At 35.9% G+C, this 72,089-nt stretch overlaps 1 protein-coding gene across 1 annotated transcript; it reads right to left on the bottom strand.

The window, feature by feature from the left end:
* Nucleotides 1-40,560: 40,560 nt before the first annotated feature.
* LOC149769837 (uncharacterized) lies at nt 40,561-60,330 on the bottom strand. The gene is made up of 10 exons (XM_089949763.1): nt 60,209-60,330; nt 58,520-58,558; nt 56,571-56,680; nt 55,586-55,715; nt 52,059-52,199; nt 51,375-51,554; nt 48,694-48,882; nt 47,055-47,099; nt 43,887-43,989; nt 40,561-41,328 (listed from the first exon to the last, which is right to left on the bottom strand). The coding sequence occupies exons 1-10, from the start codon at nt 60,267-60,269 to the stop codon at nt 40,725-40,727; spliced, it is 1,602 nt and encodes a 533-aa protein (XP_089805889.1). The 5' UTR covers nt 60,270-60,330; the 3' UTR covers nt 40,561-40,724.
* Between the last annotated feature and the right edge of the window lie 11,759 nt (nt 60,331-72,089).

Below are 72,089 nucleotides of genomic sequence, written 5' to 3'. Positions count from 1 at the left end.
TTTTCTCCATGTTAAATTTCCATTGTCCCTAGAGTTGCCCAGGGGTCTTTTTAATGCTAAGTCCCATTGTCCCTAGGGTGCCCCACTTAACTACTTATCATGAACCTGTAATTCGATTCTCCCCCGCTGATTTGGTTGTCTTGCGTCATAAGAATAAAACTGATAATGACGTATAGATTCATACTTAAGGACAGGTGCCTCCATATCAAATGCTGGGTCTGATTCGCGCTTGAACATTTTTATTATAATTACCATTTTTCAAATGATGATCATCGTCGACGAAGACCGCTTCCTGCTATTAAATTTGCTGTTATATTTTTTTCTGCTTCTTCAGATATCGCCGCTAGTTTTTGATTTGCAGCCTGATTTATTATTCTGCTGACATCTGCTGACATAATTTCAGTACTTGGCAATTTTACTGGTGGTTGTGATTTTCGTCGCAATAATCGTGCTAGTCTTTCTTTGATTGCCGAGAACGCCTTACCAGCAACATTGACAATTGCACTAGGAGCTTTATCACGAACAATATCGATAGCTTTCATCGATAATTGTTTTGCAACAGGTACTGCTTTTGGAGCTATCCTTGTAAATAATCCCTGAATAACATCACCAAGTCCATCTCCGTAAGTAGCTCTGTAGATTGGTAATCGTGAGTTTAACGCTCTGACCTGCACGGGTTTACGATGATTATCATGTATGATCATCTTATTTTTATTTACCATTTATCTAACAACTAGTCATCAGCAAGTTCATCGATAAGTTCTCGGTAAACGCCGATATCCATGATACCACCTTGAATGGAATAGTATTTTTCAGGGTTGACTAAGGGTGACGAACTTGGTTTAGAGGGTTCGGATTCTGGTTCACTCATGTCCTCTTCAAAATCACTGGCATGAATTTGTGCCAAGATTTCATCCCTGGTACGAGGCGATAGATCACGTTTCTGCCTCTTACTTTCTTCTTCTTCTTTCTTCTCGAATGAATAGGATCGTTTCATCTTGAGTGCAAAACGTCAAATGACTCAAGTTCAAACACCATAGACTAATTTATAGTCATGGCAAACCAGCGTATATAAAAAGGGTGTGTCTTGTCCTTTCACTATTCATTTCACTCTCAAACCGAGGAGAACGATGGAAGAGACTACCCAGATGGAACGTTTCGTCAGAGCTTTGCGAGGGGTCATTAGAAAATTCTCTTCAGACCAGCCGACGGACTACTCTCCTTCCTTTCGAGATAAGAGTCAGGATACTTGCTATATCTGTCAGAAGAAAGGGCATTGGTCTTCAGAGTGTCCAGACCGTCAAAAAAGAAAAAAAAACAGGGGCTAAAAAAGACAAAAGACAAGATACCTGTTATTATTGTAAAGAAAAAGGACATTGGTCTCCAGATTGCCCAAAAAAGATTGCCACGGCCAAGGCCTACTTCTGATGATTGGGTTGAAATCACTAAGGGTGGTACGACAGGCTTAGTCACAGGGTTGGCGTGTTTAGCTCGGGAAGGTCGTATCCTCTTCGGTCGTGATAAAGAAGTCTGATACATTTGTTTCGGACTTCTTAACTCCGCTAAAATGTCCAACAGTACCGTAGCCGTTTGATTTTCACCCTCTTGTTTCTTTGCTGCTACTTCTTCTTGCTGTTGTTGATGTTGTTTTTTTTCTTACCTCTTCTTGTTGCTGTTGCTGTTGCTGTAGGAGAAAAGCTTGTTCCGCTTCCTTTTGTCGTTGCATAAATTTCTCCAATTCTTCTTTCTGTCTCTGTCTAAAATTCTCCACTTGCGGTAATGAAGAAGGTAACGAAGGTTCCGGAACAAATTCTTGCGAGGTAAGAAAATCCACAAAATCCCAATGTACCTCTTCTGAAAGTAAGTCCGGGTTCCCTTGGGCAGTCTCCCCTGCTGGTGCACCCCAATGGATCGTTTTCTGAGTTTCCGTCATGTTGAATCACTGTCGCATAGATTGACTGCACACAAGCGCTAGCGAATCTATATAGACCAACTGACGTCACAGACTACTCTCTTCGGATTGGATGCGGGCTGACTGAATTTTGTAACGCGTGTTTGGATTGGTGAATGAACTCAATCCGTTTCAATCCTTCCTGTACCTATAAATAAGCGCAGTTCAGTGCATTGATTCACTTGTTCTCGTCGCTTCAAGATGTGGACCGATGTGCAATCTTCTACGCTTGTGTCTTCCATGATGTTCCGGACGGACATACCCATGTATGTCCGATCCAAGTGGACCATTGTCCACAGGACAAACACCAGCCTGTGGATACGTAGGATCTACGTTGAAAGACAAGGATGCCTGAAAAGAGTGCTGATTTACGGACCAACAGTGAGACGTAGCCTAAGGACAAGAAGAAGACCAATGCGGTACCCTTTATGTTAATGAATACATTAACATAAACCCAAAGGCCCTTTTCAGGGCCAGCCATATTTCTCGAAAAGAGATAGCCTTTCCATTGCCTAAATTTAAATTTAAATTTAAAAAAATTTTTGAAAAAAAAAATCCCATATTCAATTCCCCTTTTACCTAGACAAGCCCAAACTCTATTCCCATGTTAATTTCCCCTTGTCCCTAGACAGACCCAAACTCTGTGTTAAATTCCCATTGTCCCTAGAGTTGCCCACGATTTTTCTCCATGTTAAATTTCCATTGTCCCTAGAGTTGCCCAGGGGTCTTTTTAATGCTAAGTCCCATTGTCCCTAGGGTGCCCCACTTAACTACTTATCATGAACCTGTAATTCGATTCTCCCCCGCTGATTTGGTTGTCTTGCGTCATAAGAATAAAACTGATAATGACGTATAGATTCATACTTAAGGACAGGTGCCTCCATATCAAATGCTGGGTCTGATTCGCGCTTGAACATTTTTATTATAATTACCATTTTTCAAATGATGATCATCGTCGACGAAGACCGCTTCCTGCTATTAAATTTGCTGTTATATTTTTTTCTGCTTCTTCAGATATCGCCGCTAGTTTTTGATTTGCAGCCTGATTTATTATTCTGCTGACATCTGCTGACATAATTTCAGTACTTGGTAATTTTACTGGTGGTTGTGATTTTCGTCGCAATAATCGTGCTAGTCTTTCTTTGATTGCCGAGAACGCCTTACCAGCAACATTGACAATTGCACTAGGAGCTTTATCACGAACAATATCGATAGCTTTCATCGATAATTGTTTTGCAACAGGTACTGCTTTTGGAGCTATCCTTGTAAATAATCCCTGAATAACATCACCAAGTCCATCTCCGTAAGTAGCTCTGTAGATTGGTAATCGTGAGTTTAACGCTCTGACCTGCACGGGTTTACGATGATTATCATGTATGATCATCTTATTTTTATTTACCATTTATCTAACAACTAGTCATCAGCAAGTTCATCGATAAGTTCTCGGTAAACGCCGATATCCATGATACCACCTTGAAATAATCGCCGACAAATATCAGATGCTTCATTAATTATTTCTGGTGAATTATTTCCGGCACGTTTTCCTCCTATGGGAACCTCTAACCGTGACACATCATTAATGATATTATCAGGACAAATAAAATTATTTCCCAGACCACTGCCAGTAGCTCTTTCGTCTGATTTCTTAGATGGTGTTGTTCTAAATAGCTTTTTAAATTTTGACAGCGATGAAGAAGATTGTTGTTGTTCTATTTGTTGCAGAGGTGGAGTAAGTTGATACTGGAAGAGTTGTTCTTGTTCTAGTTGTTTCAGTCTCTCTCTAAGTTTTTTTATTTCTTTATTAAGATTTTTATATTCTGGACCTCTAGCTTGTTTTTTGTTGTAATATACGCGATATATACATTTAATAAGATTATCATCATTTACTTTTTCATGACGGGGTTTTAAAATATCAGATTTATTAAACATACTATTTAATATTTTTTCGGGTAATTGTTCTCTTTTAGTATTTCTAATTTCTTCAACAACTCCTTCCTTGAATTTTGCAATCAATTCTACGTTTTTTTTCTACTAGTTCGGGTTCAGGTGCATGCTCTTTTTGCACGTCGGCGACTTCAGTACGAAGTTTTCCAATTTCTTCAAGTATTTCCTCACCAACAGGTGGAGGTTGAGCCGCAGCTATTTCCATGGCTATGCCAGGTGGAAGATCTCGTAAAATCTTCTTTGTTTGTTTAGTTCTTCTTGCTATTTTTGCGGTTTGTTCCGCTGTTTGTTTTGATACCGGAAGAAGATCCCCTTTGATGACTGTTGTAACTTTCTCAGTAGCTGCAGTGATGGGCTTAAACAGTTTTTTAGTGTCCTCTTCGTACTCAACTCGTGCTTCTTGCCGCGCTTGTAGATTTTTTCTAAATGAATCTCGCACGGGAAGAAATTTTTTAATTGCTTCTAATCGTTCTCGTGCTTATCTTGCAGTATGAGATTCTGGATGTACCATTATTTTTAACATAACAATTTTTTAATTAATAGCAGCAAAGAGGGCGCCTACCAACGTTGGTCGTCCAGTAATTAAACAAAAAAATAAATAAATACGTAGAGTACTTTATTTTTCAGCTACCTTTTCAAACTAGGGTTTTATTGATGGGGTTGGTTTCAACAAAAAATGAAAACCTCCCAGGAAACGTTTATTTGTAAAAATCTGGACCTTTCTACGAGATTTTATTTTTTGTTTGTTTTATTTGTTTGTCGGAATTCTATGGTCTGTTCGCCCTCTCTGCTGCTATATGGCAGAGTTAAAAAGCGATAGTATAAGGAAGTTCAACTGCACTTTACATGTCCATCTCGATTAGTCACGTCTTACAACATACCAGGCCCATTCTACGTCATCGAGCATTCTGGGAAATATGGAACAAGTCTCCATATGTTGGAAGGGTTATAGAGGGGCCAGTCCCGAAAAGTAAAACAACACTTTAAAAAACTACCTGTATTAGTCGCCTCTTTTGACCTGCGGGAGGGTGTGGCGCATTGGTATATTGACCAGTTTAGGGAAGTTTAAGCACACTTTACATACCATCGTATGGTAACGATGCGCAAGAGGGACATTAATTCTAGAAGGTCAAAAGGTCGATATATTTAGGTCGATGAAGTTAAAGTTCCATAAACAGCGACATAACCCCAAATATTGCTGAACTTTATAGCTGCAGTTATATACAGAAACAAATATTAAAAGCATTATGTTGTATAACTTGGGTTATAACAGCGGTGTAATGGTCAAGGAGTTCGGGAAATGTAAAGTTTTATCAAACAGTCATTCGTATAGTCAATATGCTAAGTAAGTATGGAACTTTGCAATTGCGAGTCAAATTCGCTCTCCCTATTTATGTTTGCTCCTCTCTCTCTGTCATTCTGTATGTTTGTATGTCTGTCTGTCTGCCCGTCTGTCTGTCTGTATGCATATCTCTCTTGTAATATACCCACCCAGGCCAGCCCGGATGCGGTGCCTAGTTAAGGTACTTAATTTATTATTTCCTAAGCGTGTGTGTGAATGTACGTGTGTGATTATTATTTTTTTTTATGTAGCTTTAACATTTTTTCAGTCATATCGCTACGATGTCTGCAGCGTGGCAGTTTATAGTGATGTCCAGCCCTGGAACATCATGCCGCAGGCATGTAACATGATGTTCCACCCAGACACATTATCCTGACACCAGTCCGATCAGTCCTAACACTAATCTCTTAATGCCGAGCGCCGAGCGAGGCAGCTGTCAGTACCATTTTTGTAAGTCTTTGGTATGATTCGGCCAGGGATCGAATCAACAACCTTAGCATGATAAGGCCAATATGTTATACGTACCTTTAAAATCCACATCCCCACTTCTCTTTCGCTCTTTCTTCAATGTTTCTTTACGAAAATATTACGCCAGTAATGTTGTTTCATGCGTACGAAACGTCACATTTATTCTCATGGAACGATATCGCTAGAAAAGGATTACGTATGTATCAATTGATGCTTTGATCCAGAGCAATCGATCGAATGGCATCATAGCAAATCTAGCTAAAATATTAAATACATAGCTGAAAAATATTCAGCTCTAGAAAGTGTGAATATTAAATGCAGCAAGTAGGCATTTCAATTAATCAATTAACATTAACTGCACGAAACGTCAGTCATATTCACGTATGATATGATGGCGGTGTTGAGTAGAGTCCATGGGCCCTGCTGCATGTCGCAAGACGCTGCTAACGGAGGCGCCCGTGTTATCTCGGCATATTCCCGTTGAGATTGATTTGCATTTATATAAAAAAAAATTATCAGTATAATTTGGATTTTGTCTTTGTTTTGTTTTAGCATTGTATCTCAATCTAAAGGTTTGTTCTATAAGGCTAAGTTGGCATAACTACCTTGCTAATTGTAACTAGGATTGTGTTGATGTGCTGTTAAGCCTTATAAATACATGCATACACACAGGTTATATTTTCTGGTTCAAACAAATCCTGCACAATGCTCTTTAAACTTAGCTTTGCGTTCCTTACATCAGCCACAAATTCTGGCACTACTTGGCCCGATTTAAGAGAGGATCAATGTGTTATGAAATGTTTTAGTTTTGCAGCCGAATTAAAAACCTACTTTGCAAACTCATGATATAAAGGTTTAGTTGTCTTCGGTCATATGTACTGTTGATGTTCCAAATAACTGTTTATATTTCGATAAAGAACGAAAGTAAAATATAAGAAAATTTATCTTATTAAACACATTTGGTTAATTTATGTCGTTTTTCCTTTGCATTTATTTTGTTAGCTGGTATATTGGGGGGGGGGGCATCATGTAATATATAATTAATAATTTAGGTAATATTAAGGTAATGACGGGTCAGCGTTCATTGCATACAGAAATAAGCATTGGTTGGCCGAATAACATATTCGCTATATTTACAAATTAATTCTATTGTGTTTATGCGAAGGTAAATATACATTTTAATATAATACAAATTAAACAAACTAATATGTGCCAAGGAAAGTGTAATGTTTTAAACATATTCTTTGTCATACTATGTTGTTACTAATTTCAAAAATGATATGATGTCAGGAAGTGTTGGAGTAAAATATCATACTGAGAAGACGCGCCATTACGGTTGCCTTCCATGTACATCTACATTCCATCAATCAGATTTATATGCTACGAGCCCACTACAATGTTTCTGTCAGATAACGTAAACTATATTTGTGATTTCCTGACTGAGTAATTACATAACAAGGCATATATTACATGCTTCTTGCTTACTGGAACACTTTGTTGTTGTTTAGTCTTGAATATATTTGTTTTTAAACGGCTGCTAGTTAATCGATTTCACGCGTAGCGTTTGCATAGCAACTATCACAGTGTAAACATTTGTATGAACGATAAGAATAACGTAGGAATTAGGCCTTGGCATGCCGTATAGGTAGCAGTAATGTATACACAATGCACGTATCATCGCATATCCTTCAAAGAATAAAAATCTAATGCTAGTATGTATTACATGTATCTTTAAATCTACGAGAGAAAAAAAATAATTGCACAAATTATTCCTAAAAATGATCTGCATTGAAAAGGACTATATATGCTATTTAGCAAATATTCGGCAATTTGTAAAGAAATCACTTTGAAACCAAGTCTTCAAATGACTTGAAAGTACCACATAAAAGTCAATGAATACTCAATTATTCAGTGCAATACTATTTGGTAATGGTTTAAACGTTGAGAAAACTATACCGATATATTTTATCAGCAATTTATTTACCGTTAAAAATTATTTCATTGGAGCGGTGTAGAATAAGCAATATTTATTTTATGTTGTATCTCTGTACTATTCTAACATGTATTTCAATGAAATATAAATCATTTACGTTAACCATCCATAAAGCGAATGCTGCCAGACTTCACAGATATCTAATAGAATGAAATAAATATGTCTTTACACATTTTGCCTTTGTTTCCTTAGGCACCCGTCAGAATGTTGCACAACTCATCAGTTAAATGATTATACGCCCACATCCGGAATCCAAGTCTTTAAAACATAACTTATGAACAGAGGGTCATGTATTACTCTCTCATGTTTAAAGCAGTATAAAATGTGATTGATTAACTACTTCCCTTGGCAGAAGTTTAAGATTATACAAATACCTAGCTATTAGTCCACTTTATCATCCGGGTCTACACAGCAAAATTCCATGCAATAACCCACTACAGCATTCTTATAGGCCACAATATAGTGTGTTTATTTATTTTATGATGCGAAAACACCCGTTTCAAGAAATATGTGCGTGATTCAAATTTTTAACGTAGTTTTAACAATTTTCCAGTAATATCGCTACGATATCTTCATTGTGGCAGTGTATAATGATGTCCAAAACTAAGGAATCATGCAGCAGGCATTTAGCATCATGTCCCACCGTGTCACATTCTCCTGACACCAGGCCGACCAGTCCTAAAACTAACCTATTGATGCTGAGCAGTGGTATCTGCTTGTTTCATTTTTTATAAGTCTTTGACTCGACCGGGATTCAAACCCGCGACCTCCTATATCCGAGGCGGATACTTTAACCACTTAGTCGATCGGAGCAGTCTAGCAGCAGAGGGGCTGTACAGACCGAAACTTTTTGCACAATAAACCCCTCCAGGAAACTATTCCTCGATAGAGGGCTTATTTCGACGAAATAAACCCTTCTATTCAGAATACAGGACAAAAAAAAATGTCCCCCGAAAACTCGAAGAGTTTCCAGGGACAAACTCGTTGAGTTTGCACTGACAACTTGGGTTACTTCAATAAATCTGAAACAGTTTCCGTGGCGGGGTCGTTATTGAAAAATCCATGGGTCGGGTCCATCCCCTCTGCTGCTCTGGGAAATGAGTTTCCAAGGAAAAACATTTTTATGTTGCAAATAGTGTATCAAGTCCAATACGGTATCTTGTTCTGGGATCGTGTAAATTTATTGTCACAAATCCGTGAGGTTTTCTTTGAGCATGACTGAAGAAATTTTTAAATTTATTTAAATCCATATCGCCACCACACCAGGTTTGATGAATATTTCTCAGTGTATGTGTATCAACTCCATTGAATATCGCAAGAAGATTACAATTATCCCTGATTACTTTAGGAATTTGTGTATAACGCTGAGTAACATAAATCACATCAGTGTTTTTGTGACGTCCCCGGGAAAATATTCTTGCGGGATTTTTTTGCTTGTCCAACATAACATCATCATACACTACTAGGTTGTTAATTGATTCATCAAGATCCTCGACGCTGGGGGCTTCTTCGATATCAGTGATAAATTCAACAACATCCTCACCGTCTTTACTCAGCGCGCTTGCACTCTCATTAAAATCTTTTATAACGTTATAGCATCGTTGATCATCTACAGATGGAGCTATCAAATACAGTTTATCCCATTTCATCCACTTCATTATCAAGTTCAGCAACAGCTGTGTTTTACCTGAACCGGATGGCCCAATTATAATCGCGCGGATAGAGTTTGGTAGCACTGAATTATGCTTAACTGGCTCTTTCTTTTTTGTCGCAGAAAAATCTGTAATTTCCATTTGTATATAAAGAATAATAATTATGGATCTATATTGTGTGAAGTGTAAGGCACGAACCCCTACGAATGATCTAACAACCATTACAACAAAAAATAACAGACAAGCACTTTCTGGTAAGTGTACGCGATGTGGCACAAAAAAATTTAGATTTCAAAAAAAAGCGAGAATTTAGCGGAGGTGACATTGCAGCCAAACTTGGAAAGCTCCCCGGAACTCCCTGGGCAAAGTATCCCGGAGAAAAACATCTCCCAGGATACAATTACTGCGGTCCAGGGACCCGACTAGATATCAGACTTGATGAACAATCTAAACCAAAACCGGGAGAGTATCCGATAAACGCTATCGACGCAGCGTGTCACATACATGATGTTGCTTATCGAAGTAAAGATCTACAAGACAGGCATATCGCGGATGTGAAATTAATTCATGCACTAAGCGCCATAAAAAATAAATCATTTAAGGAGTCACTCGCTAATTGGTTAGTAAGATCAGCGATGAAATCTAAATTAGTATTAGGCGCTGGATAATTAAATAAAAATGCAAGCGATTTATTATTCCCCAATCGGATACTGGAGAGGTAACTCAGCAATTAATAAACTCGCCAACGCGGCATCAGTAACACGCGAGGTTGCCAAAAATTGGCTATCAAAACAAGCAATATGGCAAATCTACTTACCACCACCTCGACAAATCAACTTTGCACATTTTGATGTTAGTGTGCCCAATGAAGTTCATCAGGCTGACATACTATTCCTGCCTCATGATACTGTCCGTAGAAAAATATACAAATACGCGCTAACAGTAGTTGATGTTGCCAGTAGATACAAAGAAGCAGAACCGTTAGCGACTAAAACAGCGTCCGAAGTCGCCTCTGCGTTTAAACGAATTTATCAACGAGGACCTCTAAACTGGCCACGATTATTACAAGTTGATCCTGGCAAGGAATTTCAGGGCGCGGTGTCATCACTGACAAAGCAGCATAACGTTACCATACGACGAGGACATACTGAAATTCATCGGGATCAGGCAATTGTTGAGCGATTTAATAGAACACTCGCTGAGAGATTATTCGGATACCAGTACGCGAGGGAATTCATTTACGATACGAGATCTCGTGAATGGGTTGCAAGACTGCCAAACGTGATAGCCGCACTGAATAATGAAATTACCAGAACAACAAACATGAGACCTGTAAATGCAATCACAAAAAAATATATACCCCGCGTCAGTGAACGCGGACAACAGCAACAAAATGTTTCAACGCAGCCAGGGACGCTAGCGTCCCCACTGCTGGGTAATGTCACCGTTAGGTATTTATACGAACCAGGCGAACTAGAAGGAGGAAAAAAAAGAGCAACCGATCCCACATGGAGTGTTACTACACATAAGATATCCAGCATAACCAGATCAACTGGGAGAAACGCAATCTACAGATTAGATTCGACTGCTCCTCAACGCGGATTTAAACGCGAGCAACTTCAGGTGATTCCCGAGGATACACAATTACCACCCCGATCACTAAAGTGATCCGCACTGAAGTGATTCAATCATTTAAATAACTGCAGCAACACCTCTGCGTCGGTTACACTCAAGACAGGTCAACATCACATTTTCACGTGTATGACCGCGACTGCTATCTATTCTATCTACGGTGAATTGCCTTGGGTCGTTTTTCGAATACTGCCACAGCAATAAACAATTACAACTCGCACAGTGATTATTCTGCTGTTGTTGTAATTGTATTACAAATTCAACATCCAAACTTTGTTTGGGATCAAACTCTCTACCATTTTTTTTGTCGCTCTGTTTGTAACCGGCTAATTTCTTTCTTATTGTGTCATCAGCGATTGAGCTGTCGTTGACAACATCATCTAATACAATTCTTCGTAACTGACCTATCCTTCTTACTCTTGACACGGCTAAATAAACTAAATTTGACCACTCGATGCGATCATCAACAATCCAAACTGTTGTATCTGAAATAGTTAGTCCCTGCGAACTGTGGATGGTCATAGCGTATCCTAGCGTCCACGGGGATTTGCTCATTTTCAGTGCCTGTTCAACAGCATCAACATCAACTGTGACAATATCATTTAATACTAAATTCTGTTTCTCCGGACCCGACGCAGTCAGGCGCCCTGGAATATCAACATCAATATTCTGCAATCGCGTATCAGCTGGTCTATAACACAACGGCACTGGCAACATGGGAAATTTCTTCTGATGTAACTGAAATAACCGCTGCTGAAGTGTGTCCCTGACTATCTTTCTACTTGCCACAATTAAATCACCTGGTTTCCACGTTTCCCAAAAGTCGCTCAGCGAAGTCTCTGGAATTATTTCACGCATTATCTCACACTGGACTTTATTGGTTTGTAGCCTGATCAGTGCCTTAAACTCTTTCAGCGTTTCATCGAGTGCTCTAACATCGTTAGTTATTTCCTCATAATAATCTACAAAAGTTTTCAGCCACTCGTGTGGAGATTCACCTGTAAATGGGGGTGGTTGACCATGATCGCCGCACATCACCACTGCGGTATTTTTCTTTAGCAGCCAATCCAGAAACTGTTTTAATGTATCCAACGGCACAGTGTCTATCTCATCCCAGATGATTTTCTCGGGAATATATTTCGTTCCCATTCGTTCAGGTGTCCACGTGCCGCCGCTGTATTTGAAAAAACTGTGATACGTGCACGCGTTAACATCCCGTTGTCTCATCTCCCTGGCAAGTCTGTGTGTGGGTGTTAGCACAATCATGTCAGAGTTTCTAAATAATTCAATCGCTCGAGTTGTTTTACCAGAACCACCAGGACCGTTCAGATAAACTGTTTTGTGTCTTGTAACAGGATCGTGCACCGGCGGCAACAACGAAGTTGCCCCCGACGAAACCATCGAAGATATTTCTGCGCTGCGATACTCATCCTCGATTTCAACATCAGCCGATTTACAATATCCGTGTAACATTTCATTCTTTATTCTCCACGAGCCCCACGATGGATCATCCGATATAACATTATCCAACAGCGCTGAGTGTTTTTTATCAATATAAAATGAATCCGTTGCAACTCTCACTGCGGCAACAGGGAATCTATTGATCATCGACAACAAATTTATGGATACATAAGCCAGCATCGAAGATCTCAAATGTATGTACTGAGATGATTCTCCGTCAATATAACTAAAAACAGTCCCTAGTTTTTCCCCGTTTGACAGAAACACATCTTTGCGGTTACAGAACATGTTGTTCGTGGCTGCATCAGCGACAATAAGATCCAATTCAGTCTTGTCCATGATTAATCGACTGTGATGTTGTTTATGATCATACGCTCCACCTTGAGTGAATTTCCCTATTATTCTTCGTCCTAGATCTTTTGCTGTGCTTTCATCATTTCTGAGTTTGCTTTTAAGTACTTCAGGAGCTTTCTTGATGATAGCGTCGATAGAAGTTTCTGGATATTCTCGTGACCAATCTTCGATGACTTCTTCTAACGTAACCGGCGTTGGAGTTGGCAACCAAACTTCGGTTTGACGACAATAACATATAATCGCTTCGCTGACCGTCAGCGACAACAGTATTCGACTGTCAAGCATGTATCGCAATAACACTATCGGTGCCCATCGCTTCTCAACGAAATGTCTGCCAAACCAAACATAACACACAGGATGTAAATCCTTAGCGAATTTAAACGACGACACACAAGCAAATCCGGTCAAGTCAAAATCGGGTAAAACACCGTTGACAGCTACTCTTGTCATGGTATTGCCAGCGTGGCCAAACCGTTTAAAATATTCGCTGCATTCTCCACGCCCAAGGAAACTTCCTGGATAACACGCCGTCATGTCCACGGATATCATACCGCGGTGATCATACTGAGTATTCCACAAACCGCCGTGTCCGTATTCGACACAGCTCTGCTGGATATCAGCAAGAAAACTTTTCGGAGTTGGTCTCCATGAATTTCGTTCCCGGGCTACATGCGCGACAACACCCGGGACAGTAAAACAGTGTGTCAGTAACGTATCAGTGTTGCCAGCATGATATTTTTCTGCGAGTTTTTTCATTTCCTGCTGTAACGCCATTGTTCTGTATATTTCCCCGTTGGGTCTCACAAACTGATCATATTCTCCATCTTCGCTACTTCTGAATAACCACACAGACACTGGATCGGTTTTACTTATCTGATAAATAAAATCAAACATGCTCCCAGAATTGCTTTGCAATTCCGGATAATACTTCACAACACGGTCTTGCGGAAATATCCTAACCGAGTCAGTCCAGGCGTGACTGTTATGATCGATAATAGTTATTGGTGTTCCACGGGAATTGTATTTACACTCATACAATACCTCACCGGTTAACGATGAAACCGTTATAGGAAATTTTAGTAATCGCTCTAGCTCAGCAACATCATTTATTGACGCTCCTTTATCCGCTACTCGTGTCGCCCACGCTGTTATTTTAGTTTGTCTTAGCGGTGTTAGGCCGTTTCCTCGCATTGCATTTTTAAAATGTTCCATTACTCGCTCAGCTACACAATTCAACACCGACACCTTCATCGGTTTGAGTTTATCAACGCGTGGTTTCTTCATCGGATAAATTCCATAAACAACTGCGGTCACAGGATACGCTCTGGCATAATATGGTATATCAATCCCAACAAGTACTCCCGGTTTTGAGTCTTTACTTAACAGAACGGTTTTTCCACGAACGCCTCTGGCATCAAGAACAGGGTCTAGTTTGTCTCTGATAATCCACGTTCCCTCGCCGACTCCAACAATAAATTTTATCTGTACGAAATATCTTCTATCGTCGAGATACCCAATTATGTTACGCGCGATTGTATCGTTCATGGTAGCATCAATGATACGGTCACGAGAAATGCTTTGCATTTCCCGAGAAACGCTCGCGTTTCCGAGGATAATTTTATACGAAGACCACGTGTGTGCGGCACCATCACGACGAAACTCTTCTTTGGCATTCTTGATAACACCAATTACCTCTGCTAACTCTCTTCGTCGTGGATCAGCGGTTAACCGGTCAAGATCGAATCTAGAACCTGATATGGGTTTTATTCTGGATAGTCTTTCAAAACCCATTATTATAATTAAGACAAATATTTAAATAGACAAATATATTATATGATGAACCAATGCAAGTGGATCAAACTAAATTCATCAGCGCCGTGTAGCAAACCCTGCAGAGGCGAATACTGTGGACAACATGCTCAACAGGTCCGCGGTGGGAGTCTAGGACCGATACCGTGTATCAGATGCGGCATTGGAGTACGAGGAAAAACGCAATTATGTTCAGCGTGTGGTGGAAAACGCTATCGAGAACTAAAATGGTATTATGATAAAAAAAATCCAGACTGTGATAACGCTCTCAAATGCGAGCGTGATTACATAAATAAGTTTTCAGACAAATTATGAATTAGACAATGATTTGCTTATAGTATAATGAATCAAGAATTCGTCCGACATCCAACTATTCCAAATTATGAGGCAAACCGAGATGGCATAGTGAGAAACTACAGGCTGAGGAAACAAGTTGGTACAGTTGATAATGCTGGTTATTTAAGATTTACTGTTAGGAAAGGGAGGTATTTATGTCATCGTTTCGTCTATGAGGTTTTTAACGGAGAGATCCCTAAAGGCCTTGTCATTGATCATATTAACGGGAACAGACTTGATAACAGTATTGAAAACCTTCAAGCGATCACTCAGAGCAAGAATACCATACGAGGAAGAGTTAAATGTAAGACAGCTATAAGAAGAGCAGTGAAATCTGTGAATGTTGAGACTCGTGAAGAAATAATATTTCAATCAATGAGCGCAGCCGGTAGGTATTTCGGTATTTGTCCACCTTCTGTACAGCATGTCGCAGATGGGATCTACAAAACAGCATTTTCAAAGAAGCTCAAACAGAAGATTTCATTCTGTTATATAACTCTTATCGTTGACACAAACGACGATAACTCCTCCGAGAGTGTGTAACGCTTTGCAGAGTTGTCGTTGCTGGTCAGAGGATTTGCTCCCCCTAAGAAAGCCACCTTGATAAAATATTTTATCGAGTTCATAACATGTAATCATTTATTTACCGTAGAATATATATTTTTTTACAAACAATATCCTCGTTTTACTGAATATATCCGACTGTTTTGCTCTTCTGTGCTTGTTATATGACCGCGCTTAAGAAAACATACAATTAAAATATTTTAAACAAGTCCCGCCCACTGCTAGAGCGAATTTCCAACTCGCAAGTAACAGTTGGGTTATATACGAAATCGCTCCCTAAGACCTTTGGGTCGATCGAAAGTCAGCACGCGCAAGCAAAACCATAAATTTAATCCGCCAATGGCGGGTGTCTTTTGTGCACCATCCAATGGTCGATTCAATGGATGGTTTTGCTCTGCTGCTGACCGTAGAAAATGACCCACCTGTGTATGTTTGTGTCGTCATAGGATAAGGTCTTAGGATAAGTTAGGATAAGATTACATGTTCATTGTGCCTTTACTTGCTGTCATACTCGAATCAGAGGTTAAAGGTTGTCTGTTCTGTACCGTCTCTTAGGATAAGATTACATGTTCATTGTACCTTTGCTTGCTGTGATACTCGAATCAGAGGTAAAGGTTGTCTGTTCTGTACCGTCTCTTAGGATAAGATTACATGTTCATTGTACCTTTGCTTGCTGTGATACTCGAATCAGAGGTAAAGGTTGTTTGTGTTGTCAAATAAATGTTTGCTGGGCCTGCTAGAGAACTCGATCCTAGAAGCCAGGGCTGTCTCGTCTTGTAAATAAATGTGCCTCTGAGTCACTTGGCAGTCAGAGGGGTCCGTCCTTAGGATAAGTTACGTGTTATATGTTTGTCCTTGTCAATTCACTAAACACGTCCTCTTGAGCCTATAGAACGTTATTTGACGATCTAGAGGCTCTTGCAGGGGATAAAGTGTTTCGTGTTACATGTTGTATTGTCATGTCGGAAGCAGTCCTCGTGGGGTTCTAGAACGTTATTTGACGATCTAGGCCCTTGCAGGGGATAAATGTTTCCGACTGTCTCGTTTTGTTTTGGAAAGCTAGCGTTTCTCATGCAAAGTGTTTCTATTAAAAATATAAAAATATATAATAATATGAATCACGAAAATATAAATACCATACTTGTTGAAATTAAAGAATTACAACAGCGAGGTTTTAATATTTTACTAGACACTGAAACAATTATGTCAGATTTTGAATCCTTGAATGAGCTATCACGCTTGGGGAAGAACAATCTCCCTGCTCGTTATAGGTTCATTAAGGGTTTGCAAGATCGTGTTTACAGATCACTTGCCGGGATAACTGAAAATCAGGTATCTGAATTTATTCCACTGTGCCGTGCAGTTGAGAAGATTCGTCTTGGATTGTCACAAGAGTATGAGACTCGAAAATTAATTAGCACCAGGGTGAGACGGTTAAAAGGTTATATAAAGAATCTAGACACGGAAATGCCTTGCATTTCTGACAAAAATACTAGTGTTTCTGACTACGAGGCCGACAAGGAAGTATAAACCGCATAGCGTGTGACTCACAGCACAAAGTGAAAGTAGAACCTGAGAACGCTAGCGCCCCCCCCCCCCCCGCTTGGAGTGTAAAGCACATTTCCAAGGGTAAAAAAAAAAGTGTATTATTTTTTTTGCCCTTGGAAACTCAAAGAGTTTCTCAAGTGAAGGGCGCTTTCAGATTTTCAGGATTTGCTTAAGCGTTTCAACATCAATACAGGAATGAGAATAGTTCATAATCTGTTCTCGTTGACACCAAACTATGATCATATGATTTTGCTGTAGCTCTGTTAATTGTGACGGAGTTAACAAGAAGTCTTCGTCACCATACACGTCAATAACTATTTTAACGGGGAAATACTGTTCTGGGAATGTCTGTATTTGAAATGCGGTTTTTATTGCCTCGTAAAGAATTTGCTTATCATGAATATGAACTCGTGCATGAATGTACTCGGGTTGATACATTATACACAACCGTTTTTTTTTAAATGCGTGCTAGCACTTTCAACGATAACTTATGCTGGTTTTGATAGGGTATTTGCACGATAAAATGACGAAAATGGATCAGTGCAGAAAAAAAAACTATTATAAATATTATGGATCCCTTGACTTAGGACTTCACCAGTAAGTTTATACTAACAGTCTCGTCACGCAGGTCCAACAAATTCCCCCTCTGGTCGGTGAGTTTGAAATTTATCGTTGACAACCACGGGTTATGACACCGTAGATAGACCGGATTGATTGGTTCTTGCACAATCAGAAAACCAGGGGGGTCTCTTGGTGTGAACGTATACAGGATAAACCCCTGTTGTGCCGTCGTAGTATCTGATGCGCTGTAACTGCCATCGATGACGTCACATACAAGATTGACCGCAATAACATCTGTGATATTTACGATCCCGGGTGAGATGTGTCTGCCATCGGATGCTGTACTGTTGTCGTGCTTGAGAATAACAGGTTGTGGTTTTATTCGTTCGTACGCGGCAAGAATATCTTCGAAAGATTGATCGATGAGATCAGAGACTGATTTTCTCAGCTCGGGCACGTTATATCCAGGAAATTTAAAATCTGAAATATCATTCACTTGAATACCATATTTAATTGCAAAATCTGCTCTGGCTATCTGTCTATAATTATCATCGATATAGTCTTTAAGATCCAGTAAAGCCTGAATTATTCTTAGATTTATAGTTTCCATGGCCGATGCGAGTTTGTTTAGTTTTTCTATGGTTGTGATAATATTATCACGCGGACTTGTTAAATCAGAAATATAATCTTGGAAATATACTCGCAGGAGTTGTAGCTGTTGTTTATGTACTAGATTGATCGGAATAAATAATTCAGATTCTATATCATCTAGACGGTAAACACGGAGCTCCTGCCCCCCCTTAACACGTGGAGCTTCTATACTCCAAGTATCGGGCATTAAAGTACTTTTTCTTGCTAGTAATTGATCTGCAAGGAGTAAATAATAATTGTACTCGAGGTCGTGTAGTGCTTCTTTATAGGTCATAAAATCCGATTTTTCAGGTTTTGGTGGACGAGGTTTAACCTCGGGGGCCTTTGGCCATCCTAATAATGTTCGGATTGAGCTGTTATAAATATCCACGGCGTATCCTGGCGTTGAGATTTCAATGACCGCAGACAGCGTTGGTTCATGAGCTGTTATAGATATTTTGGCTTCCTTGCCGGTGATTCGTTTTATTTGGCGTTGTATCTCATTATTGATTTCTTCGATCTGATAACTCCCAGTGGGAAGTGTAATTGTATTCCAGTCAAGTTCACCCTGTTCGCCGGAGTCGGCTTTGCTTTTCCCGAACACGAATGAATTATTTGGCTGCAGACCACCAAATGATGCCGACCTAACATTGGGCCAGCTGTGATACACACTGAGCTTTGCTAACGCGATTTCACTCACTGGAATTGGAGTTCGAAAATTAATACCGAATTCTGGTGTCGTCGAGGACACTGAGATCATTGTGGTCCTTACCGGTGTTGTGTTTGTGACTATTTGTTGAAGCAGTTCTATTGACATTATTTATTTGTTTAGTTTTCAAATAGTCATTGTACGCATCTGACATTAGTTTGAATTCAGAATCTGATATCGTAGCGTCGCTACTTTGCACGTCTAACGATGATGATATCAGCGATGATAATTTCTGATATGCGGTCGTGGCTGTATTTAATTTTGTCGTGTAATCGTGTAATTTTGTGTTAGCGCATGATGATATTTTTTTTGCTATGATGCCGAAAACTCCAGCTGTTGTTGTGGCCGCGGAAACACAGATCGTGGCGGCGACTGCTGCAGTTACCGGAGTGACCGCTGATAGTATTGCTCCGGCAGATGCAACAACGGCAGATACTGAATAAACCATAATATCCAGCACTGTTATGCGGCGCTTGTATTTTTTTACTTTTTGACTAGTTACTTCGATGACAGTTTTTAACTCAGATTGCCACTCACGGACTTGATTGTATCGATATTGTTGAGCATCTGGCGTCGTTGACATTATTCAATTACGCGGTAACCAATTGAGGCGTTGCAGCGACGAATTCCAAACAAAACCAGTAAGATGTTGCTGTTAAACTATCGTCCTCGGCTTCAAGCATAAATGTTTCCTCGGTTCCGCTGTTTAGTATTACAGTGCAAACCCCGGAATACTTATCGGTGGAATGTCTCCAAGGATATGTTGTGAAGATTTCAAATTTAGCGGCTGAAAACACAGACAACCTGTAAACACCGGTGGCTGTTGCTGTATATTTGATAGTGTTATTTTGTCGTGACCATGTTGCGAATCCCGATGATACCGTGAATACGATGTTGGTGATATGCCCCGGAGTAACTCCAGTGGGAACTTTAATCAAACTGGTTTTGTTAACGATATCAGGAATACCCGATACGATATCCTGCTGTGTTTGTTTGATCGTGTTAATGTCGGTCTTTACATCAGCGAGTTTTACATCGACGACTGGAGGAGTCCCAAAGAACTTATCCACGACCTCATCAGTTTTTACGAAGTTTCTTCGAAATCTTGTAAACGCGCCCACGTGAACATCATGCTCTGCACGCAGCGTATTTAGTTTACCGTTGACGATGTCCACGTATTGTTTGTTTGACGCATCCTGGTCGGATTCGGGATTCGCTAACGCGGTTATTTTGTTGCCGCTCATGCTGAGTTCGCCTGTCATCGTGTCACCGGCTTTTTTCACACATTTATCAACACCTTTATCAATACTGTCTTTGATGCTTGCGATTGATATATTCGAGTCCTTGATCCGGCCGCCATCACTAAATGCAACGAAGTTATCCTTGGTAGCTCCAAGAACTCTGCGAATTATATCATTCCACTTAATGTTGCTCGTTCTTAGTTTTCCTTGCCTGTCTTGGAAAATAGCAACTTCATCTGGGTCAACTCCAGCTATATTCAAAAGATTATCGACTTCATCTTTGGTCGCATATTTTGAGAGATCAGCATCTGTGCTTGGTTTACCTCCTCGTGTGAAAGGTCTTCCGTAAATATCCACCATTATTCTTATTGCTGTTTTTCAAATGCTAGCATTTCTCGATGCGGTATATTCATACACTACTTTATGAGGAGGAGTTGCTGGATTTCTTGAGATTGCATCAAGAACATTTAAAACCTCCCTCCCACAAATGGGCGGATCAATTAATGTTTGTGTTGGTAACGTCGACTGCCACACTGGAACATTAGAAAATCTGCTGACATACTTGAGAAACTCAACTGGCGGTGCTAAACCGTACGAATCAAAATAGATAATTCCACGTGGATCGATCGCGTAAGCAACCCAGTGAGTTCCCGGACCATCTTTGTTGTCGAGATTGATAATGCCAGTTTCTGGATTATTCGGTCGTTGCGGTAATTGATCTCGCATAAATACGCCTCTGAAATGTTTTACACGCAATTTTTTAACAGCATCGAGTAAATCAAAATTGCTCAACGGCGTTAGAATTTTTTTGGATACCATGATGGTGGAGTTCCTGGTAGTCTTAGACCGCGTCCCTTTTTTTTTCTTGTATCCTTTTCCCGTTGCCTTTTTTAGTGCCATTCCTGCTGCAGTTCCAACTGCACCGAGTGCTGCGGCTTTTGCTACGGCTGGTGCTGCCGCGGCAATCAACGCCGGTATTGCTGCGAGAAGAGGAAATATTCCACCGGTTTTAGTCATGTCCTTGATAGCTGCAGCAGAGAAATCAAGTCGGACACCGGTTTTTGCTGTTAGTGCCTTATTAAAATGTTTAAGCTGAGTATTAGTCAACGACAATTTGTTTGGACCACCAGTAATCTGATCTCGTTTTAGTGTTATTGATGTCCCGCACGTGCTTGCGTTCTTTGATTGCAATTTCTTCGTTTGACCGGAAGTCAAGGTGACATTAACATGACTGTATGACATTATATCCTAAGTTTGATTTTAATTGCGTTACATATTCTCGATTGGAGCGTCGATGACCCTCATTCGTCCGCCAACACCTTCAAGCAGCATTGCTTTATCGGAGAGTATGACAGCAATCGCTCTGTAACCACCAGCAGGAACACCTACACGAGCTCGGAAATGTAGGTCGACAACAGATTGTTTAACCAGATCAAGATGTTCCAGCGAAAAGTAATAAATCGGATATAAACTCATAAAGTCTCGCTGTGATATTTGCAGGCCAGTGTCTACATTAAGGTCGCGCCCCATAAATGACATCAGACGATGATACGCGCGTGCGACACGATGATGTTCGAAATCTATTAATATATCCTCAGATGGCTCCTGATGCCCATTTATTCTCAACGAAACTTCAGAAACTCCAAGTGTATCAAATACCATTGGATTTCTTTCCTGGCTATCTGTTCTAGCACGGTATTGAAATGCAATGAAAATATGTCGTGGTGCTGATACTCCTTGTTGCGATGATATATGCCATGTAAACAACCCACCATTATCACCCTGAATAACGTCTGTGGTTGTTGTTTTCCAGGATAGCAGTGATTTACCGCCCGTGTCCATGAAAGACAACAGTCGTTGTTCTTCGGTGATTGACGGAGACAACACTGGCATCCACAACCACAGTTTAGTTAGTATTACCTGACCAGGGGCAACAGCAGCATCTCGCCAGATAGCGTCATTATCATCAGGTTTTCGCACAAGTACAACTGTGTGTTTGGCACCGAATATGACCTTGTGGACATCTCTGCAGAATCCAAAGATGTGAGACAATGGAATCACACCTGAGAACTCTTCATCTCCACTTAACATCGATCTACGTGTTGCAAAACCCAAATTAAAATTTTCGTTCATCGATGCAACTGCGTCACCGGCATTATTCATTGTTACATTCCTGTTCTCGGGGCTGTCGGTTATATCCTTTGCAAACATCATTGATGGTCCGGCTGATCTGGTGTAATCATCCGAGTATCTCGCCAACCCGAGAATTGTTGTGGCAACGTCGACGTTATCATGAATTGTTTCAATTTCTTTTCCATCTATCATGTAAATAGCGGATTTAAATAACGCCATGATGCCGTTGTTAACAAATCCAACTCGGTCGCCGATTCCGTAGTTAGTGTTATCATTCTTTAAAAGCCTACCTTCAACTTCGATGAAGGCCTCAGCGGGCAAGAAGTATCTACTTGTATCCTGGACCTGTAGTTCAATTCTTCCGCGTTGGTTAGGATCACGTGCTTCATAAGAATAATATTGAAAATCACGTACAGAATCATCTTTAAGTACTGGTTTGGACATATCAAACGCGTCATTGGATTTTCGTGCAAACATTATTATTATTTGTGATGATCTAATTAAAATGTTATCGTCACCGGAAACCACTACCAGCTATCAAATTAGCAGTTACACTATCTTGCAACGCTTTGGAGGTAATTCCTGCTGTTGCGATCTCAGCTAATTTCTGATTTACGGCCTTATTTACTACGCTACTAACATTTGCCGGCATAGCTTCAGTGGATGGTAGTTTTACTGGCACCAACCTCTCGACTGGGTTTTTTTTTCGTATCAGCTGTGCTAGTCGATCCTTGATTGATTGAAATGCTTTCCCGGCAAGACTACCAACAGTGCCAATGGCTTTATCCTTGACAACATCAGCGGCTTTCATCGCGAATTGTTTTGCTAACGGTCCAGCTTTCGGAGCGATTCTTGTGACTAAATCCCTAACAACATCACCGACTCCATCTCCGTAAACAACCTCGTATACTGGTAATCGTGAGTTTACTACTCTGACACTTCTTGGTCTGCGAAAAGAATCGTGTAGTATCATTTTATTTAATTATTGTTTATCTAACTGAATTTGCTAGCAAATTTAATTATTAGTCGCTGTGGTAACCGTCTGCGAGTTCATCAATGAGCCCCCGGTAGATGCTGATATCCATGATGCCACGCTGAAATAGTCTCTGACAGATATCTGCGGCTTCATTTATAATTTCCGGAGAATTGTTTCCGGCACGTCTTCCTCCGATGAGAACTTCCAACCGTGATACATCATCGATGATATTATTAGGGCAGGCAATAAAACCGGATCCTAAACCCTCCCCTGATGGTACAATTCTTGGGGATAAAATGTCTTGAGGCAAACTTTCAGAAGATGTTGTTAAGCTAATTATCGGCGACCTAGTTTGTTTGAATTTTTGGCCCCGCGGACTTCCTTCAGATGCAGCCTCGTATTCACTTAACGGAGTTAGGTCAGGATCTATTGCTCTTCGCCGTGAAGGATATTGTTGTCGTTCTGTGTGTTGCAACGGTGATTTTTCTTCTTGAGGTTGCGATGGTGGAATTTCAAGTTTACGTATAGCATCTACAAGTCTATCGTATTTTGTATCGTCCCTGCTGATTTGTTTTTTATTTTCACGTATACGATACGAATATTTGATAAAATTATCATCTGTCATAGAACCGTGTTCTGGGTTTAAAGACACATCTCTTCTAATCAATCCTAACAGTATTGTCTCAGGTAATTTCTCTTCTGGTACATTTTTAAGAAGTTCAATATAATCCGGCGTAAATCTTTTGGCGGGGTCAGTAATTCTCCCTGTTACTCGCTTACCAGCAGGTACTGACACAACAACTTCATCGGGTGGAGGCGGGGGTTTAAGTCCAGCTGAAATATCCTGTAAAATTTTCCTTTGCTCTATTAAAGCCTCTTTGGTAACAGCTGCGGATTTTTCAGTAGCTTTGGTCACGGGTTTAAATAATTCCTCCGTAGTCTCTGCAAAGCCTTCCCGTGCTTGCTGTCTTAGTTGTAATTTTTGTCTGACACTATCACGGACAGGAAGAAATTTCTGAATTGCTTCGAGACGTTCTCGAGCTAATCTAGTCGTATGTGCTTCTCCAATATTTGCCATTATTTATTTGTCAATGATTTAATTCCGCTAACATAAAAATGTTTTTCCTTGGAAACTCATTTCCCAGAGCAGCAGAGGGGATGGACCCGACCCATGGATTTTTCAATAACGACCCCGCCACGGAAACTGTTTCAGATTTATTGAAGTAACCCAAGTTGTCAGTGCAAACTCAACGAGTTTGTCCCTGGAAACTCTTCGAGTTTTCGGGGGACATTTTTTTTTGTCCTGTATTCTGAATAGAAGGGTTTATTTCGTCGAAATAAGCCCTCTATCGAGGAATAGTTTCCTGGAGGGGTTTATTGTGCAAAAAGTTTCGGTCTGTACAGCCCCTCTGCTGCTAGTCTTTAAGTAAAATGTAATTAATTAGAAAACAATGCGCGTCCTTGTTGTTGTTGTTGTTGTAGGGTTTAACGCCATTTTTCAGCACACGATAGGCTATACATGGCGGCCAGTATTAATGGTGGAGGAAGAACCCTGGAAAACTCCGGAAAAAATCACCGACCCACGAGAAGCTACTGGCAAGCTTTCTAACATACCCACAGTAGCCGAATACGGGACTCGAACCCACGCGGACATAGGTGAGGTGGCAGTGATCCGTAACGGAGAGCGTTTTAGACCACTCGGCCGCTCGGGGCCCCAATGCGCGTCCTTTATCTTTGTGGGATAAAAGAATGATACAAGTGGCATAATCTCGATTAAATATCGAAACAAAAACCCTTGTACTTAATATTATCAAGCCGGCTACATAATTAATTTAAATTCATTTTCAATGCATAATTTTTTTTCTAATTTAGTACAATACAATACTTAATTAACAATTTTCTTTTAAAGTTACAAAGTGAAAATTTAAGAGGAGCTTACATTGTTGTGAATAAAATCCAAAATAAATCTCCTAATAATCATAAATCTCCTATCAAACAGTCAAAATTTATACAATGTCTAGAATGAAATCCAATGATTTTGAGCGTGCTGATGTACCAATAGTTCTGATGTATCACAGTGATATAATCGAGAACGTCTTTGACTGAGTCCTGAATAATCCCAATGACGTTTTTTAATCTAACAATCAATGACAAGCATACATTTTTTAATCAATGCCTCCTCTCAAATCATATCTAACCACAGCAGTAAATAATTTCAAGCTTCATCTTAAAGTAGGAATGAAAACATTTTTGAGGAAACATCTTTCATATACATCCTCACTTGACCTATGTCGTAATAGCATTTTTGGATACAAAGAATCACCTTAATGGAAAAATACAACAACCCTAACAAGTTCGTTTCCAGAACCTTGTAATGGCGAAAGGCATGCCGACATGTTTAGAAATTACCATTATCTTAAAATACAATCTACAACCATGGACAAAAGCAAGTTATCTATCCAAAATGTTCTTTGCATCTGACTATTAGCTTAAAATACATTATATATATATATATATATATATATATATATATATATATATATATATATATATATACACAATCAACATTTGTGAATATATACAGAGAATACATATATACTACGTGTGCTTGTTTTTGCTGACCAAGGTCGTAAAATCGTAACATTTGAAGACAATAACACAACTGATGCCATCTTCAAAATGACCTTTATTATTTGCAGCCAATTTTTCAAGTTAAGTGTCCATTCTATAAATAATAAAAACAAATCACCTTCAACCCAATCATATAACTATTCACATATCTCACTGCTAGCCACCATACATTTTCTTGTTACCGTATTAACAGTATCTTGGGAAAACTATTTACATAGAACGTGTTTTGAAAACACAATGACCTTGCTGTACTTTATCTTTCATAAAATGATGTATATTGCGTCATTCAACGCCATTTACCTTGGGTATCTTACATTTTGTCATTATATCGCAGTTGCATGGGATTTATGTTTATGTGGGTCTTTATATTAGAAAATGTCTTTTTCATTTTGTATATACTGAGACACGGTCAACAATGAGCAGTTTAAAAATGTTAGATGTTTTGGTCACATGCTTTACTATACCATCCACACCGCATTTAATGTTGTTCTAGCTTCAGCTAGCACCACTGTAGTAGGAAAATGGTGCACAGTTCCCTCAATCAGTCCTGCCCTCTGTGGAGCCCACTGCCGGACAAAAAACAAATTTACTTGTCCACAAACCAATTTATATTTGATTTTCCAACAAGGTGGAATTCTCCGTATGATATATTTGAATGCCTCCTTCAAATGCACTTAGCTGTCTGCGCCGTTCTGCACGATACAAAGGCTTTCAAAATTGCAGGTGTTTCTTTCCAAGATATATCAGATGAGCAGTGAAAGGAAATGAAATCCATGGTTCCGGCGTTCAAACCCCTCTATAGGGTTACAAGGGGCACGTGCACGCATCCTATACTGCGATGGGCGTACCCAGTACGATCTTGACATTTGTAATGAATCATGCACATTTAGTTCAGCTCTTGCTGCTTTAAAAAGAGACATATGCTTCATGACATCTAGTCCATATAGAAGCTTAAGATTTATTACTGGCAGCTGTGTATTAACCGAGTAAATGAACTCCTCATATATCCGAGTGTGTCCGCTACAAAATGTAGTTCTAAGCCTTTTGTGGCTATTCACAATCACGTCTGCATATTAATATGTTGATTGTCTACTTATTTTAGTTTATATTTTATCACATTGATTAAATCAATATAATAAACACGTATGATTTCAAAATGAAATCTAGTTTTAATGATGAAAGTAGAGCACTACAAACACTTTCTTAGCTACGCTATTCACATGATCACTTAGCCATTTATGTACGACGCATGGAAATTAATGTGGAATAGAAACTAAGCAAAATGACGAACCAACAAGAGGTAATTAAAATATTTCAGTATATGTACAGTTGATCTAAGTTAGTATTCTGCTTTAGTAACAGTACCACAGACAACTCTATCTCTCTCTTTCTCTCTCTCTCTCTCTCTTTACGTTTACCATCATTCGAAAGTCCAGAGACACCATGGGGTGACACAAACGGAAATACTCTATGCTCGTCATTTCATAGAGTTTATCCCGTATCTTATTATGATGGTTGATCAATCGAGAGAGAGAGAGAGAGAGAGAGAGAGAGAGGCTTTTCGACATTTTCATTTCTATTTAAAAATCAATTTTAGAGCATTATAATATATTTAAGAAACAACAAATAAAACATCAAACCATTAAAGTCATCACAGCATGTGTATCACGTAACCGGAAAATGTACCGTATATTGTGAATATGTTTTGCAACTTTGTATCATTGATGAACATTGTAGATAAGTGCCCCAAAAAAGTGCACTTATGCCGTCACGTCAAAACATATTCTTGTAGGTTACTAGGTGTAGTTTCTATTTCAAGGTTTTAATCCAACCCAAATTCAATTTCTCTCTCTCGCTCCACATTTCTGCGTAGTTTGACGTTATGAGTTAAAGGTAGAAGGGACAGAAGGGAGAATGTGTACCATATTAAATTCATTTAGAAAACGGGGATTATTAATCCTTTATATCGGTATTTCTATATGTTAATTATGTCTGATGTGGGGAAATTGATCATTGATCTAGAATCAACTGCACACGGTCGCGAGAGTGTTTATATATTCGTATTATTGCGCCATGGGCGGATCACAATTTCATATACCAATAGTATTGGTATATCAAATTGCTTTATACCATCACTTTAAATGCCTTGTCATTTTTAATGTATGTGGTATATATATATATATATATATATATATATATATATATATATATATATATATATATATAACGATTTACGCTCGCGTAAGGACATTTATGGGATGTGTGATTGGGTCTACAACTTCCCGCTAGGTTTGTCGTGTAACGCGCTGTCAAGGGCCAATACATTTAAAGGTTTTAATCACGTGTTCCTCCCAGCCATCCGCAATACTCTCGCTCCGGCAACTCGCGGAGGGATTCTCTCTGATAGGGACTCCTGCGTCAGTTGAGCCAATTTCCTTATGGGGTGCGGACGTGTTTCCTTTTTTCTGTAGAAATTGTCCCCACCTCCACCCCATCATACTTCCTTGTATATAATTGCTATATGCTATATTGTTGTTGATGGTATGTTTGTTTATTGTTGTTTTCATTTTCGTTTATTTGTTGTTATATTTTACTTTCTCCATTTATTCGGTTTTTAGGCTGTTGCATCCGCAGTAATCTCCTACAAGGTTATACGGCTTCTACAGTATCGTTGTATTATAATACCGCTCGTCTCAGTGTTTCATTTCTTAGCACCTTTACTTGATATGTTTTGTTCAAAGTTGCATTGCTGTAAATACATAGTTTAGGTGGAGTCTGCTCAGTACATAACAATCATGTTTACGGCGGTTGCAGCCTCAAAAAATGTCTGTATTATATGCTATGTCTCATTGTTCAGTTTCTTAGCACGTTTACGCTATAGACTTTGTCCACATAGTTATGTTATGCTGTAAATACATAGCAAATATTTGGTTCACTAAGATTATTTATGTTCAATACAAAGTCACGAAAGTGGCCAGCATCAAACACAACGTTTGTCTTTGTTTTAATTATTTACCCATATACTTTGATTTTGTAATATTTGCACGACTGACCTAGGGTATTCTGTCAGTTCACTCTCTATCTTCCTCTTGACTCTATCGATGTCGGAAAGAGTAGGCTGGTGCAGGTACATTTCATTTTACAATCTCGTCAAACAAGTTAATAATACAAACCATCGTTCTCATTCACTTTCGTTCTGACAATAACTTGCACCCCTCTTCTACATGTGCATGAACACACACACACACACACACACACACACACACACACACATATATATATATATATATATATATATATATATATATATATATATATATATATATATATATATATATATACATATATATATATTTTTTTTTTCTTCTTCAAGTGTCACTTTTCTTGACTCCAGGTATAAATTGACCCCTTTATAGCCGAACAAAAAAATCGATTAGTCCGAAATACATTCCTATCTACAGCTAAACATATGGTTATTATACAAGCAATATAACACGCACACACACCAACAAACATGGACAGTGTAAAAAACACAATCACAACTAATGACAATAATGCGACTAACCGGATATGGTGTACATTTCCTTGTTCAAGAGGAAAGCTGAATCAGGATTATATCGAAGTCTGGTTACCTGGACTATCTTGAGGGAGACTAATATTAAGTCAGCCGACGGAAACAGATTACCTACATTTTCTAATTAACCCAAATTGTAGAATTTTAAGTAGAAATCTACAAATTCTACTTTCATTTGGATTATTTTATTTTATTTCACTTTAACGTTTAAAGCTCCGCATGTGACAATATCTGTATTATTCAGGCTTTATCTCAACCTAATATATCCAAAAGAAAAGTTCGATTGTATTGTGTTTCGTAGAGTTTAGGAAAGCTTTTGATAAAGTACAGCATGATACATTTTATGGTCGTCAATAATACATAAGGGTAAGAATGGTAAAATAATGAAAGTGTCAATAGAAATGTATAGAAATCTAAAAATATGTGTTCAACACCCACAGGTTTAACTACTTATTTCGCATGTACATTAGGTACAAGGCAAGGTTGTGTTTTAAGCCTTATCATGTTTTCTCTTTTATTAATGATTTAATTACACAGCTGAATTTCCAATGTGACAAAAGTGTACTTATCTCCCAAGACATCTGATGGTGTATTTTCAATACTTTAAGCTGTTGATGTTGCTAACTGTGCAGATACAGTAAAGCTACTTCAGAACCAATGAAGGTCAATCTCAATACAAGTAAAATCATTGTTTGCAGAAATGGGGGATATCTAAAGTAAAAATAGGTATGTTTTTTTAAAAGAAAATCGTATTGACTGTATGCCTTATTACAAGTGCATGGGTGTACTTTCACCCCAAAAGTTGGTTTGGACGAAATCAAAGCAGATACTAGCAGCTCAGGCAAAGAAAGCAACTTTAAAGTTTGGAATTATCAAATACGATTAGGCTGCTTTAGTGTAGAGGATGTATTTAAAATTTTTGATGCGGTAATAAAACTAATGGCTTGTTATGGGTCAGAAACTTGAGGATATGAATTTGGTTGAGATATTGAAATTGTGAAATCTAAGTTTTGCAAACAGTATTTAGGTGTTCCTAAATCTACCAATAATATTATTGTGTTATGGGAGTGTGGAAGATACCCACTTTGCACCTGGTAAGGTTACGTTGCATTACATATACTGTTCAAAGGTATTAAGAATGCCTTCAACTCGATACCAAAAACCAATGTTATTGAGAAGATTCAATGAAATTAACCATGTCACCTGGGCTACCAAAGTTAAAGACATGTTATATCGTTTCGGTTTTGGGTATGTTTAGTTAAATCAAAAAGTTCGAGACGATAAACCATTGTTCGCACTACTTTTCCCAAGAGTTAAGAATCCAACACTACAAAACGGTCAAAGTGGTATTCACAACTGACTTAAATGGGGATATTATAGCATGTATAAAACTGAATTAGGACCGGAAGAATACCGGAAAAATACCTCTCATGTGGACGATCGTATTTTCTAAGGAAATTACTTGCTAAATTTAGATGTTCAGCAAATACGCTGAAAATAGAGACAGGTAGGCACAGCACGTTTGAGAGTAATCACAGGTATTGTGAATTATGCAGGAAATATAATGTTTATTTGGCAGAAGATGAATTCCATTTTGTTTGTGTTTCACCAGCTTACGATCATATAAGAAAGAAATACTTCAATGACATTTATTATCTCTTTCCAACTGTAGAAAAATTTGTATCCCTAAAGAGTCATAGCAATATATTAATTATAGGAAATCTTTCTTACTACATCAGTTTGGCTTTCTGTCTTAGACACTCTTTGATAACTCAAAAGAAAGGTGAATAATATCCTTAGAAGTAGTTACATCTTTATAAAATAATGCGCCGATTATTGGAAATTATGTAACTATTCTCATCATGAACACTATAATTAACTTCCTTAAACCATGACGAGCATTATATTTACTTGTTTTATATTTTGTAATATGGGCCGGTGGACTAACTTAATGATTAAAGTATTATTATTATTACATTACAATATCTTAGATAGAAATTAAACTTAACTGAATGAACCAGTATAAGTCAGGTTTATTTATTTCATCCATGCTATTTAGCATTATACATAAGATGGGAATTGTATTAAATCGAATATTTGCAACAACATCAGGCTCGTTCATTTTTTTACAAATTATACCTCGTATGAAATCAAACAAACAGTGTCATGTTTTTAAATCAGCGTTTAATTGGAATCTGCTTTCAAATACATACACACACGCACGCACGCATGGACGCACCCACACATATACATACATACATACATACATACATACATACATACATACATTCATACATACATGACAATTAGAATTAATATTTCTCTTTTCTAGAGATATTCTCATGATGAACACCATAATCAACTTCCTTAAACCATGACGAACATTATAATTACTTGGATTGTATTTTGTAATATGGGCCTGTGGACTAACTTAATGAATAAAGTATTATTATTATTACAACAAAATATCTTAGAAATTAAACAGAACTGAATGAACCAGTATAAGTTAGGTTTATTTATTTCTTCCATACTATTAGCATCATATAGTTTATGGGAATTGTATTAAATCGAATATTTATAACAACAGCAGGCTCATTTTTTACAACTTATATCCAGCATGAAGTCAAAAAAAACCAGTGTGATATGTTTGAATCAGCGTTTAATTGGAATCTGCCTTAAAATACACACACACACAGCCACGCACACACGCACGGACACACAAACACAAACACACACACACAAACACATATACATACATACATACATACATACATACATGCAATACATACATACATACATACATACATACATACATACATGCATACATGACAATTATGATTATTATTTCTCTTTTCTAGAGATATGGTAGGCCCTGGAGTTGTTAGCTACTGATGCGTAATATTAAGCGGCATTCGTCACCAGTCTTCTTCTCCATAAACGTCGCCGCTAAGAGAATCATTATTGCAAAATCCCATTTCAGGCACCATCGCACCTCTGCATTAATTGTTTTCTTCCATTTAGCTGGTTTCTTTTTTCACGTAATAGTGCATATACATGGTACAGTCTGAGTTACACTGATTATACGAGATGATCATTGATGAATCTACATTAGTATTGTCTTGAGAACTGGTGAATTAATGGGACACTAAACTTGTATATACACCTTAGGTCTAAGTCGAAGCGGATGGAAATGTTACACTAATTCAAATTTGCATTACAAAATCCTGTGAGACCGGTGGGTCTCTCTTCCAACCAGAAGAAAGCGGACGGTTGAAGTGCCAACCAGAAAACTGGGCACCAGCGTTCGTACCCTTCATCACTGCGGAACAGTGTTAAGTAACATAGCAGAAACAAAGATTAAAATGTAATGGGGAGCGTCTACTGTGGGTACAGTGTATACTCAGAGTGACAGTAGTACCACTACTAATGTAGCTGTAAGCAATGCCAGTCTTGTTTGCAGAGTCAGAAAGAAGAAGAAGAAGTATTTATTGAATAACAGCAAAAAGAAAAAATAAGGAAACGGAATGAAGAAGAAGAATAAGCAGAAGAAGAAACATTGAAGTGTAAAGGACGAAAGGAATGAAACGAAAATACGATACTCTGTTGGTATAAAGACGTTAAAAAAGTTAAAGGACAAATCGATCATAATTCTTTAACGACATCAAGAGAAAGAGTGCTTCAAGTGACTAGATTTCTAAGCCTTTTATCATTGCAACTGAGATGCCTTCAACAGCAGTATCCACAACTACCACTACCAAAACAGCAATAAGAGGCACATGATTACAGCTTGGCTGTGGAAAAGAACTGAGAGAATTAAAGCTGATTATGTCAAGTCGATAAGTTTGTACAAACAACACCCAACGGTCCTCTTCATTGCCACCGATGTTTCTTAAAAGAGACAGACTACTCAATGAGCGCCAAATCAAACAAAACTTAAGCCTATCTCCCCACGATTCGATGTGTAAGTCATATATTCAAGCATGTTTTCCGTAGTAAAAAACAAGACAGTGATATTTACGTTTTCTTTGTTATATTCTCTTTTCTGATTCACAATGAAAATTTCCCAACAGATCAAAAGTGTCCACTGTCTGTCTCCTTTTCGAATTTCGTCGAGGGCGTGATTTCTTTTTCTTCACTGTCTACTAGTTGTCTTGACTTCTTGCATTTAGTGACGGATATGGGGTCATCTTCTCATAGAGAACAATTCTCATCCTCTCGCCTATTCTTCTGTTTGCTCTCATTTTATTATGGCGCTACGAAGACCAATGCGCTTTTCTTGACAATGATAACACACACACATTATATATATATATATATATATATATATATATATATATATATATATATATATATATATATATATTTCTTTTGTGCACCATTTTTCTTCTGCGTTTTATTTGCTTTGAATTTTTGACATTATGGAGCCCAATCTCTCAATGTATATAGTCATTATTTTGACCTTTAAGTCGAGTGGAGTAGACAGTAATAGTATATGAAGTTTTATTTCGAATACCTTCTGTGAAATGTAAGAAGTTCCAGTTTTAAATCCCAGCAGAGAGGCAGCATATTTAATAAGATATGTGTGGGATTCCTTGCTAGAGATACTAACGCAACAGTGAATAACCAAAGAGGACGATAGTTTGACACTTTCTATCCATCCCGATAGTTTGATGTTCCCTGTCTGGATCGAGTTTATTACGCCGGTTCAATTAATAATGTTCAAAGTCATCGACAAAATTGAGTACGTTCAATAATCAAAAGACGACTTTTACATGACTGATTAAAAAATGTTATGGGAGGATGATATTACCAGTACCAAAAACGCAGTATAATCCAGTTTGACAACTCACAAGACCAGATGTGCTAAACAGGGTCATTTAGTTTTATACCTCGAAATCAATAATTTATCTTTCATTTCAAATCTACCTACTTAATCCCGAGCTTTAAGTTGACATATTATGAAATTATATATAACGATTTACGCTCGCGTAAGGACATTTATGGGATGTGTGTCTGGGTCTACAATTTCCCGCCAAATTTGTCATGTAACGTGCGCTCAAGGGTCAATATATTTAAAGCTTTCAATTACGTGTTCTGCCCAGCCAATCGCAATGCTTTCGCTCAGACAGCGCGAGGAGGCATTCTCTCTGATAGGGACTGTGGCGTCAGTTTAGCCAATTGCCTTCTGGGGAGCGGACGTGTTTCCTTTTCCTGAGAAATTTGTTTTTTTCTCCGTTCTTTTCGGTTCACTTTGTTAGTTACCTTCCTCATTTCCTGGAATTTTGACCGAGTCGAATCGTCCTGGAAGTTAAGTATTTACTTACATTAACTTGTTTCCATTCCACAAATTCTTCTAACGTGTCTTTTATTATACATTAAGTCACACTCATTCTGGGTAATTCCATCTGTAAAAGATTCCAGCATCATTTGAAATCAGAAATAGTCGATCTATTGCGTCCCATTTTTAATATTCGGCACTATTATAAAATTTATATGCATGGGGTTGGGAGCAGAATACTCGACACAGATATCTGGCGCAATCTCTCTGTCGTACGCAACATTAAACAATAGAATCATAAAGCTAAACGTAGATATACTTCCCATCGTCTCGTGCATAAATTCATTTCACAAATATAATAGCCTAAGAGTAATTGCAAACGACTCCACGTTTGTTGCAAGCTTCAATAGCTCAAATGGTATAGCATTAGTATGACAAATCGATGCGCGCAAGTTCGAATATCCAAATTAATTTATCACCAAATTCGCTTTCTATTAATAGGGGTATATGCATAACCCTAGTCTTTCGGTTTGGTTGATTTATTCATCGGTCTGATATTGCAGCATAGGTGCACCTTCCTAATACCAGAGTTCATACTGTCTTTGAAGGTCCTTGACAACTTGAGAAAAATGGGGTAGCATATTCAAGGCCTTGAAAAGTTGGGGAAATCAAGCTGATTACTCTGTGGTCTTGAAAAGTACTTGAAAATTGAAATAAACACAAACATTTTAATTTCTTTCCATAATCACAGATAAAATTGTCCAATGTTAGATTTAGATGTAGTCGAGTTTTTCTGGTGTCTTTCTTTTGAAGACCCGTTCAGTTTGATTTCATCATTAAACTGTATTATATTATTTTGCATTCTTTGTTTTCTCATATAACATGACTTGTATACATACAATGTTAGCGAACTTAGGTCTTGGAAATCTATGTTTGTGGCCTTTGAAAGTTTGTGAATGTCTTTGAATTCATCATTCAGTATTATGTATGAACCCTTTAAATACGCTTTTTTTCTGGCTTTGTGTACCTTTGTTATGTGGTGTCGAATATGGACGAAACGTTGTAATATATTGGAAGATTGAATTTGCTATCGATTGGTGGTCAGAGGAGCCGTTTGTGGAATAATAACAAACATTTCCAACATGATGGTGTCATACTTTGTTAATACTTTATGATTGTTCGAAATTCGAACTTTCGTCGCCCAATTTTCGGTCATTTCGTTCAGCATAAATATGTTGATAAGTGGTCTTTTAGTTTGGCTGGTTTGTTCATCAATCGGATTGACAATGTAAGTGCACTTTCTTGATTTGACTTTGCGTGGTTTTGTGAGGTGTTGTGTGGCTTTCTCGGGCTTAGCAGTATTTAGTTGTACCCTTTTCTTTTAATTGGTTCCGTACCACTAGCTTGTGTTTTCCAGCTGGGTCCGTACCACTGGATTGTGGTTAGCCAGTTGGTTCCGTACCACTGGATGCTATGATTACCAGTTGATTCCGTATCACTGGCCTGTGTGTTTACCAGTTGGATCTGTACCACTGGATTATATGATTACCAGTTGATTCCGTATCACTGGCTTGTGTGTTTACCAGTTGGTTCCGTACCACTGGATTTTGTGATTACCACTTGATTCTGTATCACTGGTCTGAGTGTGTGTTTACCAGTTGGTTCCGTACCACTGGATTGTATGATTACCATTTGATTCCGTATCAGTGGCATGTGTGTTTACCAGTTGGTTCCGTACCACTGGATTTTGTGATTACCAGTTGATTTCTTACTACTGGCCTGTGTGTTTACCAGTTGGTTCCGTACCACTGGATTGTATGATTACCATTTGATTCCGTATCAGTGGCATGTGTGTTTACCGGTGGGTTCCTTACGTTTCATGCTTGGCGTACTTGGGTCCCGCACCTCACTATTTGACACTTGATTATTCATTCATGCTTTCTGCTTCCACCACTTTGCTCCATGTTCATGGGTTTTGTGTTTCCAAGCTGGTTTAGACCCACTGACTTGTAATTATTCTGTTGATGCTGGGTATGTTGTATTCCGCTCCTTAAAATAATGACCCATACTTTTCATAATGTTCAAATGCTGTTCTTTTCTTCATTTTTTCTTTTTTACTATTACCAAGTTTGTGCCTCATCTCACTACGGTGAAAAGTGGTGTTCATAAAATTACAATAAGGGTTATTTATTTGCAACAGCCGTCAACCCTCAACCTGGATCATCCAGGGAAGGGGCTTGGTTTTGAACTTAAATAATCAAATTGCATAATAATATGATAATATTATGTATTATTAATAAGACATAACTTAATTCCTTGATACATTAACGTCACATGGCAGCTTATTGTTAGTGTAGTTTTAATGCGCCCAGAGAGCGAGAAAATTAAGTGTATAATCTCGGAGTACCATGTTGATATCGGTTGGCCGCCTTCGAGACAATTCATTAACATTAAAGAATCTTATTAATTAAACACATTTACTTGCTTTCGTATATTCGTTACAAGTACGACACTATCTTAGCGCCAATTTTAAGAGCGGATATTGATTCAAATAAGTAGTTATACTAACTTTCGGAAATCAATATTGTGAATTCATTTAGAAACTTTGTGGATTATATTTTGGTGAAATATTAAGACTGTTAGGCCATGAAACCTGTCTCTGACTTTGTCTTGTACATGTGTTTAGACGACATGAACAAAATCCCTAAAAATATACCCAGCACCTGTTCGAAATACTCTGTTATGTTGCATGAACTTGCTTCCTTTTAAAGATAGTGTGCTTTTAAGATTTCGTGATGTGCATTGCTGGTTATTTGACTATGTGGTGTCTTCTAGTCCTTACCTCAAAGAATCTGCTTTATCGTTCTGAAATTCACGTCTAACTTCTTAGAATTATTTGCTGAATTCACATCTACGTGGATCATTGGTTTTTGATTTTTATGAAGTAATCGTTTGAAGTCCTTTGCTAAACTTAGCTTTTAATATGTTTCTTTTTCGCAATCAATTTCATTCATTCTGGTACTTGTATATGTTTATGCGACACTATTTTAATGTGTCATACATATTAGATGAAAGATACTTCACGAGTTAAGTCAAATTTAAAATTGCTCTGGGTTAATACAAAATACAGAGTTTGAAAAGCGTTTAAGCTACAAATAGATAAGGAAACATTTAACAGTTACACAACTTGTAGTTACAATAAACCATGTGAAATTAAATGCAGTAAATAGCAAATGAAATGGAGAGACAAACGCTGAATAGTCTCTGATTTATATTAAACGTTTACAATAAACAAATTTAACACGATGACGAAAATGGTATATAATGTATAACAGCAGTTGTATTTAAGAAACAGACGTGCTTGAACGTACCCTGAAATATATCACTTAGTATTAAGAAGTGCTTGAACATATCCTAAAATATAACACTTAACATTAAGAAGTACTTAAATATACCCTAAAATATAACACTAAACATCAACAGATTTTTCCTATAGATTTGCTAACGTTTGCAAAGATTGGCATTATGATTGAAGATGATCTACATTGAAATCCTATTACTCCAATAGGTCTTCCCTATCCAGATTAAGAAAGAAAATATGTCCATTGATCGAATAACAGGCATAAAATTGACAGTAAAACAATTAAAAAATAATACCGTAATTGAAAATGATGAGTATTAGATACAGATTAAATGTCTATAAATTCTCAACGCATCGGTGAGAAGGCATGGGGCACGATAAGGTTTTATAAATGTTTAACGTATATCACTGAAGAAATATGGGACACTACTTTATAGTCAATGTTCCTGAGGAGACTTTCTTGCATGGAAAGCTGCAACTACTCTTGTAGTTCATATTATTGTAATAATTGTGCAGATACACTAATGCATCAGAAATATAGAGAACAGTACATGATTATTAAACATTTGTATCCAGTGTTTGGTATTGCAGAATCTACGATTCTTTCTGCGTCATTAATTCGTGAAGTCTTTTGAAATAAATAATTTTGAACGTTGTTAAATTCGCACTCGAAGCAGATAACAGCAGTCTGAATAACAATGTTTCACTGAAGCATCTGATTAGGTTTTGAATATACATGTTAATCAATGATGTCAACATATGAATCGTAATATCTGTTAATAATTTGTGAATTTCCACTGCTCTGACATCTACAAAGATTTCATATGCTGTATATATTTTTCTCGTCGATTTTGTCCCATTTCCTTCACCGTTTAACCGAACATTGCGTTGCACAATCCATCCGTTTCCAAAAGACATGTTGAATGTCTCTTCCGTTTGTACTCTTTAACATCTGTAGTATCTTTAGTATTTCCGGTTTTGCCTTCATTTATTTCAATCTTTTTAGGTGTAGTTTGTTAAAACTTGGCATTTGTCAAGTCTACCGCTTAATGTTATTTTAATTAGTTCCATAAATCTGTTGGATTCAGACCAATGTAAATTTATGTCATTATTTATGATGCGAAGACAAATGCAAAATCTCTTCATTCTGTGACTGAAGGAAACAATGAAAACAAAGATATGTACAGTGTTTGTTTATGTCCGGAATGAAATAAATATCAGAAAGCAAATTTCCTATGACAAGAACGTGGGTGATTGCTGTGGCTTGTTAATACTCAGTATTTTCAATGACATTAGTGCAGGGTACTTGATAGCCAATGGGATCGAGACCTTTTCTTTGATAACGAAAACTGTTTGTACTTATATTGCTCTCAGACCATTCAGCCAAAAGCACTCAGAATGCATTATTGACAGTTTTAATAGGGGTAGCCCGAAAACCTACGGGTGAAAACATTGGATCCACATAAAATTGCAATTTTGCAAAACCACTAAATAAATAACACCATTGTCACGTCATTGATTTTCAAAGTTTTGATTACGTAAGACGAATACGCTTATTGCTAAAAGAAGCAAAATGTAGATCAACTGGAAACTTGGTAGGGATACTAAGGTCTAGTTATGGTTTAGTAGTGTCATGTATAAAACACTTAAACCCACATCTAGATTATTTAGATTGATTACACTGGCTTATTCAAACCACAAACCTCACAATACTGCTATATTCCACTTGTGGAAATTTTAAAAACAAAAGTATTCAGTTCAGTTTGCTAATAATACGTTGATAGTTGTAAAGACAGTTTATGGAATACAAGCATGCTTAGATTAATTACAATTATACTAGAGATAATATAAAAATATTTATTTAACAAAGGTTATGATTTTAACAAAATTGCTAGACAGCTAGATATTTTCACATTATCACACATATTGTGTCTGAACATTGTGGATAATTTAAATTATTTATTACTGGTTCTGTACTTACCAACTATGACTCTTTTCTATGCGCTGCATAACATATCTCTAGCAAATATGTAAAAGCAATATATATATATATATATATATATATATATATATATATATATATATATATATATATATAATCTACAATCATTTTGCTGTTCAATTTGGAAATTTTTGACAGCTGAAATTATGGAATGAGAACAGAAATATTGCAAGTAGTTGTGATTTATATTAATTGATATGTTTCAATGCAATAAGACATGACAATGACACGCAGCTTAATTTTAAAATAGCATCCTCAACGTGAATTTCAAAGACAGTCTGAAATGATTTACCTCGCAAAGGCCGGCTTCACTACTCCGTGTACATATAGCATACTACAAAATATCTTCTATTAAAACTGAATGCTCTGACTGATTAATTTTAAAATAAACATTTCCGTCACTTTTGTGTCAAAAATTAAAATCTAGAGCTGTTGATGTTTTAAACCGCTATTTTTCCTTTTTTCCCATATGCAAGCTACTGAAGACTTTCGTGTACAGTAACCCCATCATATCTTTTCTTCTTTTTTCTCTTTTGTTTCTTTCTTCCTTTTTCTCTGATCTTGTCTTCGTATTTTACATCGGTAGCTGGAGTTTCGGGAGATACATATTGTCCTGAGTACTCTTGTTCCAATCATCTGACGTGTTTATATTACTAGCCGTGCCATCTTGAATTAGTTCAGTCACCGTAACTTCGAAGGCTGAACTAACATTGCGCTCGTGACCTAATGAATGTGGAACAACAGCTTCGCCCGATATAGGTGAATTGTCATCTGGCTCTTTATCGGACGTTTTCCTTTCTTTTTTCTTTTTCTTTTTCTTCTTTTTATCTTGTTTCCCTTCATTCTGGCTTGCATCGGGATGTAAGGATCCTTTGTTTACAGCCATTTCTTCAGTTTCATTAGCTGGATGAACTTTATGTCGGCCCTTCGTACCCTTCCTTTCCCTTTTCCTTTTCTTTTTCCTTTGTATGTTGTCACCATTCTCTCTATCCTGATTCGATGTGTTATGTTCCACAGGTTGATCTCCGTGGACATTCGTTTGTTGTGATGATGAAGGTCTGTCTATTTTTAAATAAGTCGATTCTGGTGGAACACAAGGTGGGAAAGACGGAAGAATGGGGGTATGAGAAAAATGATCGATTTCCGGGAAAGCCTGACCTTTTTCGCCTGTTTCTATGCTGTGGAAGAAACATGAATAAATAAGCACATAAGAAGTTTAAGAAAAACAAATTTAAGTAAGTAAGCATGTTTGTATGTGAGAAAGCCAAATCGGAGCTGTTCCGCAGAGATTGGGTGTGTGTGTGTCAACATAATTATCTTAGTTATCTAGCCCATATACACACAAAATGATCAAAACTACATTCATAAGAATTACTTTGTGTTTAATTATGAAACAAGCAAATGAATCATCTCTGACCAGAATCCAAACATAAATGGGTTTCAGTATTTGCAGGACGAGTACCTCAACATAATACATGAAGTCTGATTCTCAGAAACTTTGTTTCTAAAATGTCAATTTTTAAAATAACAAATCATTGTTTCACAGAATAAGCTTTACGTAAGAAATATTTTAAGAACACAACTACATACCCTGCGTTTCAACGACATTTAACTGCAGAATTTAAAAACTGCGTGCACTTCTAACACTTGATATAAAAACAATACATACTATGATTTTTTGTTTCATACGTTTGATTTTATGAAGGCGAAAGCTGTCTTACTATTTTATTCAGCTTTCATATGAAAAGTTCATGTAAATATTTTTTATGCAAGCGAAAAGTGGAAGTGCCATTCCAATGAAAATTTAACAAAGACCATTAGTTTAAATGTTCAACATGAAGTGATCTCCTAGAAAATTAATGGTATCGTTACACAATAGTTAAAGGAAAAAGTTATCCTCTACTTGCCTTTATTTCATGCAGCAATTAATTATAAGGATTTTCCAGTTTGCTTTTTTACCTTCGCAGAAGTATGAACCCAAAATAAAACACTATGCAAAATTAAGTATGATCAGCCTCGCGTAAAAATATAGTTTAACTCCTTGATGTAACCGAACTGAACCCCAAAAATATAAAATATTACGTCACCAATCTAACTGAATGGTTCAGAATAATCTTCAGATAAATCTTTTCACTGATACTGTACAAGACTGTTAGCATTTAATACATTTTGTTCATTTAATATGTTCATCATTAAAAGCCTGTAACGTTATGATAGACAATAGGAATTCAAAATAGAATTTTTAAAGGAAATCGAAAAATGATAACAATCTGCATTTGTTGTTCCTTTCTAAAATATTTACAAAATGAAGAATGTGGTATATGTTATAAACGCAAATTTGAGTGATATGTCTTAGTTTATTTTTCTGACTTGTATGAGTACCATGTATTAATTAATTCTCCTTCACTTCCATACATATATGGTCCATGTACCTTAGCTCATTTTTTGTTTTGTTTTGGGCAGGCTCAATTGTGGGAGAAACACATAAATAACGTGTTTATTTGCTTCACATGCATGGAATATCAAATAAATGATATTCATTATCTTTGTGTGGATGGGCACAGGCACATGATTGATTTTGTTCATTTAGTGTAGTTTTATATAGATGCCCGTCAAAGTTTATTGTCAAATTACAAAATTGATAGGAGGAGATATTATCAAATAGATTGCCATAACTAAAATAAGGATTTTTAACAGCATGTTTCTTAGTGAAGCTTGAAGGGCGAAGGTAGTAAACTTAAATGTTATCAATATTAAGATTATTCAACAAAGCTGGAAACAATTGTCTTTAAACGAAGCACTTAAGATAAAATTTCCGTGTTTATATTTTGGTTATTGGAAAACAGGTATATTGTCCAGAGCAAGATGCTTTACAACTCAGGACTTTCTGGGATACAAGTTTTCTTTGTCTCCTGCTTCATATCCTGGATACTTTGAGCGCAGCGAAGAATGCCTTTTTCCTTAGCCATGTTATTATAGCTATTACTGATGGGATTGATCTTTGGTACAACCGTATCATACTGCTTTAACGTATATAATCATTATACATAAAATAATGACTATATATGATTGATAACGTTATATATTAATTTGGAATTAGACACTTCTATTAATACTCAGGCTGTTGGCTGCTAATATTAGGCTAGTTGTGTACAACTTTATCTGATACAGTACTAACAGTTGGGCTGGTCAGTAGGTGTGAAAACTAATTGTTGTTTGGATTCAGTTTCAACTTCTTGGAAGAAGATATACATAGTTAAAAAGATTATTCAGATGTATTGACAATGCAATTAATTACTCTCTTGTTATAATCTACAACCGTTCATTTATATTCGCAACACACACAGAAACACACACACACACACACACACACACACACACACACACACACACACATTCTCGAATGACATTCGTGCAGTAAATCATTATATTGTTTCGCTTATCGTTTAATCTTAACAAGAGTATTTTTCTGTCACTTATTTATATTATATCTACATCTTGATATTTAAAGATGCTGTAATTTGTTTCGAAGCTGAATCAGTTTGAATTCACTTTTCAGTCTGGTGTGGTTGGATTTAATGAATCATATTACATGTTACATTTACCGGAGGTACCTGAATACTATTTTATTGAAGAACCACTTGTTAAAGATATGAGTAAATTTCTTCATATGTTTGAACTTTTAGCGAAAACATATGAACGACATACTACAAAAAATATAGTTTCATTCTCTCACCTTTCTTGATGAAGTTTGAAGCAAAGACATTTAATTTTCCAGCAAATGACAACTGACACCACTGCGAATAGGACCGCAACAGCAATAGAAACAGCAACTGCGACTGAAAAGGAATCATAGTCTGAATAAGTATCTGGATAACAATTAAACGAGAATCGTATCACTTAATCCTTCACTTCATCTTCAATATGTATAGTGTTTTCGTTAAAACATTTTCTTCTTTGCATAAGTCATTTTAGGATCAACATATCGATTTGATTATAATATAAGATCAACGGAAATATTTATGTAGTGAGCTCCGGTACTGAAAGACAAATCTGCGATGCTGGGGTGCGATTCATAGAAAACCACTGGGTTAATTTTAAAGTGTGCTCTACCTTGTACAAATTTCAAATGAAATCATGTGCCACCTGAATGCGACATAAAACAAAAAGTTTAATTTCTTTGCTTTTCAGGTGAAAATAAAGTTACAGAAGATTAGATGATATAAGAATAAATCATCTGACTACAACCAATAAATAAGTCAAAAAATAATATTGATAAAATTCATAATATTAGAATACAAATTCTTACAGTATATCAATTAACAAAGTGTTCGTCAACTGAATAAGTTTCAAGTTTCAGTACCTTAATTGCAGAAGATAGCTGTACACTGCATGGTAAAGTATGCTGCATACAGGACGAATAGCTTGGAGCTTTCTTTGTCGATTACACCTGTTGGTAACATTTTACTTAGAATATACTGTAGTTGCAGCGCATCTGCTGCATTAAATAAAGTAATGTGCAGGCTCAGTGGAAATTTATCAATTAGGTAATCTCCGAAAGAGGTTATGAAATTCGACACATGAGTATAAGTAACACAAAAATGAAGTATCAAGTCTGTATAAACATTACCACACCTAACACACAAATCGAGCAGTGTTTGAGGAACAGCAGCCCATAGTTTAGCTACATATGTACATACCTTAGTGTGTTGTCTGGCTTTATCCGACTGCCACAATGAGCATTGCGTCATGCGAAGTCAGCTTTGAGTTAATTCGATGACCCAGATGTGTTGCCGAATCAGTAACCCGCAAACATGACGGGCCAAGATACCATTTCATACTGATATAATTCTTGTATTAGGGATCAATAATGATAATGTATCACTTTGAGACACTAAGCTCGAATCGCCACTTATTACTGTAGTTGTATGCTATATTTAACAGCTTTTGCTGATTACTAGGATGTATAGCCAAAAGTGAAATGTCATCAGCTAGGGATGGATTTCTCACAGCTAAGGATCCAATCTTTGCTCCAAATCCACTATTTTCTAACTGTAGCAGCAAGTCATTTATAAATATTGTGTACATCAAGGTTGACAAAACACTCCCTTGTCTCACTCCTTGGCCAATTGAGAACCAATCCGAAAATTGCCCATTGACAAAAACTTTGCTCTGTAAATTTGTATATATGTTAAAAAATATAAAAAGGGATTTATCCGTAATTCCCAGCATGAATAACTTACAAATTAGTCCTTTGTGCCACACGGTATAAAATGCCGTTTTTGTATCAAGAAAAGCAGCAAAAACCCGTGAACCCATGTTTACGTTATAATGTACTGATTGCAACAGCAAAACACTCGCTGTTGTGCAGCCTAAGCCTTTTTGGTAACGATGTTGTTGTGAACTGGGTATATTAGAATTAGTATTTCTGAGCCAATTTACCAAACGTTCATGAATAATTTTCTCAAAAGTTTTGTAGATAACAGGCAGTAAAGTAAGAGGCCTGTAACTTTCGAGGGTGTTCTTTGATTTTCGGTTACCTTTGTGCAGTGGTATTACTAACCCTTTCTTGCAATATACAGATATGTAAGACTGATCAATCATCTGAGGAAATAAAATTATCATACACTCGATGAAGTTGTCGCTGCCATATATCAAATGTTCTTTGCAAATTTGATAATAGCTCGATGTTTTTGATTTATTTAGATGTTTCATGATTTCTCTTTCTTCGTTTACACTAATACTAGTCCGTAAGGCCTCAGTATGGCTTAGTCCGTATTGTAGACTCCGATTTAATTCTCTTTCTATAAATTCATCACTGTTTTCGTAAAACCTATGGCTCAAAGTTGGCGTGTGAATCTCTTCATAGTATCTGGCAAAGCCATTTGTGATGGGATCACGGAGACAAACTCCATCAGTTGATAGCTCCTGACAAATATTTATATTGTTCCCTATCTTAGCATTGCTCATTTTCCCAAAAGTGTCTTACATCGCATTCATGTGCTTTTTCAGTTTCTTCATATGCCTCAACCATATATTTTTCCACAGCCAGTTTTCGAACGTTTCGAAAGTCTCTCTTTTTATCTTTATACTCTCTGTAAGAGTTAAATTGACTTTCCCTCGGTCTTCCATCATTTATCCAAGTATTCATAACTTGTCTTTGAAGTGTATGTGCTTCTTTGAGTTCATTTGACAAGTATCGTTTCGCATGATAATTGAATTTAGACTTTGGAAGTGCGATGTCGCTTGACTGCTGTATTGCATTAACAATGTGCCCGTAAAACCTATCAACATTGTCCAAAATAGTATCTATATCAATAGTTTTCAGGCGAAGGTCCAGCTCAGTTTGATATTTTGTCATGATATCAGCGCCTAATGTATTCCAAGCTATGTTATTTATCTTCATAGACTGTTTGAAGTCTCTCCTACAGGTCACTGTGCTAAGGGAAGTAAGGATAGGGAGGTGTTCAGATATCACGTGCTCTTTGTGATCTGAAACAATGTGCACACTCCGTAATCTACCTATGCATTAATCCGACAATATAAAATGTTCAATTATCGTTTTTGCTGGTGTGAATATATAAAGATAACCAGTGCATATTATTAAATGTCCGGCACTCATTAGATTATTACATCACAAAACCTCATTAAATGCCCTATCGTTGTAATCTCTGAAAATGTCTGGTTCATAATAGATTTTGAATCAACTCAGTTTGCGCTTTGTAACAATCTATGCCATACAATAGTGTTGGCATATATACACAACAAATATATATATTTTGCCTATCTGGAAATTTGAATTATATGCCAACAATTCTGTCACTATAACCGTCATCTATGAAGTTAGCATATTTCATGAGAGAGGTTTTGTAGGAGATTGCAACTCCTCCTTTACCACATTTACCTATCTTGGTCTTGTTTTCCGCTTCTCCAGACACCGTATTGTTTTCTGAAACACAAAAGCTTTTATAGCTTCATTATGTTCACATATTGGCATTGCTGATGATGATGAGAGTTCAGATGATTCAGAGTCCTTTGACGCAAATATTGCTTTCACTACGCTGTTGGTCAAAATTTATAGACGAAAATGTGAAGTTTAAGTCAGATTATAATTGTATTCAATTACTGAATAATTTGACAGAAACGACACATGCTAAAGTAATATATATCAACCAGCTTGACAAGAACTTTTTGTTGTCGTTCGGAATAGTGGTATTTGGAGACGAAGATGTCAATTGTTTTGGCTGATATTTACATATACAAGCTTCCTCAGTTTTCAAAGAAGTGTTTCATTCCTTGGAAATGGTTCTAATGGTTCTTTGTTAACTATTTTTGGACTGGCTTCATTAGGCTATCCAACTAAAGTGAAAATTTAAAGGAAGTATATGCTTCGTTTGTCCCTCAAGGTGATGGTCCCAAAATGAATTGAAGCAGTCGTTAAAAGTTAATAGCAAATTAAAATTTAAAAATGACTTAAGGACATGGCTACCTCTCAAGAATTAACTTTCCATAAAAATAAAAGCTTGACTTGCTTTGTAAAAATCATATTACTGGTATATTGGGAAACTTAAAAGAAGCGGACTTTATTACATGGATCAGTTAACTTAAATCTGATCTTACTCGACATGTTCGAACATCTTTTATGAAGAAAATCGTTTCTATGTAAATTGCCATCCTTGGAACAACTTGAAACGCCATCCAGCATGTATGTGTTTTGATCAACTTCTGCTGAACGTATTTTAAAGGTCCTCATACAACGCTGCTTTATGTTTGATTGATTTCCAATTAGATTTTTTAGAAAAGCTGGTTTTAAGTCTTTCAAATTTGAATAACTGTTGCCATCTTAGGTAGACGATCGACGTGACTTGCAAAACGTAGATAGGCAGGAATTCATTGATGCCTGTTTGTCAAATTTGAGTAATTTCTATTGTGCGGATTTTTAGATATATTTGTTCAAAGGTTTTTATGCTTAGCAATGACGGCCATATTTGATGGTCCATCAGAGTTATTGTTACAGATTGTTTTATGTCAGAACATATTCTTCCAAATTTGGAAACATTCCTTTGACGTTTTTATAAAATTTCATTTAGAAGTTTTGGTTTGGTTAGGTGTTTTACGTCACAGCAACACACGTAGGTCATTTAGTGTTGAGTCATTCGAAGTAAAGTGCCTTGCCCAACGACACACCATGATAGCTGGCCTAATCTTTCCTGAATCTAGGGGCATAGAGGGCTACTACCCCTTTTATTCCTGCAATTTAGGCATTACAAGGACATGCTTTCAATAATCAATTTGTAAAAACGAACAATAAACCTTCTGGTTGCTTCGCGAACATGTTATTTTTACTTCTTTGGGAATCGGTCGGTTCTGACCCACACTTCCTAGATCCTACTATACTATACTATACTATACTATACTATACTATACTATACTATACTATACTATACTATACTATACTATACTATACTATACTATATTCAGTATTTTTGCAATCTCAATGCTACAGTTGTCGTGGATAACGACTGTGAATATTGTATACATACTTAGAGTAGATGTTTTATCGCCGCTGGAATTTGGCTTAACGGAGGTTGTAATATATAATATCACCGATTCACTTTTGATATTTGTCGATGTTGTTGATGTTACTGTTGCCTTGGCGGTTGTTCTTCGCATTGTTGCTGTTCTCTGCGTCATCATCGTCACTGATGTTGTAGATATGGTAGTTGTAGATGCTGAAATAATCTTTAACTAATTAGGATTTAAGAAGTTAGGTAACTCATGATACATTCTTGTCAAAATACGTGTTTAAATCCACGAAAATAACTGAAATGTATCAAAGCAGTAAAAGTCGATAGTCATAAAATGATGATACAAATCCACTGTTGCAAGTGAAACACAGTGTTCGCAAAGTTTGTTGTCTTAATTTGGCCAGAGGTGTGGTGGAACGATGACGGAGTACATTGTTGAGCCTTTTATCCTGCACAATAATGCACCATGCCACCAATATGGTCAAATGTATTTTATATACGGGGATGGAAAAAGACGGAAAAGGCATTACTGCGTGCCCGACTTTTGTCAGTCTACCGATATTTTTTCTCATAAGAGTTGAATATGTCTGACTAGGTTATCAAAGCTTATCCAATCGAAGATCTACTTATTTTCGTAAATCTGTTGAAGTCTTAATATTAAAACGGTTCATTTTTGCAATATCCATATGTAATTGTCATGATATTCGTCCTATAAAATCCTATAATATATATTAGGTATTTCAGATTTACCCGTATCTCCGCAAATCGTATAAGATCAAAAGGGCCTTGATGTTTTCTCTACTGTTTACCAAGGGGTACTAGTAAGAAGAAGGAATTAATGACGCGTAACTCACTGAAATAATAATTGTGTACGTTTGACCTTTATGCAATGGGAATATCGGCATAACTTATTTTGAATGAATATAACTATAAACAGACGGACAGATTTAAGTGGTCACAATATTCTAGGATTTCTATCTTGCTTGAATCGTCATTAAAACCTTTGTATTTGTTTGTTGCAAACGCAAATAAATCTTTTTATTATATACTTAAGTGTGACATATAAATACTTCTCGGCGAAATAATTTTCATTTTTTCATTCCAACATTTTCACATGTGAAAAATATATCCTATTATTTTCACTTGCCAAAAAATATATGTTTATATTTTCACATGTAAAAATAAAATATCTTTAATATCACATTTTCACATGTTTAAATATAATGTTTTTCATTATGCCATGCGCAGATTTACATTCTGTGCGTCTAAAAAATGTGTACCTGCAGCAACAATACCGAGCAACGATAAACTCGCTGTGATGCATTGCTGAAAATGATAGGGTACAATAGTTTAGAAAATGCAAAAATGTAATTTATTTCAACAGATTAGGTCAAAAAATTCAATCGCTCTTTTAAGTCACGCATACGTTTATTATCATGCTATGAAAGATGTGAAATTACGAAAAAGGGGTGGGGATAGGGTGTTTTGCTGAAGAGTGAGTTGAATCTTGTAAACTTCGATCCTTGAGTAAATCTGGTATATAATAAAAAGAAAAGTTACATATCTCATCTTGTGCTACCACACTCTATAGATTTTAACTCATAGCTTCGTCATTCGTTAAAGTATCAAATATTTGGTACCATATGATGAAAAATATACGATATTAAAGTAGGAAAAGACAATGTCCTCTCTTCCCATCTCATCCAGGAATGAAAGTATTTATTACTTGGCAAATAAAGTATAAAATCTCTTTTTGTCACACATTTATTAACATTTATTCGGCAATGATGTTGGTGTGTTTTCTTTGCTTTAAAATTGCATGATAATGTCTTTGCCCACAATTTCATTCGTTTCCAATCTTTAATACATGCTTTGTCATATCTGATTTTTTTCCATTGCTTTAATATATAAGTTGCACAATAACGTTCAGAATTGTTGGGCAAGGAAAACATATTGCAACAGATGGCTCATGTGAATGTATATTCATTGATCTGTTAATTCGACCAATTGACGTATTTTCCTCGTGATTGTCTTATTTATTTTTGAGGGTAATCAGTCGATGAGGTTTTGTACATTGCAGTCTAGACTGATTGCCCTGTAATGCAACTCAAAACTGCCTATGAAACAACACAATATTCCAAGCAATTTAATTTTTGTCATATTTTCCATGAGAACACTAAATCTCTGACGTTAAGAAGAACACCAAACATTATATACAACGTGTTTTAGATGTGGCAGAAATTGCACTTTAAGGTGTTCCAGAAAGTGCGCTTTAGGTGTGGCAAAATTATTGGAGAATTTAAACAGATGTATCATTTTAGAATGTGGACAAATGAGGCGTTGTGGAACGTTGTACAGTTACAACAATTAAAGTTGATTTCTAACTGATTTCTGAAACGTATATATTAAACTCCTTGCTATGTCGAGAAAGTATAAACTTCAACGTGTTGTTCTTTATTTTATTATCTCCACCTTTAGCAATATGAATATGTTCGATGTTTCAAGTATTTCTAAGAAAGGAGTTCTCCATGGTGATACAATTCACATTACTGGAAAAAATAAAGGAGATATAATAAAATACATTCTTCCAATAATTAAGTTCAATTTCTGTCAAGTCAAAAAGTCACTAGAAAAAGAAAAAGGTTATTTTGGTCACAGTACAATAGACAGACGGATAGGTAGATTTATTGATATACCTGGCTTAAACCAACTCATCCCTATCCAGAAGTATCCATCTGGTAACCATGGTTTACATAGTGTTTCATCAGTAGCAATACGGTATGGAACAAGGCCTGTATTATGCTGAAGACATTCAGTCTCTGCCTCATGCCAAGTCATTTCAAATCCAGTCGACTTGAATACGCATTTATTGGGTTCTAAAGATGGAAAAAAATTGATTTACTCTGAAACTAAATTATATTGTTTTATTTTTCGGCTTTGCGGTATTGTCTCATATTGAAAAAATCAACACGCATTGCTAGATAGTAGGATGATTACAAAATTACAAGAAACGGAATCTCATCGATGAAAACTTTGCTGACATTAATCTACGACATATGCTTATTGAATTAGTACGAGCCTTAAGTAAAACACTGTACATTTTCGGCTTTTTGATATTGTCTCATATTTCAAAATTAAAAAGGCATGGTTAACATGACACTGGAATGATTACAAAACTAAAAGATGTGGAGTTATTCCGATGAAAAGTTTCATAATATTAGTCATCGATTTATATGTTAATGACTGGTGACAATTTTACAGCTGGCATTTTGACAGAAGAAGAACATTAAACATAACGGCATAGCTAACTGCAAGTCTATTACATTAGTGACAATCATATACAGCACAATTCTTTTTAACTTTCTTGTACAAATTCTTACCGTCATAGCATATGTAGTGATGTTTTTCTGTGATATCGTTTGTTGCATTGATCTCATATTTATAGTGCACGTCACTGATGGCCTTAAATACGCGTAGATATACAAATCCAAACTCTCCAGATACGTTGATATTTGTCTGCACTGAATGGAATAAACGAAAGTAGAAAATTTACTTTATGACTTGTAAGTACCGATAGCTAAATATATAAGATTAAATATGAATCAAAGATGGTTGATTACAATTCAGTTTCACGACTTAAATTGATAAATCAAAGCAGTGTTCCTTTCTATGTATAAATGCAAGTTCATTTACTGTCGTCTGTCTTTAAGACAGCTTGAATTCCTTTGTCCACAAGTTGATTCGCATTATAAAAGTTGTCCCATTTAATTATGTTAGGGCTATATTTCTAAGTAGCACTGACCAGTCGTTTTTTGTCGCGAATTGTAACGTGCAAGGTAACTAAATTATTTCACGATTAAGCCAATGTTTGAATCACTTACATAATACAAACCGTAATTATGAGACGTCAAAATATTTAGGTAACATCTTCATAGAGTACCAGCCAATCGACAACTGGGATTTTTTTAAATTGCCCGCCTGTATAAAACGTGAATAGTTGGTCGATGAGTTGAAGATATCCCACAATATATTTTTAGACTATTTTCACTTTTTGAAATGTACAAGAAAATTAAATAGCCCACTCGGCCCTTCTAAAATAATGACTATCACTTATCTTTTACAAAAACAAGATAGCTAACATTGTCTATTATAATTAATAGAGTTTCTGATAATCTCTCTGTCTCTCTCTGTGTCTCTCTCTCTCTCTCTCTCATTCTCTCTCTCTCTCTCTCAGCCACAGTACAATATAGCGACGCTAAAATTAGTGATTTTGGCGTGACATGAAACGGATAAATCACTTGGGAAGTTACTAGCCATTATAAATTAAATGGTCGTGACTATTTGATTTTTATGTATGTTCTTGCAAGTATTGTGCCAAAAGAGGTTCTCGGGTATTGCATTCCATCTTTAAACTTCTTCTAATTGAGAAATTTAGTATATCCCCTTAGTTCGGTGAAGTGGGGAAAATTTAAACCTGATTAATAAACTGTTCTTATTTACCAATGTATGCACTTTAACAGTTTATCACGGTCAAACAATTTCCTTGTCTACACCAATCATCGGTGACTGAATATTTTTCTTGCCCATCTACTCGTTGTCTTTTTCTCTTTCGTAATTAAACCTGAAGAATATATATGACTTTGGAATAAAACACTACAATTTGTTGCTTATGAATAAGCATCACCAGATAACATAATAAAATAAATATTCTAAATAAATGCAACAATTTACTTTATACAAAGCCCGTGATATGAAACTCTTAGTTTAACATATACTAAACAAATCGGAGTTAACTCCCTTGAGAACATATAAACGCTATCGCATGCACATTCTTTATGAATAACGAAATTGTCTAGCACATCTGCACTGAATGGAAATTTATGTATTTTCATTATACGTATTGACTCATTACAAAATTCTTTAATATCTCAATATATTTCATTTATGAACATAATTTATGATAAATGTCGCCGCAGTTAAAACAAAAATGCGTCTTGGCGTAATTTTTTACTTAGGTTCAATAAAGAGACTCGCGAAGGAAAAACCATGGAAAGCTCCAGGAAGAACCACCGACACACGAAAGGTTACTGGCAAGCTTTCTCACGTACGCACGTTTAGCTAAGCATAAGACACGAACCCACGCAGACATATTTGAGATCGCAGTGGTCAGGAACAAGGAGTACTTTCGACCACTGGACCACTCGGAGCCCCTCAATAAAGTGAAACCTAGGAGTATTACAATTGATTTTCATCAATGACCGCAGATCCTTTCTAGTCAAGGGCATGTTTTAGTAACTCTTTTACTGTTCTTATTTTATGAAGTACAATAAGTTTTAAAACAATTGTATTTTCACCGGAATGGACATTCAGTTTGTTGATAGTATATTAAAACTACTATTACTACTACTGCTGCAGGTACGACTGTTTCACCAAGGCTAACTCAATTAGGTGCATATTAAAACTTATGTATTCTGAACCCATCCCTTGTGCAATGTTTATGAATCACTCATCCAATAAATAAGCTATAAGCAGAGGATTATATACGCTAAATAATATATCAATCTCTCTCTCTCTCTCTCTCTCTCTCTCTCTCTCTCTCTCTCTCTATATATATATATATATATATATATATATATATATATACACTATTTAAAGTGTGGACGTCAGATGGTGTGGTGAAAGTGCATGGATTTCAGTTGAGGTAACAATTTGTGTAAAATGTTAGATTTATTTTGTCTCATAAATTTGTATTTCGAAGATTTTAAACCGTAGAATCATATTGGCAATTTTTATACTCAACACAACCTCTTCATGTTTAAAACCGAATCCATCCAGCAAGGGATCGCTCGTGTCAGGAATTGATTAAGTAAGAAAGGAAAAAAAATATCAGGACGAACACTGACAAACTAGCTATCAAAAAGCCTAAGTGGCGTCGATTCTCGTCGAATGTTTGTCTTAAGCAATTGCACAACAGATGCAAATAAGATTGAAGATTGCACTGACGCAACATCTAAAGTTTCAAATAGCACATTTAAGAATACAGATCATGTAAGGGATAATAAACTGAGTACGTTGCTTTGTGTCTCTTGTTCGTTGCTTTGGTGTCTGTTTGTAAGTAGAATGAAACCTGGTGTTTCTTAAAATAGTACGTGATTTGCTTATGCAGTATTTAATATATCAATAAAATTGGTTTAATTCTAAGGAAAGGCCATAGGTATTTTGTGGTAAATATAAATTGTGGCACAAAAATTGTCATACGAACCTCAAATGAAAGTGGATCCTCTTTCTACGCAGACGATATATCATTCTGCATTATTGTATATCTTAAAGATATATTATTAAGCATATTGTATTTTGAGACTGAATTGAAAAACATTTTTATAAGAGGGTTTAATTTCAAATTATGAATGTGCAATACCTTCACAATATTCATAAAATCGTCCCAACCAGACTTATGCGTCTCTTTGTGTTGATATTGATCAGCTTAATTTGGTTGTTGTTGTTGTGGGATTTAAGGCCATGTTTCAGCACACGATAGGCTATGCATGGCGGCCACTATCAATAGTGTTGGACTTAATTTAGTATTATTTATGAAGTTCCATTGTGTCAATGAAGCACAAGAAATCCACTAAAAATAATCTTTTCAACACTGTTACACTTACGCTCCGAATAGTATATTTAGAATAATTGTGAGAAATTCTGTATTGGTACTGGCCATTTCTACAATTTCCAGGCCAATAGCAAGCCCAATGCATTCACATTACCAGCACTACATAAGTATTGGCAGAACATTGTTACCTATATACCTATTGCAATAGTTTTACAAATAGAATGTTAAGAAGGAGAGTCGGATGTTTTGAATTATATCATAATGGTTTATTTATTATCAGTCTTTAATATATATTACCTGTGTAATGATACACATATACTGTATTGTCAGAGCCGCACGATACATTCCTGTCTCCGGGACATGAAAAATTGCAACCTCTCTCTGTGGCGTAAGCACCCCGTGTTGCATTACAGAAACAATCTTGTTTCTACATATAGAGAAAAATATATAATACAAAAAGATATCCAAAGGAAAACTCTATTTTGTGTTAATCTAGGTGATATAGATTATAATCGTTGGTGCCACTTTGGCCACTATCTTAATCTATGGCAAGAACAAAAAAAATGATTCTGTAATTTATTCTGGATTTTGAGTAACATCTGTTCAGAAGAAACGCATACTATCAGATAAAAACATATAAAGAAGGTAAAATCAAGTTTTTGTTACATAGCCATTTAACCTTACATATTTCGTCTAGAATTCGACACTGCTGTGTAATCTGCAAATGCGTAACACACACCAATACTGGAACTACTTAAACGTCTTCTTTAAATGTCGCACGCCGACGCTGCTAAATACAGTGAATAGAATATTTATAAATTCCATTTTATCTTGCAGTTCATCTGTACAGTAAATCTAAATATATTTCAAAAGCATAAAGTACAGGTATCCAGTAAATACATAGTTCGTTCGTGGTTTATTCCAAATTAGAAAAAATAACTGGTTTGATTTTGTTCATGAATACGTCTAGGCCAAATGGCCTCAACCTGTCCCTACGCAAGATCAAACTCGTTCTTTCCGTCTACTCATTAGAAAACATGTATATATCTTCCTCTGCACATAAAGGTCTTCTGTATATAAATCACTTATCGTTCTTTGAAATGTCTCTAATTTGTATGATATGTGTGCTCTGTATATGTGGCTATTAGGGTTAATGATTCACAAAAATTAGGTTATGTATAAAATAGAAATGAAGATCAAATATGAATAAAGCAATCAACAAACTCAAAACGGAAATTATAATCATATAATATATTTGAATGTGCTATACGATTATTCTTACTTGCAATCCTATGTATTCAGTGTTGTTACGCTCATCAAAACATTGCCTTGGGCCATTTTTGTCTGACAGATTATGACGAGTCGTATAATATGATAGATACTTGAAGCAACCTAGGGAGAAAAAAATATACGCATATCCATGGCTAATCAGCCTAATACGTACTTACAAACATTATCGGAAGGACATATACATTTTAAAGTATTATTTATTTCGGAGAAAATTATGATTATCATATTCCTAGTATATACATATAAAATGTAATTGCTGCTTTAATCGACATACTAAAACTACTTGCAGCTATATAGTAGATAGCAAATGCCGTTCATTTTGAGTTATAAACATCAATTTATAATGCCCTTTATTTCACACATTGACCAACAATATTTAATTTGCCAATGTATGATTTTCAGCTGATAAAACTCGTCAAGTTTGCTAAGCCAAAGCTATAATGTCAATGTTAGCTATAATCGACCGTCTTAGAATTAACACAGCGGCCATGTGCTTGATGTTTTAAAGATTGTCGCAGGGTAGTGTTGAACTCTTAAACAACGTTACCAGCCCGAAGACAGGAATCTTGAGGCAAAAGGTAATACATTGCTCGCCTCTAAAAAAAGGCTTGTGGTTACCACACCTAGGTGTTACAGCTTTGTCCCATTACCTCAGGGAAGCCAGCGGGGTGAACGAGGCGTGTTCTCGTCCTTACCACCGCTGAAAGACCTGATTTTGTGACATTATTTATGTTGCGACAAGCATCTGAAATTAATTCCGTTCGGCACAATGTTCATTAAGTTTATAGAAGATTATGAGTCTTGCAGGGATTTAATGGTCTTATAAAATAATTAAAAAAGGTGCTTGTATTTAGATGTCTGGATTTGTACCTTTAAGGATGCTAGATGTTCTAAGGACATTCTTGATAGTGTTTAAAGCTGTTTTAACATGACTGCTGTTTTAGAGATACATTGGTGATCTGGATATTGTGTTGTATAGGATTGCGAGGAAATTCAAACAGTTTTAATAAGTGGACTGTTTCAGAACTGTCCACAGCCGTATTCTGATATGGTTATGATTTGCTTACGTATTTTAGTCATTTCAAGACGGATGTTTCAACGTCAAGTAATATGCTTTCGGTGTCATAAAATACAGCTAGACCAAACAATGTTATGATAATCGTTTATTATGCATTCTTTTCCTTCTAATGTTATTATCCATTTACACTATATTCTAAATAATTGATCATTGAACATCACGTATACGAACGTCCGATAATATGTGCCGTAAATACTAGACTATATTGTTGTAAGAGTATAATTTATTTTACGTTCGGATTCAATACAAATGCCTTTGTTCTGAATGCAGTTTGTGCAGAAACACTTAAAACTGCACTAATCGAACGTTTAGGATAGCAGAAGTACTAAAATCAGACACCAGGATTAATTGTTAGTCAATCACAGCACCACATATGCAAAAGGTCTTTACATGCCTCTAACCAATCGCCATGTAGTTTATTTTTATATTTAGTATGTAGAGAATTCAATCCGTAAAGAAGTATACTTCAGCGGAGCATGTTTAAACAGAGCTACACATATTGGTATGTGAATCAATACAGAAGGATTAGAATAAAGGAAAGCTCGCAATATCATAGTTTGTAAGGGTTTTATATACCACAGAAACGATTTCCACACAAACTTCAATTCGCTAAGGTATAAAAAAAATTCAGTGGAAGCTGTTTAATAAATTACGTCATCATTGACCAACGATCGGGTCAATACGAATACTAATTGTAAGCTAGATTATATTCAAGCTAATGTCTTGGTCGGACATGTCTACTCAAAAATAAATAAAATTTTGTCAAGATATAATGACTTTTAATGCTCAGATTTATTTCATAGTAATTGATCTAACTGATTAATAAGCACGTTTTTAAATGAATTGTTTCCTTTCGTACGTACCCTCCAATGAAATCCCCTCCACCGTTGCATCTGTTGAACCTGTACAAATAATAATAACACTTGATAAAACAAATTGTCATTCAAAATGTTTGGTTAGTATAATTATTAGTATAATTATTAAAAGGTCTTATAATAACAAAAGTAGTAGCAATGTTTACAAATATGATATCAGATTGTGTCTGAATACGCGTTTGCACATTTTTTCTCGTCGATAGCTTGTATATTAATATACGGGTAGAATATTGCATTTGGCAGAGACTGGACTACTTGTACAAACTTGTCGAACAGCCTGATATTATGTCTATTAGACTTACGTTGCCGTCCAGGCCTCAGTTTTGATCCTTTAGATATTTTATTGGAAACAAAAACTAACATAACCTACGTGCATTATTAAAGAATTCAGATAGCTCATAATTAATCTTCACATCCTTCCATCTGACTGTTTTCGTTTGGGTGATCTTCATCAACAAGGTCTGTACTTGAAACATATTGACTTGCACATTTCTGTAATTATACTATATTACCTTGTTTAACTGTAGACATTATCCTTCATATCATATTCCTAAGGTGATCGATGATGCTGATATTAGTGGTATAATGATTAACTGTAGAAATTCTCAATGAATATTGAACCGCATTTGATATTCAAGCGGGTAAAGCATATCCTCGTGCTTTTAATGTTACGATAATTTTCTCACGTGTAATCTTATCGCAAGTAATCAAGCCATGAAGAAATGACACAATTTATTTTAATTCATATGACATAGGTGCTGGGTGTGGGTTAAATCCCTATGAGAATGTGCAAATATGTTGTAGGAATAATTGCGACGGAGAAAATACGATGAGATCGTTTGGCGGTTGTCGTCCTGAACAACCTTAAATTCTCTGTGCACAAGTACCTCACCCAATCGCACCTCTAAACACAAACAAAAGATAAATAGAAGCGATATTCATCCAAAATCATCTGCAATTAGTATTTTGACGAAGATTCATCTTTGGATTATATCAGCCAATTATTCTTATGCAGGAATATCGGGAATAATGTCAAGAAGTGATCCTTATTGGCGAGGAAAAATGCTTCAAATCAGCTTTCGGACTCAGATTGGTTTAGATTACCTCCCATGAAAATATTTGAAATACTCCATATTTAATAGAAATTCCTCATATATTTAAGACCACTCTTCAACATGAATATGTGCGTTTAATGTTTTCAAGTCAAGATGAAGAATCAATGTATCCGCTTTTAAGAAGATAGAAAATGCCATTAAATTAAACTTGGGTCGATTATGACTTTTGGTGGATATTACCCTTCTGGTGGTGTGAATAGATGTCATAAAATGAAAAGAAAAAAAGAACGCTAAGGCATACTGTTTAGTACGAGATGGAGCCAATGGTATTCTTGGGTTCCTTCAGGTCTACTTCAGATAATGTTTAAGTAATTTAGTATTTTCACACTAGCTTATCTTTTAGCACAAAATCGATTTTAATATTATTACACTTAAAGCAATGTAATACTCTAGGATTTGATGTCAGGTTATTTTATAGACAAATTTTACTGACACGTTATTTTAGTGACAGATTTATTGGCAGGTTGCTTTAATAACGGCCAATCCTAGATACATATGACGGTTTGTAAGAGTCTATATATAACATGAAAAGTAGGAAATTAAAACGAAATCTTAAGCATACCGTTTAGAAGAGATAGAAACCAATAAATAAGGGCAGCGATAATAACGTTGGAAAGGTGCATTTCTCTTTCAGGTAAATACACAACATATAGGTAGTTCCTTCGAAATCAACTTCATTGGTCTGAAAATAAAAATTGCCTATTAATTGCAAAAGGAAAAAAATAAACCTGCTTTTCGAAATTTCTCTAATATAATCGATGGTAGATGTAATTACTGTTTTCCCACGAAAGATGACGTTTTATACAAGGAAGCATATTATGCGACAAAAGGTGATTATAATCCACAAGCTTAAAAATTGTCAAAAATAAACGGAATAGTTTTTAAGAACATCTCTATGTTTTTGTCAAAAGAACACAATATAAAACATATGAAACATTTATTGAAATAGAATTATAAATGTTATGTTAAGCCGTGGCTTGTTGGAAATATTAGACTTTGACCTAATTGTGGTTTTGATAACTATGCGCTTCTAGATTATTTTACGGACAAACATTAAGGATGATGATGGGCATCTATACTAAAGACATAACAAAAATAACGAATACGAATATTGCGTACATTTACAAGTTATTATTTTATAACGCTTGCTTGCTGAAAGACATGGGTCTTCGTCTAAGTTCTTAAACGTTGCCAGATGATAACAACTTCCGCTTTGCGTCTCCATGGTTGTTATCTTAATGTCAACAGTTATGTTACGAGAATGCAGTCTGATAATGATTGTTAGGATTTTCTCGCACTTGAATATGATCTACGCATATTGAATAGAAGTCGAATCATTTCTTCGTAATCCGAATCTCATTAGAAAAATTAAAAAATTACGCATTAATATCTGTATAAATCTTAGAATTTTGAACCCAGGTCCGCGGGTAAACGGCACCCATCGCCTTGCATGTAGACACAAGCCCATATTCCCTCACTACTAATCACACATTACCAAAAAATGATGTTACACATTCGCTATTATATGCACTCGTGTATAGCAGACACACTCGCATTCTTCTATAGGAATCCACATGAAATTGATCTACTTTCCGTTCTGTCTGGTGTATGTTTATAATTCTCTATTATTAATTTTATATACCTTGAGTTCTTTCATAGGAATCCGGAATGACTGTGTAGATACATGAAAAATAATTGCTAGGTCGACTCCAAAAATAATCCAAGACTAATCCACGAATACAATTTTTGTAATCCTAATAATAAAATGTTCTGATGATTTAAAGTTCGAGTTCCAACGAAGAATCCAAGCTGGAAGACAATAACGTATGCTGTAATCTGTAATCTACAGTTCCTAGTAGAAACAAGAAATATCATTCCAGTTTTGGAAATCTGAATATATTTTTAAGAGCTTCCTTTGTTCAGGAATTTCATATGAGTTAACGTATTTTTCAGGAAAAAAGAAAAAATTCCTCTTAAATCCATGTACTTTGAAATAACTCCAAGCAGCACACCACACAATTTCCAGTGTAACAACCCAAATAACACACTAAAAATATCCCTCAAAAACAAAGGTTATATCGTATTCTTAAACGCAAAAGTGGGTCACGTGATCCAGAACCTCGTAGAAATTATGTACTTATTAAAGATCACGTACAATCATTGCGGCCCTGACGAAAGCCAATCATTTTACACTAAGAAATAAATTTTTGAAAAATTGTTTACATCTTAAACACGTAGTCCCATCATGACCTCGACAACAACCAATCATTTAAAAATAAAAATATAATTTTTTTACCTAGTTGCTACTAATTTTGGAATCAAGGTCAGCATTTAGATCAACAACAGGTGTTTATTAAAACAGTGAACATCAAACTTCTTTTCTGGAAAAAGTATCACCTACAGTGAATATATGTACATTGCAATAGCATGTAATGACAAATTAAAAAAATTAAAACTGATAAACAAAGATTTAAGTTGACATACATATATATTAGATCAGATTTAATTAAATCAAATATACATTATATATATATATATATATATATATATGTATATATATATATATATATATATATATATATATATATATATATATATATATATATATATATATATATATATATATATATATATATATATATATATATATATAAAGCATCAATATTTTGCATGGAACATGTAAAACAGTTCATGATGCGTACAAGATGAAAATAGATGAAAATAAAGTCTTGCAGGAATTGAGTTGTACAAGTGTCGAATGCAGGTCGATGAAATTTTTTGTTGTTGTTCTATGGTTTAACGCCATTTTGCAGCACAGAATAGGCTATACATGGCGGCCAAATGGTGGAGGAAGAAGCCTGGAAAACCCATGGAAGAACTATCGACCCATGAGAAGCTACTGGCAGGTTTTCCCACGTACCCACGATAGCCGAGCCTTGAGACTCGAACCCACGCAGACAGAGGTTAGATGGCAGTGATCCGGAACGGTGAGCGCTTTAGACTACTCAGCCACTCGGGGCTCCTCGATGAAGAAATACAAAAGCCAATGTGAAATGAGAGGAAATGGCTTTGAAATCCCTTTGAAACATTATAAAATCATGTCAACGTATATGATGAAATACATTGTTTTTGCGACTCAAAAGTACTCCATGGTAATGGTGTTTCCTAAATAAATATTAACAATTTACGTTTAGCCACAAAAGTACCAAAATAAGATCAAGATGACAATCTTAGAAAAGAAATATACTTACTTAATTCTTACATTATCTTCACTTACCCTCCTTTTGAATGTCACGCATGTCACTGTATCAAGCTCAGTAGTCGATAGCTATATTCCAGCCCCTCAAGTAGTAACAAAGATCGGGTGTGGCATGTTACATTTTAATATTTAATGTGATTGAATGCACTAGATTACTAACGTGTCATGGCCAAAGATTACAGTTATATGAGTCGGGTCGAGGGTCTACAAATCGGAACGCGATTGAATATCTAACATGATTGGGGTCAACCATTTTAGATTTTAAAAAGCTGGGTTTGGGTTTACTAGTAGGTAAAAGAAAGCAAATTCGTCTGATTGGAGAGATCAAATTCATTCCAAGGCTTGCTGCTATTTTAATTTGTATTGCTGAATATGATTTTAAGATTAACGATTCAAATAACGTTCGAGAAGTTAAGCGTATTATAAGCAAAGTTTAAAGTAGATTAGAAATTAAATAAACTCATGTTTCCGATCATTGCTAACATATATTTATTTAAAATTCGCCAGATGCCTTTTATGAATGTTTCCGCCATCAAACTTTTTCAACCAGGTAATATCGAATCCGCTAATTGACGTTGTTTTTCAAAAAGCGACTCCTTATATGTACATATGTATGTATGTATGTATATATATATATATATATATATATATATATATATATATATATATATATATATATATATATATATATATATATATATATATATATATATATATATATATATATGTGTGTGTGTGTGTGTGTGTGTGTGTGTGTGTGTGTGTGTGTTGGACAACCTCTCATTTTGAATCCTGACATTACATGTGCTGGTAAAACGTTGTTTTTCGTAGAATTTATGGAAGCAGGAATTGTTCGTGTTCAGGACATTACAGATGAATTTGTACCTGTATTATTACCAAAATCGAGAAATATTGCTTGAACAGAATCAAACCCACTGTATCCATTGGGAGAAATGATATTTATCTCAAAGTTGATACCAAATTGTAGGACATATGTTTACGTACAACACAAATATTTTACACGCTTTTATATACTTTGATTTTTCAAGAAGTAGCCTCGGTTTCCTTTTGGAGTAAGATAATTAATTTGGAACTGAACATAGCCACTGGAAATTAATACACTTGCCTTTCAAGGCCCCAGACTGTGTAGATTTGGATTACATAATAAAGAGCAATCGAAGATGTACAAAAGATAGACTGAAATACTTGATAATGAATTATGTTCTGTGTGTCAGTTGGAAACAGAGGATTTATATATGGTTAAGGTTTTTAAAATAATATGTAGAGTTGGTGTTCTTAATAGCTCTTCCTTTGAACAAATGCTCAGGATATGATATGTAACAAAGAAACAAATTTATTCAATAGTTATTTTTAAACTACTTTTCTAGGCATTACTCGATTGTATATTTACAAAAGACAAAACAGCTTGTTGTTATTGGGCAAAGAAATAGACATCAAAAGATTGTTTCAATATTTGACTATGAAATACAATTGATATACATATCCACATTACAAAGACAAAACTCAGGCCTTGAATACAAAAACAAAGGATAATCCGTTAATGAAAATAGAAGAGAAATTGTTTATTACTTTGTAGATTTAATGTTGTTTAATACAGCACCACAAATACAATGTACATACTGACTGTATACTTTTACCTTACAAATTGCATAGAACGGTGTTTAAATAAAGATAAAAAGAGCGTCCACCTCCGATTCGGGATTTCGCGGGTAAGAACCGTGGCTGATTCATAAACTACCACAATGCAGACATCGTAGCGATATGACTGAATATTTTTTTAAAGCTACGTGAAATCTCTCTCTCTCTCTCTCTCTCACACAGACATACAAAAGCACACTTATTATTATTTCATTAGTTGGTTTCATATTTCCTCACGGTTTGATAGACTACACAGGTTTTGGATATTTCAAGATTGTTTAATTTGTGTTTGTTATTTGTGTAGAATGTTTATTTAGAACAATTAACTTTTATGTGACCTTGCAACCTTACCTTTCTACATCAACATTTACAACTTTCCATTTTAATACCGTTCTTAAGCTATTGTATGACGACTTACAAAGCAAAATAGAACTGTTTATCATTGCAAGTTTTCTGTTGGGTTTATGTATGTTCTTCTTGCTATCTTGTGACTTCTGAACATGTAAGTTCTGACACAATATAATAAGCATACGTCAAGAAATGTGTCGGGCAAACAATATGTATCCTTAGTATGAAGCTTAACTATTATGGCTCGGATAAATTTTAAGAAATGAGTACGTAGTCATATAACTAACTAGCTTTCGAGATAAATAAATAAACATTACATAAATATTATGTATGTATGCATGTATGTATGTATGTATGTATGTATGCATGTATGTATGTGTGTGTGTGTGTGTGTGTGTGTGTGTGTGTGTGTGTGCGTGCGTGAATGCATATATGTATATATGCATGGATTTACGAATGGATGGATGGATGGATGGATGTACGCACGGATTTACAGATGAATGGATGGACGGATTGATGGATGGATGGATGTATAGATAGGATTCTGCAAGAGAACAATCTATGAACACGATCTGTTCCTAACTGCTCAGAAGCATTGATCTGTTTCATTGAACAGCTTGATAAACATTCTTCTGATCATTAATAATCAAAACTTGAAATTATTTCTTCTCTATTTTTGCAAATTTTCTTTCAGAGCTGATAGAGACACTGATGAGGTAAATTGAAGATTTTTTGAAATATACTATAAATAAAAATGAATGATTGAATGTGACTGCTTTGGGGTTGAGGTGGTGTTTGCGTGAGGATGAGAGTGGTTCGAAATGACCATTGCAAGAATGATTCAAAGTACTACAATAATTTAGTAGAAATTAATAAATAAGTAGCTAATTCAACTGATTTCAGGTCATGCATGTCAACATAACGTACTGGTATTAGCCTGAAGGTGAACATTAAATAAAAGACGTTTACTTAAAGCTAGATAGATAAATGCACCAGTTCATTCCAAAACATAACGAAAAGATGAATGCAATTGAATTGAATTTCAGTCTGCACTTGATGACAAACTTTAAAACAGCTAAATATAACCAGTTTTCCTTAATGAGCATGTTTGCTTTATCACTTATCAAACCTAGAACCACTTTTAGAAGTTTGATGCCGCCACAAAATGTGCAAGATTTTCGACACTTTGCAGAACTATCTGCATTTAGGTGAGTTTGATAATGAGCAAAGATACAATGGGAATGATGAAGATTTAATGGTGCACATATTTAATGACAATATGTATGTATGTATGTATGTATGTTTACATATTTATGTAATGTGTAATTATTTGTCTCGAAAGCTAGTTAGTTATATGACTACGTACTCATTTCTTAAAATTTATCCGAGCCATAATATTTCAGCTTCATACTAAGGTTGATTTAACCAGCTCTGACACAAGGAAGAAAGTATTGAATTCAGCTCCACGAATACTACAGTAAATTAATTGTTTTTGTCTTTAATATTCTAGCCAGCATAACTACATAACTATTCAAAACCATAGCGATCTTTTGATCTGCTTTTGAACAGTACCTATAGACAGGTAACTTTCCCAATGATTCTACACTGGGGAAACTATACGGAAGTTTTCATGTCAATAACGAAACGCAATAGGGGTAAACATTTCGGAGAGAGAGAGAGAGAGAGAGAGAGAGAGTTATAAGTTTGCAATAGTAAATAATGACATCATTGCTCGTTATGTATATAAGCTGATCAAGACCTATGTATTATAAAAGTATAATTACCTCGTTATGAAATGTTAGGGTTGAATGATTGTTTGATTTTGAGAGAGAGAGAGAGAGAGAGAGAGAGAGAGGGAAAGAGAATTTAGGGACGATTTAATGACTTGGAAAATATTAATTTCTTAATCAATCCTATTTATTTTCGTCCGTGTTTTATATACTTAAAAGTGCATACTTAGCTCACAACCCGTGTAATAGCATCGGAAATTGATGAAGTCTTCAAAATTGCAAATTGTTCGTATACCACACAAAGAAAGTGCGACATTTTTAAAAGAATCAACTTTACCTATCTATTATTAAAATATTGCTTACATCTTTGCATTATATTCCGTAGGACAATATAATTACCTGTATGCTGAATGTCATATTTCAAACTCGGTTCTCTTTTTCTTTCCAATTTTGTTCTATTTTGTATTTTTATTACTTATTACCAAACTTTGATTCATTACTATATGGTAAATATTGCGTTCAAATGGTAATTTGTAAATGTTGATGTAGAAAAGTGAGGTTGCAAGGTCACATACAGATTAATTATGATATTTCTGTCGCTCTAAACAAACATGCTACAAAAATAACAAACACAAATTAAACAATTTGGAAAACTTCAAAACCAGTGTAGTCTATACCTTTTGGTAGATAAGCGTATTTTGGGGAAAAAAGGAAAAGGTCCTTTATATAGGATGCTTTCTGTCAATGTTGGTCCATTGCAATTCAGTCATCTTATTTTCAAAAGTCTTTTCAAGGATTTATATTTTCCTTCAGTAACGGCGGTCATATTTCGACGTCAGTTTGACATCACTTATAGAAACTCGAACTATCTTATTTGTATCAGTGTGTCGGTGCTAAATAAATATTTGCCAAGATTTTTAAGTGCTTATTAGGGCAAACGTTTAAAAATTTTATATAATTAATTATTATATTATTTTAATGTTTGACATACTTAATGGCGGGTTGGTATCATTTGGATCAAGTTCAAAGTACCACACGACAGGGTTGTTTCGTCTATGTATACAAATTCTGCTTGAACTGTTCTGACATGTTTATCATGTAGAAGAATCAATATTTATTTTATATTGTATCTCTCTACTATTCTAACATTTATTTAAATGAAATATAAATCATTTACGTTAACCATCTATACAGCAAATACTATCAGACTTCACATATATCTAATATAATGAAATAAATATGTCTTTACACATTTTGCCTTTGTTTCCTTCGGCACCCGTCATAATGTTGCACAACTCGTCAGTTAAATGACTACGCTCACATCCGGAATCCAAATCTTTAAAACATAACTTATGAATAGAGCTGTATTACTCTCTCATGTTTAAAGCAGTATGCAATGTGATTGATTAAATACTTCCCTTGGCCGAAGTTTAAGATTATACAAATACCTAGCTATTAACCCACTTTGTCATCCTGGTCTAGACAGCAAAAATCCAAACACCCACTACATCATAGCTGCGGTCAACATAAAAAATCAAAAGCATTGTGGCTTTCTTATCGGCGACAATATAGTGTGTTGATTCATTGTATGATGCGAAAACACCCGTTTCAAGAAATGGGTGTGTGATCCAAATTTTAACGTAAGTTTAACAATTTTCCAGTAATATCGCTACGATATCTACATTGTGGCAGTGTATAATGATGTCTAAAACTGATATAAATCATGTCCCACCGTGACACATTATCCTGACACCAGGCCGACCAGTCCTAAAACCAACCTATTCATGCTGAGCAGTGGTAACTGCTTTTCATTTTTTATAAGTCTTTGACTCGGCCGAGGATCGAACCCACGACCTCCCCATCCGAGGCGGACGTTCTAACCATTAGGCCCCCGGAGCGGTCCTCAGAAATGTAATAATGGCAGATCGCTTTTTTTCGTACAGACTTAAATGTTCAATGATACTTTAATAAATTATGTCAAATTTGGATTAAACTGCCTGCACATTTTATTCATTTATTTTTGTTTTCTAGAAACACGGTCATTTATTGCCGACGGACGAAAATATGGCCTAAGTCTCTGCAACGCTTTTCAAGGTTAATCATTTTTAAGTTTGTACGATTGTTTTATTATTTTTTTAAAGAGATTCGTTTTGACTAATGTGATGGTTCGTATGCTTATGAAGGCCATATGTGTTGGTAGATCAGTATCATTTGTGCAAAGACAAACGCTCTGGTGTGGTTTCGACACGGTTCTCTACATATTTTGCTAATGCCATATATATCAGTGTGCTCTCTGATAAATGATAAAAAGTTAATTTAAGGGTGCTTGAGTAAAGTTTGCAAAACTAAATAGTGACCTACGTAGTACCAAATTCAGCGCACAATGCAGGATGGTTGCGAGACGATGCAGGGCTCCCTCATTTGGCCTTTCGATGAGGAGAGGTGAATGGTAAAATGGTACGGATCAATATTTACTAAGGTAAGTGTGTATAAATATGTGTATCTCTGTGTGTGTTTGTGTTGATGTATGAGAGTTAAAACCTAACATTGTACATCCTAACTGACATATATATTTAAACCTGGATGGTGTGTTTCCACGTTATCTCACCACGAAAATTACTTCGTTGTTGGGTTTAAAACATTACGTCCGGGTATGAATAATAAGGATAACCGAACAATACTTGTTAGTAGATGATGTAAGGATAACGAAACTTGGACAACAATTTATCGTTTAGATCATACCAACGTTTGATAATATACCAAGTATCATTTTCATCTTAAAATTTTTTCATGTGTTATTGCCTTTTTCTGATCTCCATTTCTGCCAAGAACAATTCACAGATACCAAAGGGAGCAGATTAATTCCGCTTGTTTGAGCAATAGACATCAATGGTTTGTACTACTCACTTACACCTATTCTGTATAGTATCGATCCTTCGTAAGAGGCCGATGGCTTAAGTAAATATAGATAACAAACCAATGCGTCATCTACCTTTAACAGGGTATACCTCTGGCTTAAATGTTATATAGTGAGTAGTGGGACGGTGGGACGGTCATCATTTATCTTTCAGTAAAAAGTCCGTGGTGTGACAGCCGTGCACACACACACACACACACACACACAGATATATGTGTGTGTGTGTGTGTGTGTGTGTGTGTGTGTGTGTGTGCGTGTCTGTTTTCTATTTTGATTATTTCACTTTATAATAGGGACTTATATATGATCTACCTTACAAATCTGTGGTTTAAAACTATGTAACAGAAAGAATAGAAACCAAAAAATTTAGTAAAATTAGCAAATAATTTAACTCTCTTGAATGCAAGGTGAATATGTAAAGGACACTTACATCATTAAGAATTCAATCCAAAAATAATCCCACATTTTCTATCACAAGTGCAAAAGCATGGAACGTTCAGAATCAATTACAGTATTTTGATTGGCGTGATGTGCAATTAGTTTTGGACTTGTTGATGTACCAATAGTCTTGCTGATCAAAATGACATAAGGAAAATGTCTTTCAATGACTTCACAATAGTCCCAAAGTAGTATTTTGGCCCAAATTTGGCCCAATACCATATAGAGAGTAAAGTTCCTTAACATATTAACCAATGTTTATTTTGACGAGACATACATTTCTACAATTCGCACTTAGATAGTATTGAAGTGAATGATTGATGAAACGAATTTACAATGATTACGGTATTACTAGCAATACAACAATGTTTCCACAGCATTAGAAATTATCAACGCTATATAGGGACAATATTAAAACGGGATCCCATAAAGACTTACCAAAGATGTGTCTACGTCCTGATTAAAAACACTTTCAGTATGAGAACACTTCTCAGACAAAGGCAAAACATCTGAAGCTGAAGCTTTGTTAATTTCCATTTAAACAGGCTTTTATATCTGTACTTCTTTTAATGTCCTATCAAAACCAGAAACAGATTTACTAAACAAACACAAAACACTATCTATAAAATTTGAATTTTGCAACAAAACAAAACATGAGCCAAAATAGTCTTTCTCTCCTGTTTTGTTAAGGCTACTTTATTTTCAGAGAAATTACAATGTCTCTCAAGCTCAAACAACTTTTCAAAAATGCTAACCCTAGGTAGGTTTTAAACCAGTGGTCTCCGCTTTAGGTTCAAGATTTCTCAAAGATATGAAATTAAAACCTGTACCAGTGACAACGCAAATTCTTATGTATGTATGTATGTATGTAGGTGAGTAGGTAGGTAGGTAGGTAGGTATGTATGTATTTATGTATGTATGAAATCCAATAAGAAACGATTACGATTCAGACTTGATGTATGTTGGCCTTTTTGTCATGCTGTTCTGCAAAGGACAGCCTATAACTGCTTACGACAAGCTGATACCACACTGGACATCAACACGTGTGTTTAGAGAAACATTAATTGGAAACATTCCTAACATATTAACTATGGACGATGCTTTATTCCTATGAAATCGTGACGATACTTTGATTCCATATGAGGTTATCAAGGAAATAAGCACACACAGCACACTAAATATGAATATATTATTTGATTAAGTGACCATTGATGACATATCTTGTTGGAAATTCAAAAAATACGTAATAGCTATGATTTAATGTTGGGTTCTTCTGACGTTTGAACAAAGGTGGGTTTAACAATAATAAAATATTGAAAGGCAAAATTTACACAACGCTACACAAACCAACATAACGTAACATAATATAACATAAGACGTGAAAGAGAGTATAAAGCAAGTATGTTATTGGTTTTGATTATATTTAGATGGTAAATTACAGACACGCATACGTATGTACATATATCGGATTTAGTATTGACATTACCTTTGCTCGAGGTTTACATTCATGACAAGTATATGATTTACGATATTCTCTAATATGTAAATGTTTAGTGTTCCTCTATGTGAACATCACACTATACCATAGATGAAAAAAACGCTTTTTTCGTTTTTTATTTTACCTCGAAAAACGCGTTTTTTTACATTTTTTATTTTTTTGCGTCTTTTATATTTGGTACTTCCATTTTTTTTTATCATCGGCCATACAGGCGGTCCTCTGTCATACTCTAGATAACAAATATCGATGAATAATGAACCTATGATGCTAGCCTACGATACTTTACGTAAACATGCTACAACATAGTGCTGATATCTGGTAGTGTAAGCCAGGCGTGTATACATTTGTGTCACTGAAACTTTAAAACTGGTATGTAGCGTGTAAATAAGTAAAATATTGATTTTTGTGTTGCCTAAAAACTACTGGAACGTTTTGTTTTCGTTTTTTATTTATTGAGAAAAAAATGCGTTTTTTACGTTTTTTATTTTAATTTTAACGTTTTTAACATCTATGCACTACACATGAGAAAAAATCCGCAGTTGGTTACATTATCGTTTGTATATAGGCATAACATTGTTAATATTCCGAAACAAT

Source organism: Sinohyriopsis cumingii, unplaced genomic scaffold (genome assembly GCF_028554795.1).
Source record: "Sinohyriopsis cumingii isolate HCF-2022 unplaced genomic scaffold, ASM2855479v2 utg003245l, whole genome shotgun sequence".
Classification (NCBI taxonomy): Eukaryota; Metazoa; Mollusca; class Bivalvia; order Unionida; family Unionidae; genus Sinohyriopsis; species Sinohyriopsis cumingii.
Note: the sequence above shows the minus strand (reverse complement) of the source record. Positions and strands in the feature narration are given on the sequence as shown.

Excerpts from the sequence above, each read along its gene's own strand:
- LOC149769837 (XM_089949763.1), bottom strand. The coding sequence starts at position 60,269 with ATGCACCTTTCCAACGTTATTATCGCTGCCCTTATTTATTGGTTTCTA. Across the intron at positions 56,681-58,519 it reads GGAGGGGATTTCATTGGAGG|GTTGCTTCAAGTATCTATCA; the intron begins GTACGTACGAAA and ends TTTTCTCCCTAG. Across the intron at positions 51,555-52,058 it reads TCACTACATATGCTATGACG|AACCCAATAAATGCGTATTC; the intron begins GTAAGAATTTGT and ends TTCCATCTTTAG.